Source organism: Hypanus sabinus, chromosome 15, assembly GCF_030144855.1.
Source record: "Hypanus sabinus isolate sHypSab1 chromosome 15, sHypSab1.hap1, whole genome shotgun sequence".
In the NCBI taxonomy this organism is placed as follows: Eukaryota; Metazoa; Chordata; class Chondrichthyes; order Myliobatiformes; family Dasyatidae; genus Hypanus; species Hypanus sabinus.
The window spans coordinates 66,130,364-66,202,452 of NC_082720.1; the positions used below are offsets into that span (position 1 = coordinate 66,130,364).

Genomic DNA, 72,089 nt, shown 5'->3' on the forward strand with positions numbered 1-72,089 from the left:
TGTTACAAATGGACAACCGTCAGTTCTGAGGGTGTGCCCTCTGTCCTGGACTCCCCCACTACAGGAAACATCCTCTCTAGATCCACTTTATTGCCTCCAAAGTAACCAATAAGTTTCAAGACTTTGGCCTCAATACTCTTTATCTCAGCTTCTTGATATTTATTATTTTTAAAAAATTTCTTGTTGTACTTGCACAGTTTGCTATCTTTTGCACATTTGTTGAGCACCCATGTTGGTGTGTTATTTCACAGATTCTGTTATGGTTGTTGCTCTATTATGGACTTATTGAGTAGACCCACAAGAAAATGTATCACAGGGTTGTATATCGTGACATATATGTACGTTGATAATAAATTTACTTTGAACTTTGAACCTTTTAACTGGTTCAACATTCAAAGTTTAATAGGTTGCAATCAGATCTTCTAAACTGCAGTGACTACAGAGCCAGAGCCTAAAAAACTTCTTACCTGATATTTCCTTTGATACGTTCAACACTGCCACCCTGATTCTGTACATTGTTCAATATCTATTGAAGATAAATTTTCTACAATAATGCTAATTGTACATTTAGATTGAGAAGTTATTATCTGACTTAAAAATATGTTTTCTCCACACACCTCCCCACCCCCCCCGCCCAACTCTTCTTGCAGGAAACAGAACTTCTATTTACTTTTTCCACAAGGAAGGAAACTTTGTACTGAAAGGGCCAGATAATCCTGGGAATAGTTCAATTGATTTGGAATGGAGTCCACACACAGGGCAACAAACCACAAAGCGATTGGCCACTTTTCACAGAGAAGATCAGTGGTGGGTCGTACAATGGAGTGATGAGTACAGTAAAACAAACATTTCCCGGAGGTTACATGCTGAGTGGGGTACTCATAATCTGAGAATCCAGAAACCCATCTTTGAAATTGCAGGACTGTTCATCTGGAATCAGACACAGTCTGATGGGAGCATCCTCAGACAGTGCGAAATATTTGGGGTCAAAGGTAAGTCCTTCAGAAAGGAAGAAATATTCCAAACACAACACTGACACTTTGTCGTGATCTTCTACTTCCAATACCCCAGAGCTCCCCCCACCTCCCCGCCCACAAAGTCACCTGAACCATTTGTTACTAAATAGTTTGAGCTCTTGAGGATGCAGCTTGAGAGTGGTGGCCACGTCTCTGGATGACACAATTGGAACCTCACTCCCTATAACACCCTGGTTCTCTCTGACAACTCTTCCATTGTATTCGACTCTCTCTGTAGCATCAGACTCCTCAGCCAGCTCGGATAACTTCACGCTCCTCAACACTGAACTGATCCCACAACCTATAGGTTCACTTTCAAGGACTCTACAACTCATGTTCTCAGTTTTACTTATTTATCTATCTGTCTATTTACATCTTATACTTGTAAAGTTTGTCTTCTTTTAAGCATTGGTTGTTGCCAATCTTTGTTTCTGTGTAGTTCTTTTCATTGAGTCTTCTGTATTTATTTTATCTACTGTGAAGGCCCACAAGAAAATGAATCCCCAGGTGGTAAATAGTGACATCTATGTACTTTGATATTGAATTTATCTTGAGTTCAGAGCTTTTAAACAGGTGAAGTCAGTATAAGTAACCATAGAATGATAACATTATTTCAGAAGATACAAAATTAAAATAATTTCTGAGAATGCAGGAGAATTTACAAGAATGTTCAAAGTTCAAAGTAAATTTATTATCAAAGTGCAAATATGTCACCATACACAACCCAGAGATACACTTTCTTCAGGCATATTCTATATATATATATACACACACACATACACACACACATACATACAACAAATCAGAAAGGTTCATTCCTTCTCAAATTGACCAGCAATCCAAGAGTCAAGGTCACATTGACTTGGGTTCTAAAAAGGAATATTTTTTTTTAATGTTGGACACTTCTGGTGATTATAGTAGGATGTCACAAAATAATGAAATGAGTATATTCAGAGGAATACTTTAAAAGATTTGACCTTCTCACAGAGATAATCCCATTAATATTTAATGAAAATTCATCTCATTCATTTCCCATCAAATAAATAAATTACTATTTTGTTGTTAAATTTTGATTTTCTCCTTCAAAATGCTGTATACCTCACAATCTACCAGATGCTTTTGTGAACGGTATTAAATGAGGCTAACAACTCAAACGAAATTAGATTATGGTAACCAATGAACATAAGGCAATGCAAATGATCAACACTACAGTTTTTGGAATGTCTTTTAATTTTAGCAAAAATATTTCAGGCAATCAGCATAGTGAAGAGCAAGCTATGTTTTGCACACAACTTATAACTTCAATGCATGACATTCAATTTAACAATTTAAATTTGGCCACCATCTCAAAGAACAATCTGCATGTGCATCTGTGTAATAAAACTTCCCATCCACTTTTACTGGAGTTCTGGCTCATGTGAAGCTGTAAGATCTTGACATAATATTTTGACTTTATATTATTGGTAATATAACTTTCAGTATTTAACTTAGACAAAGAATATTACTGAAATACTAAGTACACAGCATATTACTAATACATTAAAATATGGAAAAAAGTTCAAACAGCTAACCTTATTTTTCAATGAAGATTGGGAAACTACATTTGAGTGAGCTGGGTTGGCTTAACTGAGAGGTCAAGTACAAAGAATATCTATTCTCAAAATTCAAAGTAATTTTTTTTTATCAACTTACATGTATGTCACCATATATAACCAAAATTGAGTTTATAATGGAAGACTCAGACTCCAGGTGTGTCCATGTCTGCTGGTTCTTTTTAATCCGTTACAGCGTATGTAACAAATGTCACACAACAGAGTTAATCTTGCAAGACCCTTTGCTTTGGAAATAGAAAGCTTTGGTTTCAATTCCCCATTATGACCTTGAATGTGTAATTCAGACCAATGCTTCATGGAGGCCATAAAAGTTGAGACCAGTTTTGCTGGTAAATTGAAAACATTTTGAAGGACACAGGGAGCTGGCTTGGTGAAAATTCAAGTTCAAGATCAATTTTATTGGCATTCAACTATACACGTGTATACAGCAAAATGTAACAACATTCCCCTGGGACCATGGTGCATAACACCGTACATTTATCATAAACAGCATGAAAATTAATATTAATACAAGTAGATTAAGAGACAATAAGAAAAATCTTCCCTAAGCTATTAGCAACATAACTAATAAGCTATTTTATTTAAATTTCAAACCTTGGTAATGTTACTCACCTTAGACTTAATCCATTATCTTTGCTTTGTTAAGGCCTCTGTATTTAAAATCAAATTCTTAATTTCTATCTCATCTCTGCAGATACAGAGGAAGATATTCATTATGGGTCCATCTCCTTCTGGACGAATGCACCAGGTAGTAAAAAGACATAGTTTTCCAACTCTTCTTTAGGTTCTGATTTCTTTTAATTAGCTGAGTTTTATTAGCACTGGGTCTGAAACCCTGTTGACTTTGGAAAACATATAACAGCATCAGACAGTCCTGGGATAAAGTACTTCACTCTGTCCATTAATACACTGTGGGTCAGACAACTGAGCCTTGGGTGGTAGCACAGCCTTGCCTGAGTGGAGTCAACAAGCCTCCAGAGATCTGGGCCGACATTGCAACTCAGTAGTACATTATTGGTAGTGCTGTCTTTCTGGTCAGAGGTTAAACCTTGACACTTGTTGTGTAAGGGACAACAAGTCCCTAGCTAAGTTATGAAGTAATGAAAGGAATTTTAAGTCTAATGTCCAATAGCAATTAACATAATTAAGAAAAGGGCCTAAAAATTTGTTTCAGGAAAATCCATTTATACATGTTATGTGTTAAAGAGCACGTGTTAAAAAGCGTTCGGATGCTGTTCATAGACTTTAGTTCAGCATTCAACACAATCATCCCTCAGAAACTGATTGGAAAGCTGAGCCTATTGGGCCTGAACACTTCCCTCTGCAACTGGATCCTAGACTTCCTGACTGGGAGATCTCAGTCAGTCCGGATCGGAAGCAGCATCTCCAACACCATCACACTGAGCACGGGGGCTCCCCAGGGTTGTTTGCTCAGTCCACTGCTATTCAGTCTGCTGACCCATGACTGTGCTGCAACACACAGCTTGAACCATATCATCAAGTTCACCGATGATACGACCGTCGTGGGTCTCATCAGCAAGAACGATGAGTCAGCTACAGAGACTAACGGACTGGTGCAGAGCCAACAACCTGTCTCTTAATGTGAACAAAACAAAAAAGTTGGTTGTTGACATCAGGAGGGCACGGAGCGACCACTCCCCGCTGAACATCGATGGCTCCTCAATAGAGATCGTAAACAGCACCAAATTTCTTGGTGTTTACCTGGCGGAGAATCTCACCTGGTCCCTCAACACCAGCTCCATAGCAAAGAAAGCCCAGCAGCGTCTCTACTTTTTGCGAAGGCTGAGGAAAGTCCATCTCCCACCCCTCATCCTCATCACATTCTACAGGGGTTGTATTGAGAGCGTCCTGAGCAACTGCATCACTGCCTGGTTTGGAAATTGTACCATCTCGGATCACAAGACCCTGCAGCAGATAGTGAGATCAGCTGAGAAGATCATCGGGGTCTCTCTTCCTGCCATCACGGACATTTACACTACACGCTGCATCCGCAAAGGAAACATCATTATGAAGGGCCCCATGCACCCCGCGTACAATCTCTTCTCCCTCCTGCCGTCTGGTAAGAGGCTCCGAAGCATTCAGGCTCTTACGACCAGACTATATAACAGTTTCTTCCCCCAAGCTATCAGACTCCTCAATACCCGAAGCCTGGACTGACACCTTGCCCTATGGTCCTGTTTATTATTTATTGTAATGCCTGCACTGTTTTGGTGCACTTTAGGTAGTCCAGTGTGGGTCTGTTGTCTAGTATAGCTTTCTCTGTGTTTTTTTTTTACGTAGTTCAGTCTAATTTTTGTACTGTGTCATGTGAGCCATGGTCCTGAAAAACATTGTCTCATTTTTACTATGCACTGTACCAGCAGTTATGGTCGAAATGACAATAAAACTTGACTTGACTGGACTTGACTTGACATAGTGAGTATTTGTTCTCATGTTTTTTCAGTACTTATATTCTTGCCAGAACAGTTTTTGTCATAAATCACACTAACACCATTTTCTTTTCCCTGAGAAAATTTATACATGTAATATTAATATCAAAATATTTATTTTCTGGCTTCCTACCCTTTCCTTTCCAGTCCTGATGAAGAGCCTCATCCCAAAATGTTGGCTCTTTATTCCACTCCATTAATTTTGCTTGATCTTTTGAGTTCCTCCATCATTTTGTGTGTGTTAATTAAAATATGTATATTGTTTACATATCAGATAATTTGGATCAAAAGCCATAATCATTTACAGTCTGTGTTATTAAGACACATTTCAACGAGGAGAGCCATCATCTTGAAACCAGTGGAATCTGACTAACCTAAGCTGTCCCAAGATTCTATTTTATGTGTATAAAAACATTTTCAGTTTCTTTTTTTTTTCTGTACATTTTTCATCCCAAGAACTTGCTGTACACATTTTAGGCTTCTGTGAACCATTCTTAGCTCAAGAGGCAAACTGCCCACTCCATACTCTGGAGCTTTTCCCTCGGGAGGTCCGTGCACCATTAAATTAATTTCCTCATATCCTCCCTCCTACACAACCCTCCCCACCCCAAGATCAGTGATCTCCCGGCAAATGTTTTTTTTGCATCTTTCTGAACCCCCCCCCCCCCCACCCCACTTGTTTTGCTCCATCTCCACAGGTCAGCAGATAGGTAACATTGCACGTGTTCCTGATTATGACAGTATGCTCATGTGAGAGTGGTACTTCTTTTCAAAATATACTTTATTCAACATATTGTAAAAGCAAAGGTCAATCATTTTCTTAAAGCAAGGATGTCCTGATTTCACAGTTTATGTGATGACATATAATCTGATGTTACAGCATTGAATCAAGTTGGATATAGACCAATTTTTGGACTAGAGTACACGATCATTCTCATATAACTTTGTGGAAGCTTGCTTTGCCAACTAGATTACTGGGCTTCTTTCATTGCAAAAAATTATCACAATCCAGAAGCACTTAATCACTGTGGAGGATATTCTGAGATTCTAAAAGCCTCTGCCTTAACTCACATTAGTTAGTTATTCAAGAACTTCAAATAAAAAATTACGTCATGAGCAAAAAGAAAGCATTCTGCCTCTGTATCCAGATACGTGCAATTTACAGAGCAACCCAAGATTACTGTTGTACTTTGAAGGAAAATTCTTAAGTTCATGGAAAATCCAGATGTCTAGGTTAGCAAATATGCAATTGGAGACCTTTATTTTCTTAACTGGATCTGAGAACGCAGGCACTGAATAACGAATAAAGATCAGATGTTTGAGCCACATTTTGCAAAATGAAATGCTTAGCAACTTCATTTAGACCGTGAAAGAGATTTATACTTTTTACTTTGTTCATTTCATTTTTCCACCAACCTCAGAATATCCACATGAGATTCCCAATTTAAAAAAACTTGAGAAAATATCATGAACAATGTCTGACCAAAACTGTATAGTGTTAAAAGCGAATAGTAGAAAAACGCTGCAATGCAGCAAGCAGAAAATGCAGTGACTACGGTCCCCCTTTGAGAATCACAGAGATGTCGCACAGGGAAATAGGACACTGGTGAGAACTCCAAGGAGGTAGCAGTTCAGTTTATGATCTGCACTGCAAAATACAGTGGATTCTGGTTAATTGGGATGCGTCAGGACCAGTACATTTTGGCCCGATAATTGGCTGCCCCTATTAACTGAAGTTTCATGGAGATAATTTAAAAGGTATCAAAAAAGACAAAGTTTAATTTAACTGAGTATCAACTTATGTATTTAAATCTAGGGTTCCCAGCCTGGGGCCCACAGACCCCTTGCTTAATGTTAGGGGTCCATGGCACAAAAATGAAATATGGATAAAATAAGCACACTATCAGTACTCTGGTGGCTGTCCATCATATCCACTGATGTCAGGAAATCTGTACAGGAGAGTTTTTAAAGTTAAAAAGCTGTTGCACAGGGGAAGTTCCACTCTCTTAACTGCAGAGGTCTAGATCCAGAAAGACGAGTAGTTGTCACAAGGGTCTTCCCTGTATACAGTGGAGAACTATGATTTCATCTGTGCCTTGTCATGCCCTTTGCTCTCCAAGATGTGTTGCAGAACCACCTTCCTGGCCATTGAATCTCACTGTAGATCTCGTCTATCCAGTCTATCAGAGCTAACTTTGCATGCTAGGACAAGCTTGTCCCTATCTCACTGGCATTTGAGACCCACTGGCTACTCTCACCTGGTTTACCCTGCCATTCAAAGCAGTATGTCAAGGTGTGGTCACCATCACATACAAACAGCTACTTGGAGGCACAGGTGAGAGCTGAATGTCTGGTGGGGACTAACAGCAACATTCAATCGTTTTTGTAGTTTCTGACTTGTTAAAGTAGTGGAACTGTTCCATTTTCACTCCCGGCCATTCCAAGCCTGAATGCATGAAACTACAGTGAGCAAAACAGTTCTGAATTGTCTTACTGCTTATTTCTCACCAACGATCAGTGACACAAAACAGTGCTTTTTAAACACAAACACACATAACTGATGCTTTTCAAAAACTGTTGCTCCTAGCATGCTGTAGTGTCTAACAACCACATAATATGCACACGACTGACACTAGTTTGAAAATGTTTGGCAACAGTCTTCTGCACAAATTAAGCAGCATATTGCCCCCAAATAAATGAAGAGAATCCCTGCTATTTTCTTGATTTATTTTTGTTCTTTAAGATTTGTCCAAAATAAGCAGCTGCCCTGATTAACCATTGGCCCAATTAAACAGGACCCACTGTATTCAGTTTCACTGTTTTCTGTGACTCTGGTGTGTTCAGGATATTTGTACCTTATTTTGTTAATTCTGCTATCAGAATATATGGCAGTGTAAATTTTTAATTGTGATTCTTTTTATTCATCACAGGACACAGACAAAGTCTACAATCTGCTAACCAACCTTCAAAAACTGTAAGTACATCGGGTCTTGTTGGAGACTTCCCATATCTGTCAATATTTATAAAGGTGTTTACTGATGTGCAGGGATACAACAACAAATAATTTCCAATTCATTTTTATTTTTTGATTTTTTGATTTGTCAGAACCTGGTCTCTTCAAAGGAAGATCATTCATCTGTCATCTATGCGCAGATAGCACAAACAAATATTTGAATAATCTCCCAAAAAAAAGATGGAGTTTGATGCAGGGAATGAAGCAATTTTGTGAACTGTTCTTTGAGTACTTGCTATGAATTAACATAATCAATTATCAGGCTTTTTAATTACCAATGTAACTTTTGAATAATGGGTTGGAAGTCGAATCTCTTAATATTGTTTTATTATTTCCTCTTCATTTCTGCAGATGCTATGTAAAATGGAAGTAGATATGTATATTGTGCAAACAAAATTGACCATTTTAGGTAACTTTGCTAAAGAATTCAACTAGCATTTGAGAATTGCAATATGTATCAATAGTTGAATAAAGTACAGAATTCAACTTAAACCAGGGAGCTTCCTTTTATGCATCTTGCATAGATAATTGGAAATACCTTAAGTTGTTGAAAAAGTAAAAAAAAATCACCATATAATCTACATAATATTTAAAGATATGTCTTTAGGAATCAAACTGCTGACCGTGTTTGATATTGATGTCCTCTGAAAACCCTTGCACATAAGATCATGAAGCACCATGCAAATTCTTCTTGCTATACTATGTTCAAACAATAAGATTTCATCATAAGACCTTAAGACAGTGGAGCAGATGGTCATTTGGTCCATAATGACTTCTCTGCTGTTTAATCATAGTTAATTTATTATCCCCCTCAACCCCATTCACCTGCCTTTTCCCTGTAACCTTTGACACACTTACTAATCAAGAACCTATCAACCTTTGCTTTAAGTAGCCTCTTCTTCAGATCTATCTTTAGAATTTGCTCAACTGGTGAGTTTCCAGTGTTTCCTTCTAATCTAACAAGAGAAAACAGCATACGATTGAAGAATGATTCATCCTTCATTATTATACCAATTCCAAAAATTTCTTGTGAAAATTGGATAAAAAAGGATGGAGAAATCATAATCCCATTATTCTAATACAGCTACCTTTTACTCTGCAGGCCTTAACAAATTTACAGGGTCCAGTTTAGCCAATTGTTTAAAATGATCCTGACTTCAAGTATATTGAAGCTAGTTGGTGTCACTGCAAGAGTTAAATTTTAAATGACTACTTTCTTATTTCTTATATAAACTAGTACCAGAATAACTATCCAAACTATATTAAGTACAGAAATGGGACAGGCCATTTTAACTGGTCTATTTAGCCAGGACTCTCTTATTTTCTTAAAGTACTGTTTGTTACTCCTCCTAAGCATTCATTATGTATAAGAATCAGTGGGCAAGCATACATTATTTTCAGGTACTAAACCTAATAGCCAAGTATATTTTATTGCAGGATGGGGCATAAATTGCTGATTTTAGTTGATATTCAGATCTAAAGATTCAAAAAATAAGACTAAGAAATCAAATTTTATACTTAATAAATCAAGTATCAGAAATTTTCATGAAATTCAGCTTTTCCTTTTAATGCAGAATAATAATTCGGGGTTGCTCTGTGAATTGCAAATGTCTATAACTTGCACAAATGGCTACAGTCTGCTTTCTTTTTGCTAATGACAGCAATTTTTTTTAAGTTCTTGAATGACTTTCTGTAAGATGCAGCAACTGGTTTACCCTCAGTTGCCATTTTATTTCGTACCTCTTGTACCCGGTAAGGTGGCCACTGTGTGTATCCTTGTGGTCTTCTGCCATGGTAGCCCATCAGCTTTAAGGTTTGATGTGCTGTGCCAATTCAGAGATATAGATCTGCACACCACTTTGTAACATGTGGTTACTTGACTCACTGTTGCCTCTCTGTCAGGCTGAAACGTTCTGGCCATTCTCCTCTGACCTCTCTTATTAACAAGGCATTTTTGCCCATAGAGCTGTTGCTCACTGGATGTTTATTGTTCTTCACACCATTCTCTGCAAACTCTAGAGACTGCTGTGCATGAAAATCCCAGGAGATCAACTCAAACCACCCCGTCTGGTACCAACAATCATTCCACGATCAAAGTCACTTAGGTCACATTTCTCCTCATTCTGATGTTGGTCTGAACAACATCTGAACCTCTTGAGCATTTTTAATGCATTAAGTTGGTATCACATGACTGGCCAGTAAGATAATTGCATTAACAAACTGTCGTACTTAATGGTGTGGCTGCTGAGTATATAGAAGTCATTATCAGTGCGTAGTTGAGGGATTCAGTGCACCGATGATGGCTTTTTGATCGGAGCTGAAATGTCTGCAAACATTTTGCCAAGCTCGGCGATCAACCAAACTTCCAGACAACCCAACCTACCAATATTCTGCAATATTTCAAACTGAGTGCATACCTTTGATTCAACATGTTGAGAATGTGTATTAGTGAATGAATTAGAAGCCAAATAAGTAGCAAGGGAACAAGGTTAAAGAAAAACAGTGATCATGATTTCAACAATGTGATTGATATGGTGGGGAAGAAATGGAAATTTGAGGTTTGAGTTGCAGTAGATATATTTTCCTATAAATAGGTTATTTTCCTAGAAATGCTGGCAAGAAAAGGAATCTCAGGGCAGTAGTCTCACATACATACTTTGAGAATAGGTTTACTTTGAATTTGAATAATTGTGGCAAGGGACATACACAATTGCTCTCAGAAAGTGCTAATACTTGATGGGCTGAATGGCCTCCTTCACTGTTGAGAGGGAGATAAGAAGATTCATCTTCTTATGGAGTATAAGAAATGGCAGACAATGCTTAAGAAAGAAATCAGGAGGGCTAAAAGAAGGCATGTAGTTGCCTTAGCTGACAAGGTGAATGAGAATCCTAAGAGATTCTACAGATATGTGAAGAGCAAAAGGATTGCAAGGGACAAAGTTGGTCCACTGTCAGATCGGAATGGTGATCTATGCCTGGAGCCAGAAGAGATTTGAGGAGATTTTAAATAGTATTTTTGCAACTGTATTTACTCAAAAGACAGACACAGCATCTACAGATGTGAGGCAAAGCAGCAGTGAGGTCATGGACCCTACGCAGATTGCAGGGAAGGAGGTGTTTACTGTCTTGAGGAAAATTAGGGTGGATAAATCCCCAGAGCCTGACAAGGATTTCCCTTGGACCCTGTGGGAGGCGAGAGCAGGGACCTAAATCATCATTAGCAACAGGTGAGGTACTGGAGAATAGGCAGATAGCTAATGTTGTTCCACTGTGTATGAAAGGCAGTAAGCATAAACCAGGAAATTTTAGACTGGTGAGCCTGACGTCAGTAGTATGAAAGTTATTGGATGGTATTCTAAGGGACTAGATAGATGAGTATTTGGATAGACATGGCCTAGTTAGGGATAGTCAGCATGGCTTCATGCATGATAGGCTGTTGATCAGCAATGTTATAGAGTTTTATTATGGAAGTTAACAGGAGAGTTGATGAAGGCAAGGTAGTGGATTTTGTCCATATTAACTTTATTAAGGCATTTGATAAGCTCCAGCATGTAAGGTTGGTGAAGAAGGTTCAGTTGCTTGACATTTAGGATGGTGTAGTAAACTGGATCTGGCATTGGCTTTGTGGGAGAAGCCAGAGAGTGATAGTAGATGGCTGCCTCTCTAACTGGAGGCCTGTGAATATTGAAGTGCCACAGGGATTGGTGCTGGGTCTGTTGTTTGTCAAAAATGATTTGAATAATATGGTTAACTGGATCAGTAAATTTGAAGATGACACCATGATTCGGGTTGCAGTGGACAGCAAGGAAGACTGGCAGAGCTTACAGCAGGATCTGGACAGCTGGTAAGAAAGGGCTGAAAATAGCAGATAAAATTTAATGTAGACAGTTGTGGGGTGTTGCACTTCGGTGGGACCATAGGAAGGCAGGGTCGTAAAGAAAGCTTTTGACTCTTTGACATTCATAAATAAAATTATTGAGTACAGGAGATAGGATAATATATTGAAGTTGCATAAGATGTTGGCGAGGCCTAATTTGGAGTAATGTGTGCAATTCTGTTTCCCTACCTACAGAAAAGATGTAAACAATGTTGAAGAGTACAGAAAAAAGTTACAAGGATGATTCTGGGACTGGATGACAGGTTATAAGGAAAAAATCAACAGGTTATGACTTTATTCCTTGGAAAGTAGGAGAATGAGTGGAGATTTGATAGAGCATACAAAATTTTGAGAGCTATATATAAGGTAAGTGCAAACAGGCTTTTTCCACAGAGGTTTGGTGGGACGACTAGAAGTCATGGGCTAAAAGATGAAATGTGAAAATTTTAAGGAGAACATGAGGGAAAACTTCTGAGTGTGATGAGAGTGTGGAACAAGCTGCCAGCACAATTGGTGCATTCAAGCTTGATAGCAATATTTAAAAGTAGTTTGGATAGTTACATGGATGGTAGAAGTATGGAAGGCTATGGCCCAGATGCAGATATATGGGAGTAGGCAGTTTAATTGTTCAGCAGAAACTGTATGGGCTGAAGGGCCTGTATTCTGTTCTGTACTTGTCTATGACTCTTACTACAGCAGTAAAAATGGAGGAAGAATGCAGCTAGTCATCTTGCATTCCATGCCTCTGCACCCTGACCTGTCATGGACTGAGTCTTGTCTACTAGTGCATTAGTGTCCTCACCTTAAACAAAGCCAAGCACAGGCTCCTCCAATAAGGGAATCCACCCTAAAATCACAGAGTATGTGTATCCATAATTGGCTTTTACAGCCACTTTATGATCCTTCAATAGACAACCTCTTTTCTGTTGGGAGAACACCATACTCAGCTTGAGTGAATGCACACTACTACTCTCTGCCTCATGGAGTTATTGCAGAGAAGGGTGAAGTAATGGTCATATCTGGGACTAATGTAATGTCATATTAATGATCACGATACTAAGAAGAGCAAGTGAAGGTAACATTCAAATTGGGCCATTTATTTGAATAGATATACAGGTTTGAATGACAGAACAGACCTCCTCAGTTCTTATATTCCTTTGCCATTCATGATCTAGATGATATTTGCCACAACACTTTGATCCTTATTACCTGGAGAACACATCTTGATTTGGGAGTTATGTTTCCTTGATTGGCTTAGATATTCCATTACTTTCTGATATGTAACACAAACTGAATTGATCGCAACAGGATTATGTAATAATTCATTCTATAGCAAAAAATGTCCTTGTTTCTTCCAACTATATTTTTCCTCAGATTATTCAAACCATAATGCAATATTTTTCCAAAGATGTGGTCTAGCTTGCTGTGTCTGTCCCACGTTTTTTGCTTTTATTTCACATTTTCATCATCTGCAGGTTTTGCTTCTCCAAACTCAGATGTTCTTTTGAGTTATGGTGCCAAAGATTGCAGATGACCCATCTCCATCTGAACATGTTGACTCTGAGCAAGTATGAAGATGAAGTGTTAGATTTTACAGTGATCTCCATTTTCATACCATATAAAGCTAGTCAGGATGTTTAGCCAAGTTTATAAGTCAATAATTTTTACTTACTGTGTCTGCAGAATGCAGTTTGGATTGCTCATTGAGGATAAGATCTTTGAGGATATTGAATACTGGAGTTAATACATTTGAATAAAAAGGGATTATATTTTTCTTATACAATATAACTTGTAAATTACCTGATCTCTTTTGAAATCTGATAACAGCATAATGAATTTCATTTTGGTATGGTTCTGAGTCTGAGGTTTTCTGATAATCTTCAGGTTGCCTTTGATTTTCATTGACTGTGAAGAGGAATAGAAACATAGAATCATAGAGCACTATAGAAACAACACCTTGATCCATTTAGACAGTGCCAAACTATTATTTTGCCTAGTCCCATTGACCTGCACATGGACCAAAGTCCTCTATATCTTCTGAGGTTAGAGATGAAATCAGATTCACATCAGCTATATAACCATATAACCATATAACAATCACAGCACGGAAACAGGCCAGCTTGGCCCTCCTAGTCCATGCCGAACCCTTAATCTCACCTAGTCCCACCTACCCGAACTCAGCCCATAACCCTCCACTCCTTTCCTGTCCATATACCTATCCAATTTTACCTTAAATGACACAACTGAACTGGCCTCTACTACTTCTACAGGAAGCTCATTCCACACAGCTATCACTCTTTGAGTAAAGAAATACCCCCTCGTGTTTCCCTTAAACTTCTGCCCCCTAACTCTCAAATCATGTCCTCTAGTTTGAATCTCCCCTACTCTCAATGGAAACAGCCTGTTCACGTCAACTCTATCTATCCCTCTCAAAATTTTAAATACCTCGATCAAATCCCCCCTCAACCTTCTACGCTCCAATGAATAGAGACCTAACTTGTTCAACCTTTCTCTGTAATTTAATTGCTGAAACCCAGGTAACATCCTAGTAAATCGTCTCTGCACTCTCTCTAATTTATTGATATCTTTCCTATAATTCGGTGACCAGAACTGCACACAATATTCCAAATTTGGCCTTACCAATGCCTTGTACAACTTTAGCATTACATCCCAACTTCTGTACTCAATGCTTTGATTTATAAAGGCCAGCATTCCAAAAGCCCTCTTCACCACCCTATCTACATGAGATTCCACTTTCAGTGAACTATGCACAGTTATTCCTAGATCTCTCTGTTCCTCTGCATTCCTCAATGCCCTACCATTTACACTGTATGTTCTATTTGGATTATTGCTGCCAAAATGTAGAACCTCACACTTCTCAGCATTAAACTCCATCTGCCAACGTTCAGCCCATTCTTCTAACCGGCATAAATCTCCCTGCAAGCTTTGAAAATCCACCTCATTATCCACAACACCTCCTACCTTAGTATCATCGGCATACTTACTAATCCAATTTACCACCCCATCATCCAGATCATTTATGTATATTACAAACAACATCGGGCCCAAAACAGATCCCTGAGGCACCCCGCTAGTCACCGGCCTCCATCCCGATAAACAATTATCCACCACTACTCTCTGGCATCTCCCATCTAGCCACTGTTGAATCCATTTTATTACTCCAGCATTAATACCTAACAACTGAACCTTCTTAACTAACCTTCCATGTGGAACTTTGTCAAAGGCTTTGCTGAAGTCCATATAGACTACATCCACTGCCTTACCCTCATCAACATTCCTCGTAACTTCTTCAAAAAATTCAATAAGCTTTGTCAAACATGACCTTCCACGCACAAATCCATGCTGGCTGCTTCTAATCAGATCCCGTCTATCCAGATAATTATAAATACTATCTCTAAGAATACATTCCATTAATTTACCCACCACTGATGTCAAACTGGCAGGTCTATAATTGCTAGGCTTCCTTCTAGAACCCTTTTTAAACAATGGAACCACATGAGCAATACGCCAATCCTCCGGCACAATCCCCGTTTCAAATGACATATTAAAGATCTCATTCAGACCTCCTGCTATTTCTACACAAACTTCCCTCAAGGTCCTGGGGAATATCCTGTCAGGACCCGGAGATTTATCCACTTTTAAATTTCTTAAAAGCGCCAGTACCTCTACCTCTTTAATTGTCATAGGATCCATAACTTCCTTACTTGTTTCCCACACCTTAGACAATTCAATATCCTTCTCCTTAGTGAATGCCGAAGAGAAGAAATCATTCAAAATCTCTCCCATCTCCTTCAGTTCCACACATAGCTGACCACTCTGATTCTCTAAGGGGCCAATTTTATCCCTCACTATCCTCTTGCTTTTAATATAACTGTAGAAACCTTTCGGATTTACTTTCACCTTATTTGCCAAACCAACCTCGTATCTTCTTTTAGCTTTTCTAATCTCTTTCTTAAGATTCCTTTTACATTCTTTATATTCCTCGAGCAATTCCTTTACTCCATGCTGCCTATATCTATTGTAGACATCCCTCTTTTTCTGAACCAAATTTCTAATATCCCTTGAAAACCATGGTGCTCTCAAACCTTTAAACTTTCCTTTCACCCTAACAGGAACATAAAGATTCTGTACCCTCATAATTTCACCCTTAAATGACCTCCATTTCTCTATTACATCCTTTTTTTATTACATCCATCTATGGCAAGATTTGCAACCTAACATCATGAATGGCTGTGCTGCTGCACCTCCAGTTGAGCTCAATGCCTTTAATGCACTCTTTGAAATGGAGAATTAAACCAGATCTATGTGAAACCCTGCTGCATCTGCTGACACTGGAATCTCTGGCTCAGAGGGTGATGCCAGAATATCTTTCAAGAGGATGAAGGCCTATAGCACTGACAGTATACCTAATAGGGCTCTGAAAACCTGTGATAACCAACTGGCAGAAGTGTTCAAGGACTTCTTCTTCAATCTCTCACTGCTGCGTTTGGAGTTTCCCACCTGCTTTAAACTGGTGACAAACATACCAGTGCCCAACAAGAGCAGGATGAGCTGCTATAATGCCTATCATCCAGTGGTACTCACATCTACTACAGTCAAGTGTTTCGTGAAGTTGGTCATGACTAGATTAAATTTCTGCCTCAGCACATACCTGGACCTGCTGCAATCTGCCTGCAGTAGATGCAATCTCACTGGCTCTGCACTTGCCCTTGAAGCACCTGGACATTAGTAATATTTACCTCTCACTGCATTTGGATCCTTGACTTCCTCACCAGGAGATCACAGTCTGTGTGGATCAGAAATAATATCTTCTCCCCGCTGATAATCAACATCAGCACTCTTCAAGGATGTGTGCTTAGCCTAATGCTCTACTCTCTCTACACCCATGATTGTGTGGATGGGCACAGCCCAAACACCATCTATTAATTTGCTGATGCCACAAATATTGTTGGCAGAATTTCAGATGGTGACGAGGAAGCATAGAGGAGCAAGTTAGATCAGCTGGTTGAGTGGTGTTGCAGCAACAACATTGCATTCAGCAAAAGAAAGACCAAATAACTGATTGTGGACTTCAGGAAAGGTAAGGTGAAGGAACACACACCAGTCCTCACCGAGGGATCAGAAGTTGAAAGGGTGAGCAGTTTCAAATTCCTGTATAGCAAAATCTCTGAGGATCTATCCTGGACCCAACATAATGATGCAACTACAAAGAAGGTAAGACAGTGCTATATTTCATTTTGAGTTTGAGGAGAATTTTGTATGTCACCAAAGACACTTGCACATTTCTACAAATGCACCATGGAGAGCATTCTAACTGGTTGCATCACTGTCTGGTATGGGGTCCACTGCACAAGGTCAGAAACAAGGTGGAGAAAATTGTAAACTCAGTCAGTTTTATCACGGGCACTAGCCTCCTTAGCATCTGGGACACCTTCAAAATGTGATGCCTCAAAAAGGCAGCATCCATCAATAAGGACCTCCATCACCCAGGACATGTCCTCTTCTCATTGTTACCATCAAGAAGAAGGTACAAGTGCCTGAAGATACACACTCAATATTCAGGACCAGCTTTATCTCCTCTGGCATCAGACTTCTGAATGGACTTTGAACCCATGAACACTTTCTCAGTATTTTTACCCTCTCTTTTTGCACTTCTTTTTAAATTTATTTTTTATATATTTTTATTGTAATTTCTAATATTCATTACTATGTATTGCAAAGTACTGTTGCTGCAATGCAACAAATTTCATGACATATGTACTATACATATGTTGGTGATATTAAACCTGATTCAGACACCCATCCATGTACTTATCCAAATTTCTTTTCAATGTTGAAATCAAACCTGCATCCCCCACTTCAGCCAGCAGCTTGTTCCACACTTCCAATATCCTCTGAGTGAAGACATTCCCCCTCATACTCCCTTTAAATATTTCAGCTTTCACCATTAACCTATGATCTCTAGCTCTAATCTCACTCAACCTACCTTCAAGAAAAACCTGCTTGCATTTACCTTATTTATACCCCTCATAGTTTTGTATACCTCTGGTGACAGTGACATCGGGCAACGGTGGGAAATATTGTCACATGGTGCGAGCTGAATCATCTGCAGCTTAATGTGAAAAAAGACTAAGGAGCTGTTGGTGGGCCTGAGGCACCGGTGACCCCTGTTTCCATCCAAGAGGTCAATGTGGTTATGGTGGAGGATTAGAAATACCTGGGGATACAAATGGACAATAAACTGGACTGCTCAAAGAACATTGAGGCTGTCTACAAGAAGGGTCAGAGCCGTCTCTATTTCCTGAGGAGACTGAGGTCCTTTAACATCTGCCGGACGATGCTGAGGATGGCCTAAGAGGCTGTGGTGGCCAGTGCTATCCGGTTTGCTGTTGTGTGCTGGGGCAGCAGGCTGAGGGTAGCAGACACCAACAGAATCAACAAACTCATTCATAAGGCCAGTGAAGTTGTGGGGGTGGAACTGGACTCTCTGACGGTGGTGTCTGACAAGAGGATGCTGTCCAAATTGCATGCCTTCTAGGACAATGACTCCCATCCACTCCATAATGTACTGGTTAGGCACAGGAGTACATTCAGCCAGAGACTCATTCCACCAAAATGAAACACTAGGCATTATAGGAAGTCGTTCCTACCCGTGGCCATCAAACTTCACAACTCCACTCTCGGAGTGTTAGACACCCTGAGCCAATAGGCTGGTCCTGGACTTATTTCCACTTGGCATGATTAACTTATTAATTAATTATTTATGGTTTTTATATTGCTATATTTCTTTACTATTCTTGGTTGGTGCGGCTGTTACAAACCCAATTTCCCTCGGGATCAATAAAGTATGTCTGTCTGTAAATCTCCCCTCATTTTCCTTTGCTCTAGTGAATAAAATCCTAGCCTGTTCAATCCTTCCCTGTAACACTGTTCCTCGACTCCCAGAAATATCCTTGTAAATTTTCTCTGAACTCTTATTGATATCTTTTTTATAGATTTTTCTTTCATCAGCTATTGCACATCATGAGTGTTAAGAACCTTCTGTGTTTCCCCTTTGACAAATTTATCTCACCTACACACAGAAGCAATGGATGAGTGGGGAGTTTAGCCAAGAGTGTGCAGTAGCTTCAGCAGATGAGCAAGAAAACTGGATGAATTGATAAGCACAGGTGCACTCCTGGTAAATAACAGTTACTTAAAAGTGTAATCTGCAGAGCAAACAAACTAAAATACAGCAGACGCTGGAAATGTGAATATTACTGAAAATTCTCAAATTTCTAATCAGACGGGTAATAATTGTTAGCACCACCTTTCGGATCAATCCCTCTTATTAGAAATGCTGGTGCAGGTTAAACTGGGACTGCAGTGTTTTGTTTGATCTGTTGTGATAGATGAGAGGAAGAAGCAACACACACAAAATGCTAGAGGAACTCAGCAGATCAGGCAACATCTATGGAACAGAATAAACACTTTATGTCTCAGGCCGAGATCCTTCTTCAGGAACGGAAGGGGGGAAGATGCCAGAATAAAAATTTGGGAGGCGGAGGAGGGTATCTAGTAGGTGATGGGTGAAGCCAGGTGGGTGGGAAAGGTAAAGAGCTGGAAGAAATCTGATAGGAGAGAGGAATGGACTGTAGGAGAAAGAGAAGGAGGAGGGACCCATGGGGAAGCAATAGGCAGGTGAGAAGAATTAAGGGGCCAGAGTGAGGAACTGAAGAAAGGGGGGAAGGGAAAAACCTTTTTTTACAGGCAGGAGAAATTGATATTCATGCCATCAGGTTGGAGGCTACCCACACAGATTGTAAGGTTTTTCTCCTCCACCCTGAGGGTGGCCTCATCTTGGCATAAGAAGAGGCAAAATATTAGAATGGAAATGGGAATCAGAATTGAAATATTTGGCCAGCAGGAAGTTCTACTGTTGGTGGATGGAGTAGAGGTTCTTGATGAAGTGGTCCCCAAGCTTATAACCAGTCTCACCAGTGTAGAGGAGGCCCCATCAGGAGCACTGTGCACAGGAGTCAACCCCAGCAGATTTGCAGGTGAAATGTTGTCTCACCTGGAAAGACTGTTAATCTGAGAGGAGGTGAATGGGCAGGTGTAGAACTTTGGGCACTTGCAGGAATAAGTGCTGAGAAGGAGATTAATGGGAATGAATGTACAGTGAGCGTACAGGGAATGTCCAAGGAGGAGCAATCCATAAAGAAAAAGGAATGGTGGCGGCGGAGGTAAAGATACGTCTGGTCATAGGAGATGTCCCTTTGGAGATGTCAGAAAGCAAAGGAAGAGACATTGCATAGATTGAGTCTGGAGGTTACAAAAGAGTGAACACATATTTGACAGCGACTAGTTTGGAAAATCAATACAGACAGGCAATTTTACAAGGGTAGAAATAAAGTATGTAAGCAAGGAGTGGTTGTTCAGCTTTGGAGGCAATGCATACCAATAAATGATTTATCCACTTTCCCTGGGAAAATAAGAGGCTTGTTATCTCCATTGTGAGAGATCGCAGAAGTTCTCAGCTATAGGGGGATTTGGGTGCAGAACTGTAAAAGCCAATATTCAGGTATTTCATGTAATTACATAAGCTAAAAGATTATTATTTATTGTGAGAGCAATTGTATACCAATGTAGAGAGGCTGTGCTTCAGTTATACAGGCTATCAGTTAGACAGCATCTGGAGTACCGTGAACAGTACTTGTCTCTATAAACTCAAGAGATTCTACAGATGCTAAAAATCTGGAGCAACACACAAAAAATACTGGAGGAAGTCAGCTGGTCAGGCAACCTCTGTGGAGAGAAATAAAGAGCTGACGTTGTGAGCTGAGACCCTTCAACAGATCTCAAAAACTATAAACAAGAGAAAATCTGCAGATGCCGAAGGTCTAAAGCAGCTCTCACAAAGTGCTGGAGGAACTCAGCAGGCCAGGCAGCATCTATGGAAAAGAGTAAACAGCTGACATGTTGGGCCGCGACCCTTCATCCGGACTGGAAAGAAGGAGTAAGAGGGTAGGGTGAGGAGAGGAAAGAAGAGAAAGGTGGGAGAGGGGGAGGGGTGAAGTAGAGCTGGGAAGTTGAGTGGTGGAAGAGATCAAGGATTGGAGAAGGGGGAATTGGATAGCAGAGAATAGAAGATCATGAATGAAGGGTCATGGCCCAAAACTTCAACTGTTTACTCTTTTCCACGGATGCTGCCTGGTCTGCTGAGTTCCTCCAACATTTTGTGTGTGTTGCCTCAATACCTACAAAAGGACTTTACAAACAGAGTAGCAATTCAGTGAAGTGCACCAGAATAATAGCTGGAATGGGCAAGCAGCTGAATGAATGAAAAATAGATAAGCTGCGTTTATATCTGCAGGGAGGTAAAAGATTGAAAGGGGGCAAAATTAAAACATGCAATATCCAGTGAGTTCTTGACTGACTGACTGATTACCCCACCTAGTGGGGTAATCTACAACTAGGAATTTTAAAATAAGCTGTTACCCATTTAAGACAGAGATAAAGTGAATTTCTGTTTCAGAAGTTCCTAAGTCTTTTACTGTATCTTTCCTGAAAGGTTAGAGGAAGCGGACCCTGAGATGACTTCCAAGGCTGATGTGGATAGGTAAATGATAAGTGGATGTATAATGTTACTTTGTGTAGTCAGGGATGTGGGATTGCAAATATATTCAGAACAGACACAATTTTATTAAACTACAGCGTAGGCTTAAAACTTGAGTGACCAATTCTTGCACCTTATTCTTATGTTTCTAGATGCACAGAAGTCTGCATATTCATACAAATAAGGCTTTACTTAATGTGTAAATGTACATAGCAATGATAGTAGAGATAGGATGCCATGGCAGTGTACACTTTACAATTTCAGCTGTAAGATCACGGTTCAATTCTAGCCGCTGTCTGTAAGAAGTTTGTTCATTCTCCACGTGACCACATGAGCTTTCTCCGGCTACTCCAGATTCCAAAGTTGTACGGTTAGTGTTAGTAAGTTGTGGGCATGCTACGTTTACACCGGAAAAGTGACAGCACTGGAGGACTGCTCGGCACATTCATTGCTAATTTGATTTAACACAATCACATTTCACTGCATGCTTTGATCAACATGTGACAAATAATGCTAAACCTTGTATTTAATGTTAAATGCATTATTAAATAAAATGACTAATGGTGCATATACAAAAACTTTACCTGCATCTTGGAAGACATGTGAGGGCAGACAGGGGTGATAAATCTGATTGCATTCTTTGAGAAAGTGATGAGTGCAATACATCTGTATTGGCCTTTCAAAACATTCCTAATAAAGTGCAATATAACAACCCACAAGACAAAAGAGGGTAGTGATACCGGACATGTGAAATTAAAATATTCATAGCACCAAAACTGCCTCTTGCATCATTTCCTGAGCTGAACAATAATTACAGTGATTATTCTCTTTCTCCACTCACAAAATGGTGGGATTGGAGAAAAATCACAGCATTAAATAAAGTAGTTCTGCAAATTCCAGCTGCTCTAGTGATAATAAACTTGATTCTAATTTTGATTATTTTCTTAAATGTAACCCAAAATGAAGCTTGGGAATGTGTATCTGGTTCTACAATAGTGCATTCTCTATCCAAAGATTTCTTTGCTTTTTTCTGCCTTCTTTACACTAGATCAGGAGTGTTAGTTTTTAGTCTGATTTCCATTTCTGTAAACGGGTGATGGACAGGAGAGTATTCACTGAGTTCTTCAATTTTTCAGATTCCTTTATTTATTGTAACATATGATGAAATATGCTATTTGCATAAACAACCAACACAACCTAGGGATGTGCTGAGACAGTCTGTATGTGCTGCCGCACATTCTGACATCAACATGAAGTTAGCTATTTAAAGTCTGTCCCGAGGCTCATCATAGGCTCATCAGGCCGGTGCTTATGCTGGTTTCCGTGGCGTGAAGTGACTGAGAGTACAAGACTTCCCCCCCCCCCCACCCAAGATAGGACACTGAAGTTAACCCCCAGCATTTTGCCGGTACCCATTTTCAGCTGGATGGACTGGAGCAATGTGTGGTTAAGTGCTTTGCTCAAGAGCACAACATGCTGCCTCAGTTTTTGCTCGAATTCACGACCTTCAGATTGCTAGTCCAACATCTTAACCACTTGGCCATGCACCACACAACATCAACATAGCCTGCCCAAAGTGTTCAGATGAGAAAACACAAGCAACAGTAGAAAAACACCTAAACAAGTTTCTTTCCTTCCTCCTACCCACCCACTCACTCAGAGACAGAGACAGTCCTCCAATCCCAGGATAGGGCAGCTCCAGGCTTCCAGCTTCCAGTGAACTTGTTGATTTACATTATTTTATACATATTTTGCTACTCATTGAGTATGAAGGCTGCTGGTTAAATATCTCATCAAGGACAATTTTTTGCAATTTAAACCTATCGAGACCAATCCTTCACTGTAGGGGTCATGCATCTGATTTCAATCAGCATTGCGTTCTGTGTTGTGTGTTCATTATGTGTATTATGGTAACTGATCCCATCAGTGGGCTAGTGTGGTAAAAGTGAAGGGAATAAGTAATGTATTTGTGCTTTGTTCTGGGTATTTTGGGGCTGGGGAAAGATGGATGTCATAGCTTTTCTTGATCACTTTGTTACAGCTTAATTTATGCCTAGTACAGTTAATTGCATCACTTCAAGATTGTATGTTTTGCTATCTGCTAATAAAAGATCCGATACAATTCTTTGACTTTTAGAACATCAATATTGGAGTGACTTGACGGCACTACATGCAAATATAGCAATCTGTGGGGCCGCCAGCAGCGGCACTGGGTTGTTAGACTAGCCGCTACATGTCTAGTCCCACCTTCTCCCTTGTCCCCTTTAACTTTGAGCAAATTGATGTAATTAAATGTTGGGGTTACTGAGGGAAACTGATCAAAACACTATTCAATATAAGTAGCAAATTACCTGGTCGGTTTTGAAAACTGACAGCAGCATATTCAATTTCTGCAGTGCATGGTTTCCTTTGAACTGGTTCCCTTTGAACGTTCTCAACTGTGAAGGTGAGTTAAAGCAGTTTAGTACTTGAATAACTATTGAAGAAACCTATCATGCTTTTTCCTCAGCTGCAATTTCACATTAAGAGCATTAGGAAGCATGAATTTCTGCCACATTATTTTGCTAAAGTATTTATCCTGTGAGTGATTTATCTCATGTAGAAATGGATGAGCAGGGAGTTTAGATAAGTGTCTGAAGTAGCTTCAGCAGAAGAGTCAGAAATTGAGGCGAGAAGCACAACCACATTTTTGACAGTAGTGAGACTGTGATAGAGGTAGTGGCAAGCTATCTTACAGAGGTGGAATATGCAAGCAAGAAGCAGCTGTTCAGCCTTGGAGGTTACATATACCAATAAAGGTGAAGCTGTCAACACATTTTGGCAGAAAAGAAATAATAAAAAGGAGTATGTTATCCCCATGGTGAGAGATTGCAGAGGTTTTCAGCTACAGGTGGATCTGAGTGTTATTGTGCATAATTTGTAAATGCTAATATGCAGATAGAGTCTTAGAGTCATCCAGCATTGAACAGACCTTTTGGCTCAACTTGTCCATGTTGACCAAATTGCCTACCTGAGCTAGTCCCATTGGCCCTTATCCCCCCAAATCTTTTATGTATCTACCTAAGTGTCTTTTGAACATTGTATCTACTGCTACCACCTCCTCTGGCGGCTCATTCGATTATATCCACCGTTTTGTGTGCAAAACTTCTCCCTCAGATCATCTTTGAATTTCTCCCATCTCCCCTTGAGTTTATGCCCTCTAGTTTAAAACTCTCCTACACTAGGACCATATCTATGTCCCTACTGATTTTATATTTCTCTATAAGGTCAGATATAGCATTAATTAGGAAAACTAAAACTTGTTATTAATTATTTTGAAGGGAATCGATATAAACAAAGGAACACTGTGATTAAGTACAGTGCATTGATTATACCCCATTTTTAGTATTATGTAAAATATTGCCCCATTATTTATCAAAAGATATAGTATTACTATGTGGAAAGCAATTCCAACTGACTGGAATATCTTACACATAAAGATCAGAAAGGTGAGGCTTATATCTGCAAGGGAGTGAAAAAATAAAAGGGGCATCATTAAAACATACAACACCCAGTCAGGTCTCAATATCTTACGATAGTGGTTCACCTAGTGGGGTAACCAAGAAATACGGGTCACTGGTAAAACATGTTGTAAGGTCAGTCATTTAAGATGAGATAAGAAGAAATTCATTTGACTCACATTGTCTTGAGTGTTTGGTTGCAGGTTTGAAGTTGCAATCAGAGCTCACACAATTTTATTAAACAGCAGAGCAGGCTTCAGGGGCTGAATTGTCAACTCTTGCTCCTAGTTATGTTTCCAAATTGATAACTCAATAAACGTGTATTGATGTAGACATAGAAATGTGGAAGTGGTGATTTCAGGTTTAATTCCAATGTTTTGGAGAAATTTGGGTAAGTACATGGATGGGACAGATATAGCGTATTTAGCCCATTTAGACTGTTCAGCGCAGACAAAATAAGGCAAAAGGCTTCTTTCTGTGCAGTAGTGCTCGTCAACTCTATGTGGCTTTGTAAGGTTCAACTTAAAGAGCTGGATGCTGTAACTATGCTTAGTGATAGTTAATGATTGATAGATAATAAGTACACAAAATGACTAATGGAAACTCCACAAATATTTCTTTCTCATATGATAGCAGGCGCAAATACATACAGCTGATAAATGTATGAAGAAAGAGATCAACATACAGTTTGAGTACCCCTTCTCTGAAATGCTTGGTGCTGTAAGTATATCGGATTTTAGATTTTTCATATTTTGGAATATATAATAAAATAGCTTGGGATTGCCATTATTTCTGACTGAGTTTATGTGCTGGCAGTATGCAGTTTTTTGTCTTATGTACTGATGAAGCAGATCAGCAGTTTAGATCTTAGCAAACTCATCAATGAATTCCTCTACTGCTTTCTGAACAGCAGATGCTTTTCATCACAGACCTTTAAAAATTTAATCCCGTGCCTTGTCTTAAATTCTGCAACCATCCTGCTGAATATTCACAATTACTTTTAATTTTCAGAAGGTTGTCATAGTTTGTTTCATGATCAGCATACTGCTAAGCAGTATATAATATGTTCATTCCAACACTGGTGAATCCACGCTTTCAACACATAATTGAGATAATCATTTTTCAATTTATGTGGAGTTTTTCTGTTTTTTGTAACTTCTGTTATTACACAAGTGAAGTCACTTCTCAGTTGTTTGTGGTGTGCAGAGACCTGCGCGACACCAGGGAACCTTCCCAGCATTTTGTGGAATTTTCCATTTGTGACACTTTGTTAGTGCACTAAAACATTTCAGGTTTAGGATATTTTCAGAATTTGAAATTTTAAATAATGGGTCCTCGATCTGTATTTCTTCTACAATAGAACTTGCAAATTGCCTGGTTGCTTTTGAAACCTGATAGCAGTATAATGAATTTTTTCAGAGAACTATACAGGCAAGTTGATAATGATAAAGTGTTTGAGATATTCATAAAGTTTTTTTCTCTCAGCAACTGGTTGTCATTGTCAGCATTAGTATCCTTCATTGATATTAAAAAAAAGAGATAAGAAACTAATTTAAACAACAACACACACAAAATGCTGGTGGAACACAGCAAGCCAGGCAACATCTATAGGGAGAAGCACTGTTGACGTTTCGGGCTTTCGGTTAGTCCTGACGAAGGGTCTCGGCCCGAAATGTCAACAGCACTTCTCGCTATAGATGCTGCCTGGTCTGCTGTGTTCCACCAGCATTTTGTGTGTGTTGTTGTTTGAATTTCCAGCATCTGCAGATTTCCTCGAGTTTGCTGCCCTCTCCAGCACGAGGAACTGGAAGAAAACCAGAGATAACCACCCTGGAAGTCCTGCTTTTCAGCCTTCTTCCGAGTTCTCTGAAGTCCCGCTGCAGAATGTCCTTCCTCTTCTTCCCGATGTCATTTGTGCCAACTGTTCATCTTCACCCTTGAGGATTCCCTGCAATCGGTCCGTGATGTCCTGGTTCCTAGCACCATCCTTAAATCTTGCCTGTTGCCGCAGAAACCCCTTTCTGTACCTCTTACTATGGAGTCCCCTACTACCACGGCTCTTCACGGCCCCTACCCCTCAGCTCTGCTTCTGCACCAATTTTCAGCTCACAGCCCTGTCCACCTCTCAGACTGGTAGTATCTTCTGTCCTGACAGCTTCCAAGAAGGTGAACCTGTTTATGAGAGGTACATCCCCTGGGGTCTCGTGTACTTCAAGCATCCTTTCCTTCCTCATCATCGCCCCCTTTCTCTCTTCTGGTATCCTCGGTATAACGACCTCACTGTAGGTCCTGTCCAGAAAACCCTCGTTTTCACGGATAAACGAGGTCATCCAGTTCTTTCTTCAGTGCTGCAACATGCTCCTTCAGAAGCTGAATCTGGTCACACTTTCCACAGCTGTAGCAGCCGGGGGCACCATCAGTGTCCCTGACCTCCCACATCATGCACGTAGCACACTGAGTCAGCTTAGCGGTCATGTCTTCACCCGCTGCAATTGTGCCTGGCGTAGTCTCCTCACCGAAGACTCTTGAGCCAAAGACTAGCACTTTTTACACCAGGCTCTTCCCTCGACCGGGCCCCTTCCCGACAGGCCAATCCAAACTTTTCTTAAGTGTTACAATTCAACTCGTGTCGACCATTCTGCTGGCTACTTGTACCACACTCACAGCATCCCCTCAGTGAAGTAATTCCCCCTGACATTCCCCTTAAATATTTTGTCTTTCATCCTAAACATATGTCCTTTAGTTCTCATCTTACCTAACTTCAGCGGGGAAAAAACCTGCATCTATTCACCCCATCCATACCCCTTAACTTGGTGTACCTCTTTAAGATCCCCCAGCTCATTCTACTGCACTCCAGGGAATAAAGTCCTAACCTATTCAACCTATCCCTGTAAGTCAGAGCCTCAAGAAATAGCAACATCCTTGTGAATTTTCTCTTCACTCTTTCAATCTTATTGATGTTTTTTCCTGTAGGTATGCATTTTTTATTTATGTATTATTTTCAGGATCTGGTTATTGATAGCATGGCTTGCATTTATTGCCTCTCCCAAGTTGCCTGGAGAAGACTGTTGTGAGCTCTACACCTTTTTCCTCTTCAAACTGGCCTTTGGCTCGACATTCCCTGTGCAACATTTGTACTTCAATTTTTACTCCTGCATATTGTGTTTCCCAGCATAAAACTCTCCAGTGAGCACTGAGATTTATGCTTAAGGGGGCAATAAACATTGTCTTATCCTCAGTTTTGTCTGGCACTTAATTGCAGACAGTGTTTTCTCTTACCTGGTTTATGCACCCTCCTGTGGTAGGTTATCATTACTGCAATGAGGCACAGTAGCACCAGGACCACAGGTATAACAATCAACTTCAAATAAGCAGCTTCACTTTTCTCTAGAGGAAAAAGAAAATGATGAAAATATGAGTTGAATAAAAAAGGGATAGACTTAGGAATAGTATCAATAGGTGGTTGATGAACTTGGTAGTTAAACTGTCTGTGTTGTATGTCTTTTTGGCATCATTGAATATTTGAGTGACAAGGTGGACATAGGTCTCTACCAAAGGAGGTGTAAGGTGCTCCTTTCCTCTGCTAGACTGCAGGTAGCACTTAGCACTTGCTTAACTGCCCCCCATGCCGTGGAAGCAGATGGTGGATGGTCACTGTGCAGCTCATCCATATCACAAGTCCTGGTTATGCAACCACTGACACCAGAAGGTTAATCTCTGAAGAGTTTTTGATAATGGCTAGAGTCACCTATCACGTAAAGACATTGCCCAGTAGAAGGCTATTGCAAACCAATTTTGCAGAAAAAACTGCCAAGAACTATCATGGTCATGGAAAGGTCATGATTATTCATGTCATAGACATGACACATAAAAGACAAATAAATATTTAGACTGGAAATATTAATAACTTGGCAAGAATAAGTGTTATGATTAACAATCTATGTGGTTAACAATCCATGTAGCAGTCTCTTTACACTCTATCCAGAATTTCTTAGAGGATAAGGCCCAAGACTTGCTCCATAGCATTGATACATCTGATGTCAGAACACTTTGGCCATCCTAACCCTGCCAATTTAGCCTTCAAACAACAATTTTCAATCATCAGCATCACTGCCTTTAGCTGTCAGATATTAATAAAAGATACTGCACTGACACTCACAGTTTCACCCATAGTCACAGACACAAAATGCTGGTGAAACTCAGCAGGTCAGGCAGCATTAACGGAGGGGAATAAACAGTCAGAATTGTGGGCCAAGACCTTTCACCGGAACTATATTCCTTTCCATAGATGTTTACAGACTTGCTGAGGTCCTCTAGCATTTTCAAAAGATCAAAAGGTTCAAAGGTTAATTTATTATCAAAGTATGTATGCAGTAGACAACTCTGAGATTATTCATCTCCAGAAACAAAGATCTGGAGATGTATCAATTTGTCAATTATACAGTAAACATTTAGCTTACATGAAATGTGCATTTCTGAGAATGATTACAATTGTTCAGGTTCAATAAAGGACCATAGTTCCCAACACAACTCAGTAACCAGATGCATGCATCTAAGCTTCAAGAAAGGCATATCTGGACTCAGCTTTAATGTCTGGTGTTAGTTTCTGCATATGAGCAGAGGCCACATGACCTGACATTAGAAGCTCTCAACAAGCAGCCAACCTTATTCAAAAGAAAATCAATCAAGAGAAAACTTCTGTTACAACACTGACATAGAATCATAGAAAAGTACAACACAGAAAAGGGCCATTTGACCCACAGTCCATGCCAACCCATTTAAACTATCTAGCCCCATCCATATCCATACTATCCGGGTACCTATTCAAACTTCTCTTAAACGTTGAAATCAAGCTTGCATGCACCACTTGCACTGGCAGCTCATCCACACTCTACCACCCTTAACCCAAGACCCCAAGTTCTAGTCTCACTCAACCTCAGAGGAAAAAACCTGCTTGCATTTACCCTATCTACACCCATCATAGTTTTGTATTCCTCTATCAAATCTCCCCTCAATCTTCTAAATTTGAAGTAATGACAGTTAAGGGCAATTGGCTAAGTACATGGATAGAAGGGGTTTCGTGGAAATAGACCAAGTGGGATTTGTTTGGTGGGCATAATTGTTACCATGGAGAAATTGGGCGTGTTTCCTTGGTGCAGTACTCCCTGACTCAACAGCAGGTTCCCCTTTATCCATTCTCATAATAGAGTGTTGATATAAAAGTAAATGATTTACACTGGGGGAATTATAACTTTAATGGCAGAAATGTGGAAGGTAACTTATGTTACAACCAGAATCCAGAGTACAAAGGCAAAGGGTCAGATTTGGACCATATTCGTCAAAGTTTAAGATGCTCTGTTGGGCTTTTCTCTCCAGATCAATCCTTGCTACATGTTCAACTTGAGCTGTTGCCAACATTCTAACCACATTGACAGTTGGCTGTGTTGCAGGAATAGAGCAAATGGTTTCTGAAACCTCTTTCTGTATAACAACAGCTGCAAAGTCGATGTCTTACTTATGTCACTAAACTTCTCCTTTCAACTCCTGATTTAATCATTGAAATTACTGAAGAAGGATGGTAAAGTAGCACAACAATATTACTGTGCTAACAGCCCAGGTTCGCAAGGTAGAATAGCAGTTCGCACAACACTATTACTGTGCTAGTGACCCAGGTTCAGTTCTGCCCCCATTTGTAAGGAGTTTCTACATTCTCTCTGTAACCATGTGTGTTTCCTCCGGGTACTCTGGGTTAGTAGGTTAATTGATCACTTGGCAAGCTTGGGTTAATTGGGCAATAAGACCCTGCTCTGTGTTGTTTCCCTAAAAACTAAAAATAATAAAACAAAAGAAAAGTATGCTTCAACATATTTAGTTTTAAGTAACAAAATGTTAATTGTCTGATATGTCTGGCTCTGCAGAGAGTGGTGCAGACAGTCCTGCATATCAGGACATTATTCCCACTTTTCAGGACATTCACAAAGACTTGTCCTGAAGGATCATTGGGGACCCGAGTCACTCCAACCACAAACGATCACAGCTGCTACCATCCCAGAAACGATACCACAGCATAAAAACCAGGACCAACAGGAACAAGGACAGTTTCTTCCACCTGGCCATCAGACTGCTTAATTCATGCTAACACAATTGTACTTCCATGTTATATTGACCATCCTGTTGGACATACTATTTATTATAAATTATTATAAATTGCACATTGCACATTTAGACAGAGATGGAAGGTAAAAATTTTTACTCCTCATGTATATGAAGGATGTAAGTAATAAAGTCAATTCAATTCAATGTGAAACAGAGCAGGTAAGGGTAACATTGTCTCCTTCAACAAGAGGGTGAGAGTAAATCACTGACACTACAGTTTCACTCTTGGCCTGAAACATTGACTATTTATTTCCCTCTTGCCTGACCCGCTGAGTTCCTCCAGCATTTTGTGTTTGTTGTTCTAGATTTCCAGTATTTGCCTTATCTCTTGTATTTACTTCTTGTATTAATTGAAGTGGATGGCATGTGTCATTAAAAAACTGCACAGATACATGATTATGATGATGCGGCCTGGAGGATGTCTATTGGAAAGCACATTAGAAGAGGTCTCTACTCATAGCTTCAGGGAACACTAGGATATTTTACATAAAACTGAGTCCCCCAGGACCTCTCATTCTCTGGCAGCTCATGGTATCTCAAAGCAGCAAAAAATTGAGGAAAATTTGCAACCAGTTCACCATTTACATTTATATTCAGCCTGTTAATTTATTATTCTATAGCTGAGTGCCAGCGATGATGAATTCAATGCTGGAAAAAATATTGACGGAAGTTCCAATAACTGATATGCGTGACTGTGCAGAAGTCTTAGGCTAATGTAAAAAAACAATCTGTAAAGAAAAGATGCTTTCAAAAATAATGAAATAAAAATTTCTAAATATCTAAAAGATTATTATAAAGAACAGCAAACAGTAAAAATATCAAATCAAAATTTACTGTGACCATCCTTTCATTCTTTGCCTTTAAAACTGCATCAAATCTCTTATGTACTTTGTCAGTGCAGTTTAATAAGAAAATTGAGATGTTTCAAACATCTCGGAGAACTTGCAGAATTCTTTTGCAGAAGTTTGTTGTCTCGCTTGTTTCTGTCTCTGTCCAGGTACTCTCAGGGAATCTCAATGATGTCGAAATCAGGGATCTGTGGAGGCCGTACAATCTGAAACTCATTAAAAACTCGAGAGTGTCTAAGGCTTTAACGCAGCCCTATGCAAAGCCTCTGCACAGAGGACAGGAGAACAATCAGCACCTAAGCATGGCGTGTGGTGCAAATAACTTGCATTTGCACAGAAACTGGCTACTTTCAACAGTCTCGAGAGTTTACAGAGAATAGTGTGAAAACAAATAAAAACATCTCATTTGTAGACGTTCTGTGTGCAGAAGGACATCTATGAACTCACAGCACATCAAACCTTGAAGTACAGTAGCAGATGGGCCACAGCAGCAGATAGCCACAAATATACATTCAGTTGTCACTTTATATGTACGGGAAGTAACTAATTAAATAGCCACTGAGTGGAAAATGCATAATTGTAAAGAATCATAAAGCTGGTTACATTAATATGAAACACTTCCATTACACATATTATTAAATTACTGTGACTCTTACCATTAATCTCTAGCTGGATTGTGATAAAAATTCTTGGCACTTCTCGACTAAACACAAGACAGGTCCATTTTCTGTTATGTTGTCCAACCTTCTGAATGAACACTGACAGGCTGATGTTACCTTTTTCTGGGGGGTTAAATGTCTTTTCTTTAACAAAACTCTTCCTGCCAGTTTCCATCCAAATGAGCCGTGTTGCTTCTCTGATGTGTGAAATGGAGCAGGTAAGGGTAACATCGTCTCCTTCAACCACAGGGTGCGATGGAATCACTGTCACTACAATTAGAGAAAGTAATGTGTGACATGAGGGTATTTCATACCCAAGATGTGCCATACTTAGCTAATTCCCTTTAGGGTACTTGCTGTAAATAATATTGTAAGTGGAATTTATAATTTTTCCACCCTGGACACCTCAGTATTTTTGAAGTAGAATCAGAATCAGGTTTAATTCTCACTGACATATGTGGTGAAATTTGTTGTTTTGTGGCAGCAGAATAGAGTAAGACATAAAAATATAAGTTCCAGCAAAAACTGTAATAGTGCCAAAGAGGAAAAGACAGGTAATGTTAATAGGACATGCCAAAATCTAATGGCAATTACTGCACATGCAATTATTTCAAACCCAATAATATACAATGGACTGCCCCCACTGGGCATCTTTGGTCATCAACAAGACTTCTCAATGCAGAACTTCAACCCATAGTCATTTGACTTCTCAGCACAGCTCAGCCCTAAGGGATTGTCTATTTTCCAGTCCAAATGGATCACAAAGATTTTTAGGGAAGGGAAAGAAAATATGTTCATCTTAGATCATGTAACTGAAAAGCTCATCAACCTAAAAGAGCAAGTTGGTTCCTCTACGACAGTCACAGCCAGACTGCTGACTAGTTCTCTTCCTTTTTCTTACTTACAGCATTTGCAGATATTTGGTTTTAAAGACTTGAAGTTTTCTTATTCTGTAGTCAAATATACTTTTAAACTATTCTAACACCTTCATTACGGATATCTGGGTGTACACACACAAACGCAAGAGATTCTTCAGATCAAACACGAGGGAATCTGCAGATGCTGGAAATTCAAGCAACAAACACAAAATTCTGGTGGAACTCAGCAGGTCAGGCAGCATCTCTGGAGAGGAATTAGCACTGATGTTTTCAGCTCAGACCCTTCCTTATGACTGGAATGGAAGGGGCAAGAAACCAGACTAGGAGGGTGGGAGAGGGAATGAGTACAAGCTGGTAGGATTACAGGTAAAGCCAGATGAAGGGGAATGCAAGTGGGTGGAGTAGAAGGGATGAAGTGAGAAGCTGGGAGTTGATGTGGAAACAAGAAGAGGGCTAAAAAAGAAGGAATCTGATAGAAGAAGAGCATGGGAGAAAGGGGCACCAGAGCAAGATGATAGGTAGCTAAGGAGAGAAGAAGGGGAGCCATAATGGGGAATGTAAAAAAAGAGGAGGAAAAGGGAGAAATTACTGGAAGTTAGAGAAATCAATGTTTATGCCACCAAGTTGGATGCTACCCACACAGTATATGAGGTGTTATTCTTCCAAACTGAGAGTGGCCTCATCATGAGACCATCTGTTTTACTCTAACAGTACATTTATCTGTAGTCTTCCTAGCATCTTCTGTTAGCATACACTATGTGTTTAACACATAGTTTAACACACACACAAAACTGAATCTAAATTAATTAGTTTGAAGTGCTGCCTTATGCACCTGTTTATCCCCATTACAACTAGATGTTGAATTTGTAACCCTTCATATTTTCACCAGTAAAGGGATCTAGTGAAAGGAATAGGGGAGATGCGAAACCAGAAGGGAATATGGAAGCATGTTTGTCCAAATGAATGAGTAGACATTTCATGCATTCTTGAACTCAGCAAGTTTACAGACAGTCTGTGGCTGAAATTGCCAGAATCCCATTAAGTTCATACCATAGCTCCACCAGGAATCTTGGAAAACGACAGAAAATGCTATTTGTTGCCCGTTGTTTTACCAATGTCTCCTGAAGCCCACAATAAATTGGAACTCATAGTGAATTTCAGTGCCACTGTCTATATGTTCTAAGCCTTACTTTTTGTGGTTATCAGTTCCACTGTTAAAAATTCCAGCGTTTCCACAGTACATGTGTAATTGCCTGCATCTTCAAATTCTGCAGGGCAGATCTGCAAAGGAAAGCTCATCCCATCAAACTCTTGCAGCCTGATTCGATTCCAAAATTCTGGGGTAAGTGTGGAGTCCCTTTGTCCTTTGTCATCAGAAGACATCACCCTAGTTCTCTTTTCATGATTGTATTTCTTCCAGTACCATGTTGATTGATTACGGTTCTCAGTTTTACAGTTCAGGTAGAGCGAATTGTTACCAAAAATTGGCCAGAAATGTGTGTACTCTTTCCCATAGTTTGCTGAAATAGAAAAACAGCTAATGATTTAAAAACAACAAACACAAGGAAATCTGCAGATGCTGGAATTTCAAACAACACACACAAAATGCTGTGAAACACAGCAGGTCAGGCAGCATCTATAAGGAGAAGCACCATCGAAGGGTCAGGGCGAAGGGTCTCGGCCCAAAACATTGACAGTGCTTCTCTTTATAGATGCTGCCTGACCTGCTGTGATTCACCAACATTTTGTGAATGAATTAATAAAGATGGAGGGACAGGGACAGAAAGAGAATGTGGAGAGAGAGAAGGAGAGAAAGAAATAAAAATAGAAGGAGTGAGAAAGAAGTGTGATGTTCAATCACATTTGTGGTTCTGGCAAGTGAAATAGGAAAGACACTGACCTTGAATAGGTATGTTAATAACTTATTTACAAACAGTAGAAATTCAACCCAACATTTATGTTCCCTAAGTTACGGACAATACAAAGCTGAATATTCAACAAATATACTTAGTTAAAATTTCACATAGAGTATACCTTCTGAATCGTCTTGTGTATCTTTGCCTTAAACAAATGAAGAAGGGAGCAAATCCCTTCCATGAACTATTTTATATACCCAGGATTTTTGAATCTGGATATCAGGCACCAATCCAGTGGGAAAAAAGCTGCAGTTTCTAAACCAGCCAATCGCAACAGAAGTGGCTTTCAACAATTGGAATAAGTCATGCCCCGACAGGACAAGGAGAATGAGAGGAAGAGAGGAAGAGGAGAGAGAGAGGAAGGAGAGGGGGAGAAAAGAAAGAGAGGAAGAAGAGGAAAGATAGAGAGATGCAGCAGAAGGAGCACTCCCCCATCAGTTGTTATTCTCAACTGATCAGTTATTCATGAACCAGTATTAACAGCAACTGAAGCACCCAAGTCAAATTTTGAGTATTGGTGTCATGAGAGGAGAGGAACCATCAGAAACACAAGGAAGGAAATGTACACATGCTTCAATCAGTTTGCGACTGGTTTAACCTGGATATCACAATTTGGGCACAAGTCGACGAAGGTTTCTTTTAGAAGCTTTAGTTACAGTCAATTTGTTTTTCAATAACTCATATTTACTCCAAGGGAGAATTTGCACTTACATAAGCTGATGTACAATTCGATATCGACTGTGAGAACTGTTCTTCCATGTTCTTGTATTTCACAAGCATATTGTTTCTCATCCTGTTTCTTGACATTGCGGACCATTAGGTAGATTGTGTTATTCAACTGGATCTGGCCCATATTGTTTATTCTGTTGTGGGATGAATTTTTCTCAGTCCACTGAAGACTGACAGTGTCAGGGAGCCTGGATATGATACAGCTGAGGGTGACGTCACTGCCCAGCCATTGATAGCGAGGATCTTGCTTCACTATATGTTAAAAGGAGTGGAATAAAGAAATGAGAGAATCTGAAATGATTTGGAATTGTTACCCTGGAAAATCTCTATTTACTCATTCATAATTTAATGCCACCAGTCTTTGGCAAATGATGGATACTGTACAGTGACACATGAATAAAAGACAAGGAATGAAAATTGCATTTCATTTGATCTGACTGGTTGAGAAGGGATGTAGCTTACTGAGATTATAGGAGGGACTCAGGAAGGTGAACAGGAGTAATTGTCAAAATGTACACTGGCAATGTCAGATTCCAAGCACAAAGGAAAGAGAGACTCCAATGAAGAAACAACAACCAGAGTGTAGTTACAAGAAGTCCAACAAGAGCATTGGTGGCTCAGCTGAGCTGCACTGCAAGACGAAACATTCTCAAAACTACAACCCCATTATGAGCGCTAATCAGGTGTCCTCTTTAAATAATACAAGCAACACATAATCACCGAGCCTATCTAAATAAGTCTGAGGAGAGAGCAATCAACAAGAGGCACTGCATAAAAAAGAGCTTCCTTTTAATCAGGTCCATGTACCAGATACACCAAGGTTCAGCTTCTGAGAGAATATATTAAGGAAATGGAATTTCAGCTCGATGACCCAGATGGTGTGTTACCTTCCTAGTGCCAGTATCAGGGATGTCTCAAATTGGGTCTAAGGAATTCCTAAGGTTGAAGGTCAGCAGCCAGAAGTCTTGGTGTACTTTGGCGTCAATGACATAGGGAGACAAGACAAGGAGGTCCTGAGGAGAGATTTTAGGGAGCTGGATAGAAAGCTGAAAACCAGGACCTCCAGGGTAGTAATCTCTGGAGGTCTGCCTATACAGCAGGCTTGTGAGATTAAGCAACACACACAAAATGCTGGAGGAACTCAGCAGGCTTGACCGCATCTGGGAAAAGAGTACAGTCGACCCTTTGGCGGCTTTCAGCCGGAAACATAGACTGTATTCTTTTCCTAGATGCTGTCTGGCCTGCAGAATTCCTCCAGCATTTTGTGTGTGTTGTTTACACTTAGTGGCACATGGCACAGGCAGACATCCAGAGATTACTACCCTGGAGGTCCTGCTTTTCAGCTTTGTGTGCTGCTTGGACTTCCAGCATCTGCAAACTTTCTTCTTGCTAGTGAGTGTAAGAATAGGATGGTTTGGCAGGTGAAAGTGTGGCTGAGAAATTGGTGCAGTGGGCAGAGACTCAGATTTATAGATCATTGGGATCTCTTCTGGGGAAGGTACGATCTGCACAAAATGGATGGGCTACACCAGAAACCGATGGCGTCCATTATCCTTGCAGGCAGGTTGGTTAAAGTTGTTCGGGAGGGTTAAATCTTATTTTGCAGGGGCATTTGAATTGGAGTGCTGAAGGTGAGGTAGCCAGTTTACAAACAGAGGCAAGATGTAGTGAGACTCCTAGCAAGGAGAGGCTGATGACAGGGCAAAATTACTGTCAACAGAATGAGTTGCAATATAAAAGGCAGACAAAGTCAAAAAGGGTGAATACTGGACTGAAGGTGTTACATTTGAATGCACACAATATATGACAGAGTTACAGATTGATATGTATGATATTGTAGGCATCACTGAATTATGTCTGAAGGAAGATTAAGGCACAGGTTACATCCCAAAGAGGAAGGAGCATTCAAAGGCAAGATGGCAACCATGACTAACAAGACAAGTCAAAGCCAACATAAAAGCCAAAGAGCAGGCATGTAATAAAGCAAAATATACTGGTAAGTTAGAGGATTGGAAAGCTTTGAAAAACCAACAGAAGGCAACTAAAGAGTCATTAACAAGGAAGGGATGAGATGCAAAAGTTAGCTAGCCAATAATATTAAAGAGGATACCAGAAGATTCTTCAGATAAATAAAGTTTAAGAGAGAGCGGAGAGTGGATGCTGGACCACTGTAAAACAATGCTGGAGTGGTAGTATTGGGGGAAATGTAACTGGTAGATGAACTGATTAAGTACTGTGCACTAGTCTTCACAGTGGTTGGTGTTGGCAGTATAGTGGAAGTTTCAGGTCTCGGGTTATGAAGTGTATGAAATTACCATTATTGGGGAGAATATTCTTGTGAAATTGAAAGGTCTGAAGGTTGATAAGTGACCTGGATCAGATGGTGCACGCCTCAGGTTTCTGAAAGGGGTGGCTGAAGAGATGGTAGAGGGACTGGTAGCTTTAAGAAAGTAGAGACACTATGGAAGAACTTAAGCAGATTAGAAGAATGGGCAAGGAAGTGGCAGATGAATACAGTGTCAAAAAGTGTATGGCTCTGCACTTTGGTTGAAGAAAAAGAAGTGTGGACTATGTTAAATGGAGAGAAAATTCAAAGATCTGATGGGCAAAGGAACTTGGGAGTCCATGTGCAGGATGTAGTAATGTAGTATTTATTTCAAGGGGACTAGAATATGTATTGTTCAGGCTTTATAAAGCACTGCTGAGGACTCACTTAGAGTACTGTGAGCAGTTTTAGGTACCTCCACTTAGACTGGATGTGCAGACATTGGAGCGGGTTCAAAGGATTTTCATGAGAATGATTCCAGCATTGAATGGCTTGTCACATGAAGAGTGTTCGATGGCTCTGAGCCTGTATTCATTAGAATTCAGAAGAATGAGGTTACCTAATTGAAACCTATCAAATGGCAGAAGGGCTTGATAGAGTGGATATGGAGAGGATATATCCTTTGGTGGGAGAGCCTAGGACCAAAGGACATAGTCTCAGAATACAGAGTCGTCCTTTTAGAATGGAAATGGAGAAGAATTTATTTTGTCAGCGAGTGGTAAATCTGTGGAATTCATTGCCACAGGCAACTCTGAAGGCCAAGTACATGTATATATAAGGCAGAGGTTGATATATTCTTGATTGGTCAGTGCATTAAGGAATGTGGGGAGAAAGCAGGAGATTGGGGCTGAGAGGAAAATTGGATCAGCCATGCTGAAATGGTGGAACAGACTTGATGGGCAAAATAGCCAAATTTTGCTCCTATATCTTATGGGCTTATGGTCTAAACTTAACAAGTTAAAACAGAAAGCATCAGGAGACCACATTACAAAGAGCAAGTCACTCAAAAGGCAGAAGGAACTATAGACAATTAAGAAATTTTATTAAACAACAATTAGCCAATTCAGGGGCTCAAAAATCCTCAGAGCCCCATGCTCTCCAGCTGCTCACAGAAGGCTAAAGAGCCTATCAAACAGATTTTCATATTATAAAAAAAGAAAAAAAAATCTGCAGATGCTGGAAATCCAATTAACACATACAAAATACTGGAGGAACTCAACAGGCCAGGTGGAATCTGTGGTAAAGAATAAACAAGTTGATGTCCAATACCCAGACTACTCCTGATTAAAGGTCTCAGCCTGAAACTTTGACTGAGTACACTTGGGCTTTAAGGTTATTTCGGAAGTCAGGTGGAGAGGGAATGAACCTGGGGCTGATGGTGGAGAATAGGACGTGATTGTGAAGAAGCAGTCAGTGTGTGTAGAATATTAGTTGAGGCACCATCAAGAAGGAGGTACACTAGCATGAGACTCATGTCAATATTCCAGGAACACCTTCCTCCACACCTTCATCAGATTTCTGAATGGACAATGAACCCAAGTAAACTAGCTGACTATTTAGTTATTTACTTTCGTTCTCTTTTTTTGCACGACTTATTTAATTTAATGATATACATATATATTTCTTATTGCAATCTATAGTTTGTATTATTATGTATTGCAATGTACTTCTGCCACTAAACAACAAAAAGCCACGACATTTGCCAGAGATATTAAATCTGATTCTGACTCTGAGCCCTAAGACAGAGCAAGGTGAGGTGACGAAAGGAGATCAAAATGGCGAGACCGATTATTTTCCGACACGGATATGGAGCAGGCCAAAGAGTGACAGAAGCAATGGCAGAAAAGTACGCTGGTTAAAGTTGTGAGTAAATTTGTCAAACGTTCCAGAGTCACAGATAGCAGATCTGGCCACATTCATGAAAGAGGAACAGGAATCTGCTACGTTTGGACCGAGTGAGGAGAGGAACAAAACCAAGACGGCAGAATGAAGAAGTGGCTGGAATGCAGAATTCTCGACGTTCACATTATTAAGCTCACGACAGTCTGGTCCACAGTCAACGGACAAATGTAAGGAAAATGCAAGACAAAAACAATTGTACTCTCATTATCATTATACTTTGAATGAATATTTGCAATCTTTGTAGGACTCCTCTAAACAAATTGTGGATTAATTATTATTAATTCACAATCTCTCGTCGAATTCACTAGTCTTAGCTTAACTACCTTCGGTGATAAATATTTCATACTGTTTCAGTATTTTCCCCTCGGGTGCCGTCTGTCTGAAGGTGAACAGGCCGGCAGCTTCAAAAGCAGCTTTTTTAATGGTTAGATGACGGGAGTCGTTGATCCGATGAAACCAGAATGCATAGTCTTCACTGAGCCACTCTGCTGTCCAGCCGTCCACGTTAGCCTTCACTTTGACCAGTGTTTTCGAGCTGAGATTGTCCCGGTGTGGGCTCCATTCCCAGACACCAACGCCATCAAAGGGAATATCCGATCCATTCAGCACAATGTGTTTTTCTTGCGTCCCGATATAAATAGGAATGGTCTCATCTACGAGAAAGTTGAAGATATTAGCACCTTTAGAATGCATTACAACTCGGTCAGGAAATTTAAATTTCACTTACAAGTAACATGCCGGAAAAGTCTCGATTCACTAGAGTGGAAAGTCTATCCATCCGAACTTAACACATCGGCTTCATTAGACTGGTTATGTCTATCTTATCCCCTTATTTCAGTTTTAATTGAGTAGCAGTCATTCCTAGTGTGAATAATTTTAGACACTGGCTCGCAGCCAAGTGTCTAAAAGATGTTCCTCTGCCCGAGAAAGAGCGCGAGTACTTGTTGTCACATTCGCTAAGTGGTTTGTTCGAAAACCATTGGTCACTTACCCTGTGTGAAAACGGAGCCGGTCAGCAGGAAGAAGATAGGCATCATCATCCATCTTGTCATTGTGCCCCAACAGCCCCGTCTCTTAGTATGTCGCTGCCTTTCTGCGCAGCAGCTGGGTTTCAGCCGCTGAAAAGTTCTGTAACAGCCTGTTCAGCACAAGTCTCTTTTCTTGGTCTCTTGCTGACCTCAACGGTCAATGGCTTCCTGTTGAGCATTGAAGAGAGGCTGGGGCTGTTCTTTCTTTCCCCCTGAAATATAAGAAGACAACAAAAGAGGCGCAGTATATAAAATCATTAGGTTTAGAAAGGGTGAATTGTCACAGTCTTTTTCTCAGGGCAATGACATCTAAAAATAAAAGTCTCCAGTGTAAGATGAGCAATGTAAAGACAGAGCTCGGTATAAGGAAGGACCCATCAGGAAAAGTGATGGAGCTTTGTTTAACTGCAATGTTTAAAATACATTTTGACAAGTATTTGAACTGAAATAGTTTAGAAAAATATACATTAAATAAAGACAAATGGGGCCAGCTCAAGGAGGCAGTTTTGTTAGCATGGATTAGATGGACTGAAGGGCCTATTTCCACATAATGCCTCTCTGTTTGTGCTATTGTTTTCTTACAACTGACGACATGATAGACTCTTCAAAAATGAGTTTAACCGGAGTCCTTTATTGTATGAACATGCTAATTACAGCTTTGAAGAATCAGATCAATAGTCAGCATGGAAGGCTGGGTTTCCATAGTAGATACAATAAATGGCTTGAAATATTCTTATTTACAGCATAAGTAGAAATAGGGACAGCAGTGAGCAATCCAATGTATCTGTTCCAGCATTCATAACAACATAAGAAATACAGTGAGAGCAGGATGGCTGATCTGACTGTGGACTACCAGATTTTTCCCCATAATGCTTCATTCCTCTGTAATGCAAACATTTTATCTGTCTAATTTTATATGTTCTTTAAGTTCCTTCCCCCCCCCCCATTCATCTGAATCCCATCAAGTACATAGACCCAGTCGACTTAATTTCTCCTCATATGCTATCACCCTCAGCTCCAGATTCAACCAGGTGAACCTCCTCTACTCTGCCTCCAAAGCCACTATATCCCTTTCTTTAAGTAAGGAGACTGAACTACACAATTCATTTAGATCATGTCTGATCGTCTAACTCATCCCCATTTTCCATTATGATTAGTATCTCTGGATTCCTTTGAAGACCAGAATTTACCTATTTCTGTTTTGAACAAAGGATGAAGAATTCCAAGGGCTGAGAAATCCTGAAACAGGGGGCTTAGGTTTAAGGTGAGAGGAAAGATTTAATAGGAACTTGAGAAGTAATTTTCTTACTCAAAAGGTTATATGTATGTGGAAGGAACTGCCAGAGGAAATAGCAGGTACCATATAACTTTTTAAAGACCTTTGGGCTGTTAAGACAGGTTGAGAAGAATATGGATCCAGCGTATTCTCCTAAACTTAGAAAGGGTTCCTGAGCAGGTAAGGATTGCAGGGATATGGATCCAGGCAGTTATATGGGATTAAATTAATGACACCTTGGTTGGCACAAACATTGCTGATCCTAGAGGCTGCTCTTGTGTTATATTCTTAAAATAAAGGCCTGTTACAATTTGTAGAGATACTCTAGAAAGAGGGAAAATAATAAACCAGCCATAAATTGTGAGCAATTATATTATCCCAGATACTCTCAGCCAGTTCAATCATAAGACCATAAATCATGGGTTCATAATTAGCTCAGCGAGCCCATTGAGTCTGCTCTGCCATTCGATCATGGCTTTTTTCCTTCTTGTCATATGCTTTACAGCTCTGAGAAAACTGCATTACCAGCAGATTAAATTCAGAAAATACACACTTGTAAATCAAAACTTACACGTGGTATAGGGAATTGTTTATTAATACAATGATTATGCTTCTTTCATAACTTTATTAATTAAAACTATAGCATACGATAGTCTCTTTTAAGAGACTTTTAGATAGGTACACAGAGCTTAGAAAAATAGAGGGCTAGGCGTAAGCCTAGTAATTTCTAAGGTAGGAACATGCTCTGCACAACTTAGTGGCATGAAGAGCCTGTGTTGTGCTGTAGGTTCTCTATGTTTCTATAGTAAAAAAATCTGCAAGTTGGCTGGTAGTCAGTTGTAATGAAAAAACATGTCTGCAAATCCTATTTCAAGCTTCTCCAAATTTATCACTGCCATGTTGTCTCAACACTCCTCTATAACACTGAACACAATCCTGAATTTGAGCAGCAGATTTGTGAATCTGTATGAAAATTTGCACATTTACAATTCTGCTCCATTAATACCTTTTGCATTTCTAAAATTTCTGATTGATTTTTTTCTTTTTAATAGTACTTGAGAAGTTATTCAGCGAACTACATAATGACTTGGATAATGTTTTCAAGTTCCAAACCCAATGATGTTACTGATGATAAGAATTCACATATACTTTTTTAGCTTTGAGCCATTGCAGTGACGGATAATAGCAAAATCAGTGAAATAAATTTTGTATGCGAACAATGACAGTAGGCCTTCTTCACTTGTTAGCCCACAGGATCCTTCATAGAAATGGTATCTGTAAAAAATATCACTTAACTGAAGAAAAAAACAGGATGTTTCACAATTACTGTTGGTCATATGGCTCATGTTACCTTAAACAGACATTCAATGGAAAAAATAGCAATTATTCTTCCTACGTAATACATGCATTAGGACGGAATTGAGATGGAGGTGAACTATATTGCCCCTCCATGAGGTGCTCTTATGTCCCAGATCCAATGAAGAAGGCAAAACCAGTAACAAAGGTTCAAAGTTTGTAAACCTTGGACAAGTCTAGAAGAAGCTACCAGTGAATAACATAACCAAAGGTGACATCCTTCAGAAAATTCAGAGAATTATTTCTTTTACTTCCTTTGCTTTTTCTTCTTCTTTCAAATATGATCCAGCCACCACTGGAGCCAGTGATTTACAGTTTGATTCTGTGTTTTCAGGCTGATTGAGTCACTTGGTGCATTGTTGTCTCCAAGGGAGATCGGTGAGCTTCCAAGCAAAGTGTGTGGTCTGGAGGGCAAGATGCTTGGAGACAGGACATGAGCTCATGATCAACCCAATTTCTCACCTATCTTGCAAATTAAAGAGTCTAAGAAGATTGAAATCATCGAGGATGAGAGTTGATAGCTAGAAGATGTTCAGTACCATCAGCCTGCGACTGACAGGTCTCTCTCTCCCTCTTAGTCAATGTTGCCAAAGCTTTGGGTCTTGGGAAACGTCTTAATCAACATGGTTTGTAGATTGAACTCTCTGTAGTTCATGTTATGATGTCATTCTGGATCAGGTTGCTCCTTATTTTGTGTGATTTTGATCAGCTCGGACTGTCACTGTGGCCTGAAGTCAATGAATAACACTTTACTATATTGATCTGAACTGAGCTGAAACTGGATTCCCCTGGACTGTTTCGTTGACTTTGGGATTTAAGTTACATATTCACTCTTTTATTCTCATTTTCTTTTACTGTTCGCATGATTTTCTTTTTGCACCTTTGTTCAATGTTTTTCTTTGAATGGGTTCCGTGGTTTTCTTTGCTTCATGGCTGTCTGCAGGAAGACGAATCTCAGGGTTGTACACCATATATATACTTTGATAATAAATGTACTTTGAATCTTGATTAAAAGTGTGATAGTGCAATATTAAGAGAGTGAGTTAAATAATGATGGCTATTAGAATGCAATTCAATGGTGAGATATTTGTTGATTACTGCACTTCTGAGATTTTTATTTCAGTGTCAGCAAAATTGAACAAGACACCAATTTGCTTTTGATGATAAGCTTTTTTTTAATGCATATTGCAGCAGTAGAAAATCTGTAGGAGATTTTGAAGCAATGTTATGCAGACCGATGTTTGTTTCCATTGCAAATTGTCATTTATGATTGATGTCCACATTTGCAATGACTGTATTATATGAGAGATACTGTAGATAGATACAGGATTAAAATATACATTACTGGAATTCTCATCAGATTAGGCTGTATCTGTGAAGGTGAATAAATCATCAATGCATCAGGTCATGCATGGTCTCAGCCTGAAATATCAATGAGTCTAGATGCTGAGTTCCCACAGAAATCTGTTTTAGCTGAAGATTGTAGCATCTACAGAATCTTGTTCCTCCAAAGAAACTGAGATAAAGATATCAGTTCTTAAATGTGTAATGTTCCATGCATCCAGTTCCAAACTCAATCTCTCATTTTCCATAGTTTATTTTTCTTTCACTTTGCTACCTGTATGTAGAGAGCAGATGAGTCATCTCCCTTTGAAACAGACAGGATCTGCAAAGAAAAATTACCCATAGTGAGAAGTTATTTTCATTCTGCATTAGATGTCAAGTGTGCAAATTTAATGTTCACAAAGAAGGACAGGTACTTTCAATGATAAGAATCAATTTACTGACAGTATTTCCTGTGATAATTCTAAACAACACAATTAAATGATAACATTTATAAAAATAAACTTATTAGTGGAATATACATATGCTTCAACTTATTGCATTTAATCCATCCAGGGAATTAATCAGTAAGATGCTGTTATTATCAAGAGCTGACGGTTATCTGTGTGAATCCAAACCAGACAATGACGCAAATTTACATTATGAACCACATCATCAGTCATGCATAGTACCTCAGCTCAGATTCTAGCAAGCAAAGCCTAATTCAAGGACTTCTTCCCAACTCCTCTCAAAGAGTGCTATCATTCATAGGTATTATCAAATGAGTCAAGGTGGCACTCAGTTGTTTTTTGAAGATATGTACAATATCTGAGATTATATCATTCAAGAATTGTCAGATAATTTCTTATTACTGTCTTCAATTAGCTGATAGCTTTCATCCTTATTTCAAACATAACTACTCATAGGTCCTTGTCCCTCATACTTAATTTTTGTAAAGTTAGACTCTATAAGATTCTATAAATGAAAGGTGCTAATAGTGAACCATTGCTTGCATTGAAAATTATGCTTCAAAATATTTAGTTTTAAGTAACCAAAAGTTATTTATCTGATATGTCTGGCTCTGCAGAGAGTGGTGCGGACAGCCCAGGGTATCAGGACAAAGACAGGTCTATAAAAAGGGCCTGAAGGATCACTGGGCCAAGTCACACCTACCACAAACTGTTCCAGTGGCTATCATCCCAGAAATGATACCACAGCATAAAAGCCAGCACCAGCAGGCCCCAGGACAGCTTCTTCCACCAGGCCATCAGACTGCTTAATTCATGATAACCAATAGTATTTCTATGTTGCATTGACTATCCTGTTGTGCATACTATTTATTATATATTACAATAGGTTGCACATTGCACATTTAGACAGAGATGTAATGTAAAGATTTTTACTTCTCTTGTATATGAAGGATGTAAGTAGTAAAGTCAATTCAATTCAATATGAAACAGAGCAGGTAAGGGTAACATTGTCTCCTTCAGCAAATGGGTGAAAGCAAATCACTGTCACTACAGTTAGAGACACTGTTTCACTCTTAGCTCGAAACATTATTTATTTCCCTCTTGCCTGTCCTGCTGAGTTCCTTCAGCATTTTGTGTTTCTTGTTTTAGATTTCCAGTATTTGACTTATCTATTGTATTTAGTACTTATATTAATTGAAGTGGACAGTATATGTTGTTCAAAAACTGCACTGATACATGATTATGATGATGCAGCCTGGAGGATGTCTATTGGAAAGCACATTAGGAGAGTTCTCTACTCGAACACTGGGATATTGTACATAAAACTGAGTCCCCCAGGACCTCTCATTCTCTGGCAGCTCATGGTATCTCAAAGCAACAAGAAATTGAGGAAAAATTGCAACCAGTTCACCAATTACATTTATATTCAGCTAGCTAAGTTATTATTCTATAGCTGAGCTGCAGCAATGATGAATTCAATGCTGGAAAAAATATTGACAGAAGTTCCAATAACTGATATACACAACTGTGCAAAATTCTTAGGCTAATCTAAAAAATATGTAAAGCGAAGATGCTTTCAAAAATAATGAAATAAAAATTTCTAAATATGAAAAATTACTATAAAGAGCAGTAAACAGTAAAAATATCAAATAAAAATTTACTGTGACCATCCCTTCATCCTTTGCCTTTAAAACTGCATCAATTCTCTTATGTACATTGTCAGTATAGTTTTATAAGAAAATTGGCTGTTAGGTTGTTTCAAACATCTTGTAGAACTTTCCACAGTTCTTTTGTAGAAGTTTGTTGTCTCGCTTGCTTCTGTCTCTGTCCAGGTACTCTCAGGGAATCTCAATGATGTCAAAATCAGGGATCTGTGGAGGTTGTACCATCTGAAACCCATTAAAAACCAGAGAGTGTCTAAGGCTTTTACACAGCCCTATGCAAAGCCTCTGCACAGAGGACAGGAGAACAATCAGCACCTAAGGATGGTGTGTGGTGCAAATAACCTGCATTTGCACAGGAACTGGCTACTTTCAATAGTCTCGAGAGTTTACAGAGAATGGTGTGAAAACAAAAAAAAACATCTCATTAGTAGACGTTCTGTGGGCAAAAAATAGTTTGCAATTGAGAGAGGTGAGAAGAGACTGGCCACATTAGTTTAAGCTGACAGGAAATTAAATGTGTTACAGTAGTGGTGTGCAGAAGGACATCTCGGAACTCACAGCACATCAAACCTTGAAGCACAGTAGCAGATGGGCCACAGCAGCAGATAGCCACAAACATACACTCAGTGGTCACTTTATATGTACAGGAAGTAACTAATTAAATAACTACTGAGTAGAAAATGCATAATTGTAAAGAATCATAAAGCTGGTTACATTAATATGAAACACATCCATTACACATATTATTAAATAACTGTGACTCTTACCATTAATTTCAAGCTGGATTGTGATAAAAATTCTTGGCACTTCTCGACTAAACATAAGACAGGTCCATTTTCTGTTATGTTGTCCAACCTTCTGAATGAACACTGACAGGCTGATGTTACCTTTTCTGGGGGGGTTAAATGTCTTTTTTTTAACAAAACTCTTCCTGCCAGTTTCCATCCAAATGAGCCGTGTTGCTTCTCTGATGTGTGAAATGGAGCAGGTAAGGGTAACATCGTCTCCTTCAACCACAGGGTGCAACAGAATCACTGACACTACAATTAGAGAAAGTAATGTGTGACATGAGGGTATTTTATACCCAAGATGTGCCATACTTAGCTAATTCCCTTTAGGGTACTTGCTGTAAATAATATTGTAAGTGGAATTTATAATTTTCCACCCTGGACACCTCAGTATTTTTGAAGTAGAATCAGAATCAGGTTTAATTCTCACTGACATATGTGGTGAAATTTGTTGTTTTGTGGCAGCAGAATAGAGTAAGACATAAAAATATAAGTTCCAACAAAAACTGTAATAGCGCCAAAGAGGAAAAGACAGTTAATGTTAATGGGACATTCCGAAATCTAATGGCAGCTACTGCACATGCAATTATTTCAAACCCAATAATATACGGATGGACTGCCCCATTGGGCATCTTCGGGCATCTACAACCCTTCTCAATGCAGAACCAACCCATAGTCATTTGACTTCTCAGCATAGCTCAGCCCTAAGGGATTGTTCTATTTCCCAGTCCAAAGACCTTTAGGGAAGGAAAAGAAAATATGTTCATCTTAGATCATGTAACTGAAAAGCTCATCAACCTAAAAGAGCAAGTTGCTTCCTCTACGACAGTCACAGCCAGACTGCTGACTAGTACCAGGATTTTCTCTTCCTTTTTCTTACTTACAACATTTGCAGATATTTGGTTTTAAAGACTTGAAGTTTTCTTATTCTGTAGTCAAATATACGTTTAAACTATTCTAACACCTTCATTATGGATATCTAGGTGTACACACACAAACGCAAGGGATTCTTCTGATGCTGGGAATCCAGAGCAACACACACAAAATACTGGTGAAACTCAGCAGGCCAGGCAGCATCTCTGGAGAGGAATTAGCACTGATGTTTTCAGCTCAGACCCTTCCTTATGACTGGATAGGAAGGTGGGAGAGGAGAAGGAGTATAAGCTGGTAGGATGACAGGTAAAGCCAGATGAAGGGGAATGCAAGTGGGTGGAGTAGGAGGGATAAAGTGAGAAGCTGGGAGGTGATAAGTGGAAACAAGAAGAGGGCTAAAAAAGGAATCTGATAGGAGAGGAGAAGAGCATGGGATAAAGGAGCACCAGGGCGAGATGTCAGGTAGTTAAGGAGAAAAGAAGGGGAGCCATAATGGAGAATGAAAAAAAAAGAGGAGGGAAGGGGAGAAATTACTGTAAGGTAGAGAAATCAATTGTCATTCTGTCACGTAGAATGCTACCCACACAAAATATAAGGTGTTATCCTTCCAACCTGAGAGTGGCCTCATCATAAAACCATGCGTGTTACCCTAAGTGTACATTTATCTGTGGTCTTCCTAGCATCTTCTGGTAGCATACACTATGTGCTGGGTGCAAGTTGAAGGAGAAGGAGAGAGAGGGAGTAAGAGGAGAGGGAGAGGAAGGAGAAGGAGAGAAAAGAAAGAGAGGAAGAAGAGGAAAGAGAGGAAAGATATAGAGATGCATCGGAGGGAGCACTCCCCCATTTGTTGCCATTCTCAGCTGATCAGTTATTCATGAACCAGTATCAACACCAACTGAAGCACCCAATTCAAAATTTGAGTATTGGTGTCATGAAAGGAGAGGAACCAGCTTCCATTGGGTTTAGGTCCTGGTCTTCCTCCATTGCAAATATTCCTAATTTCTAAGTTAGAGGACTATTTAGAAGAATGAGAGGAAATCTCATTGAAACCTATAGAATATTGAAAGCCCTAGGAAAAGTGGACGCAGAGAAGTTGTTACCCAGTGAGTTTAGGACTAAAGGATGCAACCTTAGAATAGAAGGATGTCCCTTTAAAACAGAGATAAGGATGAATATCTTTAGCTGGGTGGGGTTAACCTGTGAAATTCATTGCCACAGGTTATTATAGAAGGCAAGTTATTGGGGACATTTAAAGTGGAGGTTGACAGGTTCTTGATTCGTAGTGCAAAGGTTACGAAGAGAAGGCAGGAGAATAAGTTTGAGAGGGGAAATAAATCTGTCATGATGAATGATAGAGGAGACACATATGGTCAGGTGACTGAGCTTTGTTGCTCTGTCTTATGGTCTTCTGGTTTAATTGCCATGCTATCAGAAGAACAAAAACAAGACAAGTATCGCATTTGGAATTTTATGATGCTTCAGTTGGCTGAGTATCAGAGCAAACTGGTAAGTACAAGTTAGTAGTTTGTGAAGATTAAGACCACTGAGAATGTTCTGACTAGCTGCATCAATGTCAGTTATGGGAACTGCAAGGCATCTGACCATAAGAGTTTACAAATGACTGAGAGAATCATTGAGTTCTCCTTTCCACTCATCTGTGACATTTATCAGGACACCTGCATATACAGGGCCCCTAGAATTGTCATTGATCCTTCCCATTAGTCCAACAGTCTTTTTAATGCTCTACCATTAGCAGGTGGTACTGTAGCATTAGGATAAGGACTGAAAGGATGGAAAACAGCTTCTTCTTTCAGGCTGTGAGTCTACTGAACTATCTGCCACCACTCAAGTTTCATCATGTATATATAGCTATTGCATTATACTGTTTACTTTTTAACTAATATTATAAGTGCACCTTATTATTAATAAGCAGAAATATTGCTTTATTTGTTGTGCTTAAGTTATATGTATGTTCTTGTACAGCTTGGTTGTGAGGAAATGTTTCTTCCTTTGCTGCTATAAATGTGTATGGTTGAATGACAACGAACGTGACTTGAACTTGAGCACATTGGAACAAACAAGAAGCAGTTTTTCTCATCTTGAAAGAGAGGGGGTTGAAGCTACTCAGGGAAATTTTCACATGACAGAAACACAAAGAACGAAATGTACACATGCTTCAATCAGTTTGGGACTGGTTTAACCTAGAGATCACAATTTGGGCACAGGTCAACAAAAGTTTAGTTTAGAAGCTTTACTTACAGTCCTTTTGTTTTTCAATATCTGATATTTACTCCAAGTGAGATTTTGCACTTACATAAGCTGATGTACAATTCAATATCGACTGTGCGAACTGTTCTTCCATGTTCTTGTATTTCACAAGCATATTGCTTTTCGTTCTGTTTCTTGACATTGCGGACCATTAGGTAGACTGTGTTATTCAACTGGCTCTGGTCCATATTGTTTATTCGGTTGAAACAGCAACCCGACTGTAGTTACAAGAAGTCTAACAAGAGCATTGGTGGCTCAGCCAAGTTACACCACAAGACATAACATTCTCAAAACTAGGACCCCACTATTAGTGTAAATCAGGTGTCCTCTTTAATAATACGAGTAACACAGAATCACTGAGCCTATCTAAATAAGTCTGAGGGGAGACCAATCAACAAGAGGCAGTGCATAACAAAAAAACTACCTTTTAATCAGGTCCATGATGAAGATTTGAAATGGAGAGCTGTGCCGCAGTTTCTCAGAGTTGTGGAGCAACTAATCAATGAGGGGGATTCATTAGAAACAGCCAATAAAAATAACACAAGTGCAAGTGGAGCAACCATTCTTTTGAGTGAGGCCAGAGAGTATTTGACTTATCAGGCTTAGAAGAGATCAGGCTCAGGCAAGGCAAACTATCTGATACGTTGCTCTCTTTCTGTTCTTACTTTTTCATTTGTCTGATAGGGGAGAGAAGTATAGTGAGAATGGCTCCAGTGGCAGTGCTTTGTACTGTGTGTGGGAAGTAGTAAGTCTAGAAGATCTCCAGTCTCCAAGATAAACACATCTGCACCAGATACACAAAGGTTCAGCTTTTGAGAGAACTTATTAAGGAAATGAAGTTGCAGCTCGATGACCTTCTACTCAGACAGAAGAATGAGGAGCTGATAGATAGGAGCCACAGGGAGTCAGTCACCTCAGGACTGCAGGAGACAGGTAAGTAGGTGACTGTCAAGAGGATGAGGGGAAGTGCACAGCCAATGCAGAGTACATCTATGGCCATTCCCCTCAATAATAAGTATATAACTTTATATACTGTTGAGAGAGATGACCTACCAGGGTTGGGAAGGGTGGGGGCACACAGTGACCACGTCCAAGTAGTGAGTATGGTGCTGTAGCTCCGAAATAGACTACAGTGCTAATAGGAGATTCCATAGTCAGAAGAGTGGAGACGAGATTCTATGGGAACACTAGAGACCTAGATGGTATGTTGCCTCCCTGGTGCCAGTATCAGGGATGTGTCAGATTGGGTCCAAGGAACTTCTAAGTTTGAAAGTCAACAGCCAGAAGTCTTGGTGTACTTTGGCATCAATGACATAGGTAGACAAGACAAGGAGGACCTGAGGAGAGGATTTAGGGAGCTGGATAGAAAGCTGAAAACCAGGACCTCCAGGGTAGTAATCTCTGGATGTCTGCCTGTGCCATGGGCTGGTGAGAGTAAGCAACATACACAAAATGCTGGAGGAATTCAGCAGGCTTGGCAGCATCTGGGAATAGAGTACAGTCGACCCTTTGGCAGCTTTCGGCCTGAAATGTCAACTGTTTTCATTTCCTAGATGCTGTTTGACCCACAGAGTTCCTCCAGCATTTTGTGTGTTTTGCTTACTTTTACTGGCACACGGCACAGGCAGACATCCAGAGATTACTACCCTGGAGCTCCTGTTTTTCAGCTTTCTGTGTTGCTTGTATTTTAGCGTCTGCAGATTTTACTGTTGCTCGTGAGTGTAAGAATAGGATGATTCAGCAGGTCAGAGTGTGGCTGAGAAATTGGTGCAGTGGGCAGGGATTCCGATTTATGGATCATTGGGATCTCTTCTGGGGAAAGTACGATCTGCACCAAATGGATGGGTTACACCTGAAACCGATGGCATCCAACAACCTTGCAGGCAGGTAGCAAAAGTTGTTCAGGAGGGTTTAATCATTTTGCAGGGGGATTCGAATTGAAGTGCTGAAGGAGAGGTAGCCAGTTTACAAACAAAGGCAAGATGTAGTGAGACTCCTAGCAAGGAGAGGCTGATGACAGGGCAAAATTACTGTCAACAGAATGAGTTGAAATATAAAAGGCAGACAAAGTCAAAAAGGGTGAATACTGGACTGAAGGTGTTACATTTGAATGCACACAATATTTGAAGAATTATAGATTGACATGAATGATATTGTAGGCATCACTGAATTATGTCTGAAGGAAGATTAAGACACGGGATACATTCCAGAGAGGAAGCAGCATTCAAAGACAAGATGACACAACCATGACTAACAAGAAAAGTCAAAGCCAACATAAAAGCCAAAGAGCAGACATGTAATAAAGCAAAATATACTGGTAAGTTAGAGGATTTGGAAGCTTTTAAAAAACAACAGAAGGCAACTGAAGAGTCAATAAGAAGGAACGGATGAAATGCAAGTTAGCTAGCCAATAATATTAAAGAGGCTACCAGAAGTTTCTTCAGATAAATAAAGTTTAAGAGAGAGGCAAGAGTGGATACTGGACCACTGTAAAACAACACTGAAGTGGAAGTAATGGGAAACAAGGAACTGGCAGATGAATTGAATAAGTACTGTGCACTAGTCTTCACTGTGATAGACATTAGCAGTGTAGTGGAAGTTTCAGGTCTCGGGGTTATGAAGTGTGTGAAATTACCATTATTAGGGAGAATATTTTTGGGCAATTGAAAGTTCTGAAGGGAATAAGTGACCTGGACCAGATGGTGCACACCCTAGGTTTCTGAAAGGGATGGCTGAAGAGATTGTGGAAGGACTGGTGGCTTTAAGGAAGTAGAGGCACCATGAAAGAACTTAAGCAGATTAGAAGAACGGACAAAAAAATGGCATATGAATACAGTGGTAAAAAGTGTATGGCTGTGCACTTTGATTGAAGAAATAAAAGGGTGGACTATTTTCTAAATGGAGAGAAAATTCAAAAATCTGTTGGGCAAAGGGACTTGGGAGAGTATGTGCAGGGTTCCTTAAAGGTTAACTTGCAGGTAGAGTCTGCGGTGAGGAAGGTACAAAGTAAATTGAATGTAGTATTTGTTTCAAGGGGACTAGCATATGTAATGTTGAGGCTTTATAAAGTGCTGTTGAGGACTCACTTGGAGTACTGTGAGCAGTTTTAGGTACCTCCACTTAGAATGGATGTGCAGACATTGGAGCGGGTTCAAAGGATTTTCTTTTTTTGTAATTTATTTTTTAATTGAAGTTCATCATCAAACAAACATTTCCATAACATGTATTTCAGACTTTGTACATATATATCACAAATCTCCACCAAGTATTTATCTGAGTACTTATAGAAAAGAGTGGAATGAAAAAAAAAACAAGCAAAAGGAAAGAACTATGTACAAGTAGGGAGTGATCTGTTTTAGCTGAAGATTGTAGCATCTACAGAATCTTGTTCCTCCAAAGAAACTGAGATAAAGATATCAGTTCTTAAATGTGTAATGTTCCAAGCATCCAGTTCCAAACTCAATCTCTCATTTTCCATAGTTTATTTTTCTTTCACTTTGCTACTTGTATGTAGAGAGCAGATGAATCATCTCCCTTTGAAATAGACAGGATCTGCAAAGGAAAATTACCCATTGTGAGAAGTTATTTTCATTCTGCATTAGATGTCAAGTGTGCAAATTTAATGTTCACAAAGAAGGACAGGTACTTTCAATGATAAGAATCAATTTACTGACAGTATTTCCTGTGGTAATTCTAAACAACACAATTAAATGATAACATTTATAAAAATAAACTTATTAGTGGAATATACATATGCTTCAACATATTGCATTTAATCCATCCAGGGAATTAATCAGTAAAATGCTGTTATTATCAAGAGCTGACGGTTATATGTGTGAATCCAAACCAGACAATGACACAAATTTACATTATGAACCACATCATCAGGCATACATAGTACCTCAGCTCAGACTCTAGCAAGCAAAGCCTGATTCAAGGACTTCTCCCCAACTCCTCTCAAAGAGTGCTATCATTCATAGGTATTATCAAATGAGTCAAGATAGCACACAGTTGTTTTTGAAGATATTTCCAATATCTGAGTTGATATTATTCAAGAATCGTCAGATAATTTCTTAATACTGTCTTCATTTATCTGATAACTTCCTCCCTTTTTGCAAGCACAACTACTCATAGGTCCTTGTCCCTAATACTTAATATTTGTGTAGTCAGACAGAAACAAGATTCTATAAATAAAAAGCGCTAACATTGAATCATTGCTTGCATTGGTTATTCTGCTATTGCTGTTTGTCCTCAAGATGCAGATGATAATTGTCTGTACCATACAATATTACTTATTTTTAGTTGCCTCAGGAAGTAGTGTACACATCAGTGAGAGCAAGAGATAACCATATAAGATTATCAGTAAACCACATGGTCCACAGCTTCCTGGTGTTAGTGTATTGTTGCAAGATTAATCTCTCAATTATAATGATCTGGTAGACATAGAAACATAGAAAACCGACAGCACAATACAGGCCCTTCGGCCCACAATGTTGTGCCGAACATGTCCCTACCTTAGCAATTACTAGGGTTACTCATTGTCCTCTATTTTTCCAAGTTCCATGTACCTATCCAAAAGTCTCTTAAAAGACCCTATCATATCTGCCTGCCATTGCTGGCAGCCCATTCCACGCACTTACCACTCTGAGTAAAAAACTTACCCCTGATATCTCCTCTGTACCTACTCCCAAGCACCTTAAACCTATGCCTCCTTGTGGCAGCCAATTCAGCCCTGGAAAAAAGCCCTTGACTATCCACATGATCAATGCCTCTCATCATGTTATACACATCTATCCTGTCACCTCTCATCCTCTGTCACTCCAAGGAGAAAAGGCAGAGTTCACTTAACCTGTTTTCATAAGGCATGCTCTCCAATCCAGGCAACTTCCATGTAAATCTCTACACACTTTCTATGATTTCCACATCCTTCCTGTAATGAGGCAACCAGAACTGAGCACAATACTCCAAGTGGGGTCTGAACATGGTCCTACAAGCTACAACAATACCTCTCAGCTCTTAAATTCAATTCTATGATAGATGAAGGCCAGTACACCGTATGCCTTCTTAACCACAGAGTCAACCTGCGCAGATGTTTTGAGTGTCCTGTGGACATGGACCCTAAGATCCCTTTGATCCTCCACACTGCCAAGAGTCTTACCATTGATATTATATTCTGCCATCATGTTTGACCTACCAAAATGAACCATTTCACACTTATCTGGGTTGAACTCCATCTGTCACTTTTCAGCACAGTTTTGCATTCTATCAATGTCCCACTGTAGACTCCAACAGCCTTTCACACTATCCACAACACCTCCATCCTTTGTCTCATCAGCAAACTTACTAACCCATCCCTCCACTTCCTCATCCAGGTCATTTATGAAAATTACAAAAAGTAAGGGTCCCAGAACAGATCCCTGTGGCACTCCACTGGTCACCAGCCTCCATGTAGAATATGAGTCATCTATAACCTCTCTTTGCCTTCTGTGGGCAAGCCAGTTCTGGATCCACAAAGCAACGTCCTCTTGGATCCCATGCCTCCTTACTTTCTCATAAGCCTTGCATGGGGTACCTTATCAAATGCCTTGCTGAAATACATATACACTACATCTACTGCTCTTCCTTCATCAATGTGGTTAGTTGCGTCCTCAAAAAATTCAATCAGGCTCGTAAGACATGAGGTGCCCTTGAAAAAGCCATGCTGACTATTCCTAATGATATTATACATCTCTGAATGTTCATAAATCCTGCCTCTCAGGATCTTCTCCATCAACTGTTTCCAGTGAAATCATCAGACAAAGTCAGTATGGATTTGTGAAAGGGAAATCATGTCTGACGAATCTTATAGAAATCTTTGAGGATGTAACTTGTTGAGTGGGTAGGGGAGAATAAGTGGATGTGGTATATTTGGATTTTCAAAAGGCTTTTGACAAGGTCCTACACAGGAGATCAGTGTGAAACTTAAAGCACATGATATTGTGTGTATGGTTTTGATATGGATAGAGAATTGGTTGGCAGACAGGAAGAAAAGAGTGGGAATAAACGGGACCTTTTCAGAATGGCAGGCAGTGACTAATAGGGTACTGCAAGGCTCGGTGCTGGGACCCCAGTTGTTTACAATATATATTAATGATTTAGACGAGGGAATTAAATGCAACATCTCCAAGTTTGTGGATGACACGAAGCTGGGCGGTGGTGTTAGCTGTGAGGAGGATGCTAAGAGGATGCAGCGTGACTTGGATAGGTTAGGTGAGTGGGCAAATTCATGGCAGATGCAATTTAATGTGGATAAATGTGAGGTTATCCATTTTGGTGGCAAGAACAGGAAAACAGATTATTATTTGAATGGTGGCTGATTAGGAAAAGGGGAGGTGCAACGAGACCTGGGTGTCATAGTACACCAGTCATTGAAAGTGGGCATTCAGGTACAGCAGGCGGTGAAAAAGGCAAATGGTATGTTGGCATTCATAGCAAGGGGATTCCAGTACAGGAGCAGGGAGGTTCTACTGCAGTTGTACAAGGCCTTGGTGAGACCACACCTGGAGTAATGTGTGCAGTTTTGGTCCCCTAATCTGAGGAAAGACATTCTTGCCATAGAGGGAGTACAAAGAAGGTTCACCAGATTGATTCCTGGGATGGCAGGACTGTCATATGAAGAAAGACTGGTTCGACTAGGCTTATACTCGCTGGAATTTAGAAGATTGGGGGGGGGGATCTTATTGAAATGTATAAAATTCTAAAGAGATTGGACAGGCTAGATGCAGGAAGATTGTTCCCGATGTTGGGGAAGTCCAGAATGAGGGGGTCACAGCTTAATGATAAAGGAGAAGCCTTTTAGGACCAAGATGAGGAAAAAATTCTTCACAAAGAGAGTGATGAATCTGTGGAATTCTTTGCCACAGGAAACAGTTGAGGGCAGTTCATTGGCCATATTTAAGAGGGAGTTAGATATGCCCCTTGTGGTTAAAGGGATCAGTGGGTATGGAGAGAAAGCAGGTACAGGGTTCTGAGTTGGATGATCAGCCATGATCATACTGAATGGTGGTGCAGGCTTGAAGGGCCAAATGGCCTACTCCTGCACCTATTTTCTATGTTTATAGACCACTGAAGTAAGACTCACTGGTCTATAATTTCCTTGGCTATCTCAGCTCCCTTTCCTGAATAAGGGAGCAACATCCACAATCCCCCCAATGCTCCGGAACCTATCCTGTCCCCATTGATGATACAAAGATGATCACCAGAGGCTCAGAAATCTCCTCCCTCATCTCCCACCGTAGCCTGGGGAACATCTCATCTGGTCCCAGAGACTTATCCAACTTGATGCTTTCTAAAAGCTCCAGCACATCCTCTTTCTTAATATCTACATGTGCAAGCTTTTCAGTCTGCTGCAAGTCATCACTATAATCACTAAGATCTTGTTCTACACTGACTACTGAAGTGAAGTATTCATTAAGGACCTTTGCTATTTCCTCCGGTTCCATACATATTTTCCCACTGTCACACTTGTTAGGTCCTATTCTTTCATGTGTTATCCTCTTGCTCTTCACATACTTGTAGAATGCCTTGGGGTTTTCCTTAATTCTGCCCACCAAGGCCTTCTCATGGCCCCTTCTGGCTCTCCTGATTTCCTTCTTAAGGTGCTTCCTGTTAGCCTTATAATATTCTAGATCTCTAACATTACCTAGCTCTCTGAATCTTTTGTAAGCTTTTCTTTTCTTCTACACTAGATTTACTGCAGCCCTTGTACACCATTGTTCCTGTACCCTATGTTAACTTCCCTGTCTCATTGGAATGTACCTATGCAAAACTCCACACAAATATCCCTTGAACATTTGCCACACTTCTTCTGAACCTTTCCCTGAGTACATCTGTTCCTAATTTATGCATCCAAGTTCCTGTCTGATAGCTTCATAATTCCCCTTACTCCAATTAAATACTTTTCTAATTTCTCTATAAACTTATAACTTCTCTATAAACAGATAATCCCCTGCAAAAGGAGTCTATACTGGCTACGTGTTCCTCAGGGTTTCAATGTAACCTCCATGTGTCCGATTTATGGTCGTCCACATTTGCAGAGTTGTCTCCACCTGTGCTCCCAAAATCTTTCATAATCAGAACAACCTATGGTGTTGCAAATTTGTTGTCTCAAGGTTAGCTGACTGACCTGGGTCAGCTGCTGATTGGAAATGGCCCAAGTCAACAATCAGTATTGTTTTATGGCTCTCCCTTCAGCCATTGATTTCTTTTTGCTGTGTCCAACTCAGCAAGGTTCAAACCCGTTCAACCAAGTCAGCCATATCCTGGGCCCAGACACACCATATAATAGGCAGTTCCTTCTGCAGTATTGCTTTTGAGATATTAAAGAGCTTCTTATCCAAAACTTGTCTCAGCAGAAAACTCATTTCCCATTTCCAGTTGGTCTGATTAAGATAAGCCTTATCAAGAATGAGTTCACCAATCAGATCCCCAAAATAGCAGGTGCAAGGGCCATAAAATCATGAGACATAGAAGTAGATTTAAGCCATTCAGTCTGTTATGTAGGATGACCAGCTCTGATGGGCAGAAGGGTGCAGAGTTGCCCATGTCCTGTACCCCCTTCCCCGGGAGAAACCGTTACTGTTGCTATGCTGCTAATGAGAGAGAGAGATGAAATGAAAACATGCTGGAACATCTGCTACAGATAAGAGAGATAAGGGATAGGAGAGAGACCTGTTGATTCACCGTATTATGACTTCTGAGAGGTTTATTCATCTTATACCATTCTGTTCATTAAAATTCCTCAGTGGACAGCCGGAGTGGGCTGGTTTGATGGACACAGCCATTCAAAATTGATTGACAACTGAGACCCCGTGAGTAGGGATTAAAGTGAGGTCTGGGGAGGCGCCCCTCAGACACACCAGGAGACACTAGTGAGCACTGATTGAGTGTTGGAACCCACAGGAAGGTGTGGGGCATCGGAGACCAAACAAAGAGATCGGTTAGTTGAACTCACAGTGTTATAGTAGGGCCGGTGGGGACTTGAGTGTGTGTCCACTCATGCCAGAGTGACAAGTCCACCACAGAAGAACGGTCTAGCAGAAGGACAGAGGGGTCATAACTGAATGACCACAACAAAATGATGGATCAAGAACGTAAAGGAAGGTTTGCCTGCCTGTGGCTGTTACTGCTCTCTCTCTCTCTCTCTCTCTTTCTCTCCAATGATTGCAACACAGCAACCAATATCTACCTCAGCACATATGAACTGAACTGAACTTTATACTTTTCTATGACAATTCATTATCCCCTAGACATTGATAGAGCTTGTTTATTATTGCTTATTATTATTCCCACACTTTTAGGTTTATTATTGCTAATGTTTATTATCTATATATTTGCTTATTTTACTAATAAACACATTTGAATATAGTACCACCAGATTCTTCTTTCTCTGCTGGTTAGACACCCAGTTACGGGGTACATAACAAATTGGGGCCTCGTCTTCCGGGATTTGATTACCAAATTGGGGGGCCAGTGAATTGGGCTAAAAATCCCTTATCTGATCTGGTTGTGTGGGTAACCAGACAGGAAACCAGCAGAGATGGAAATAGACAAGTTTATAGAAAACCCAACTTTGAAGGTGCTAGAGGATGCCACAAAGGCAGACTTGGTGAATGTTGCAAAATGATTAGATCTCCCAGAGGTGAAGTTGTCAATGAGTGGGAGATACAGAGGGCCATAGCCCAGCATTATGTATCTGAGGCTGTGTTCACATCTGAGGTATTGGACCTGTTCCCTGAGAGGAAACCAGTTGACAGGGCGGCTCAGTTGGAGATGGGAAAATTAAGGTTGAATGCGGAAAAGAAGAAAATGGAGTATGAGATCCAGCTAAAGGAGTTGGAGGTGAAGAGGGAACAGGGAAGAGCTGAGTTGGAGGCATGGAAGGAAAAGGAAAAAGCTGAAAGGGAGATGGAGGAAATGGAGAAAGAGAGGCAGCATGCACTTGAATTGAAAAGGTTAAAGCAGGGAAAAGACCGGGTGGCAGACTCAAGTGAAGGGTTCAGGATTGGTCGGGAGATCCAGTTGGTTCCTCCATTTGAGGAGACAGATGTCAATAAGTTCTGCCTCCATTTTGAGAACATGGCTGTGAACCAGAACTGGCCTAAGAAGAAATGGGCTGTTCTATTACAGAGCGTACTTAGGGGGAAGGCTCAGCAAGTGTATTCGGCATTGTCCATGGAGGAGTCTAGGAATTATGAGGAAGTAAAAAGGGCTGTATTGAGGAGTTACGAGTTGGTGCCAGAGACATACCGGCAGAAGTTCTGGAATCTGAGAAAGCCCTGGAACCACATGTATTTAGAGTTGGCCCGTGAGATGCAGATGTGTTATGAGCATTTGTGCGCCTCAAAAGGGGTTGTTGGAGATTATGATAAACTGGTGCAGTTAATGCTGATGGAGCAATTTAAAAGTTGTATCCCTGAAAATATGAAGACGTACTTGGATGAGAAGTAGACGGAGACTCTGTCTGCGACTGCCAAATTAGCAGACGAGTACGCCCTAACCCATAAGGCAAAGTTTTCCTCAAATAAGAGCTACCAGAAAGATTGTAGGGACAGTAGAGAAAGCTCGCCAGTGAAGGTAGAGAATAAGCCGGGAGCTAGTGGTAAAGGTAAGGAAGAGGAAAAGCAGGCTGGCAGGAAGGTTCCTAGCTTCACCTGTTATAATTGTGGAAAAGCCGGTCATATTGCATCTAAGTGCTTTGCTCCGAAGAAGGAACCAGGAAAAGGGAAAACAGCGATCCCTACAGGGTGCATTGAGTCGGTCAGTGGATCGATGAGGAAGGCAAGGGTAGACAGAGTACGAGAGGGGCGTGAGAAATTTATTTCAGAAGGGACTGTGTCTGTGAAAGAAGGAGAAACCCCAGTTCCAGTGAGATACTGGGGCTGACCAGTCATTGATCCTAAGAAAGGTGCTGGATTTTGGTCCTGAAACTGGAGAGGTTCTGTTAAGAGGCATAGGAAAGGGGACAGAAGCTATACCTTTGCACAGGATCATTTTAAAATGTGACCTGGTATCTGGACCAGTCGAAATAGGGTTGCAGTTGGAATTACCGAGAGACGGCGTGGACGTCCTTCTTGGTAATGATTTAGCAGGTGGTGATGTGTGTTCAGCAGTGAAATTAACCAGCAAGCCTGTGAGTGCTGAGGACCCGCCCATAGATTCTAAGATTTATCCTGCATGTGCAATCACTCGCAGCATGTCGAGAAAGGCGGCTGAGAAAGAAGACAGTTTAAATGAGTCCAGTGTTGATTTGGCTGAAATGTTTTTACCGACCCTGTCCCAAGAGGGGGGTTAGGAGATGGTAAAGCGGAGAATAGTGAGGGTAAAGAGAGTAAAGGATGGGAGGTGGACTTACCCTTATCCAAGAGGGAATTTATGGAGGCACAGAGTAAAAATGAGAAACAGATATGGCAGTTAGAAGGTCCAGGGTTGGACATGGATGATCTATCTGGCTTGACAGAGCAGTTTGCAGTTGAATAATTTAAATGTGTTCTTGATGATGTGAAGGCAGTCCTAGATGAAAAGGATGCCACTTCCTTAAAGGATTCTGCTGGGTTAGCAGATGAAGTTGTTTTAACCCGCAAGGTTGAGTTCACTCTGAATGGGAGTTGCCCAGAGAGTAACTGGGAGGATCAGGGGAACATAGAATTTGAAAAAGGGACGGGTATTGAAAGCCTGGAAGAGGTAGATGTCCCATTTGAGTGTGTTCAGGATGTGAAGGATGTGGATGAACAGAGTACTGAAGCTAGTATTGAAACTCTGGAGAAGTCTGAGGTATCTGATTTAGTTGAAAAGGAATGCAGTCCTTTTGGGTCAGATGGACTTGGTTCAGTGAAGAAAGGATTAACCTTGGTACCAGTGGAAAGTGAGAATTCTCAGTTGTTTGTGTTAAAAGGGGTGTTAAAAGTTAGTGAAGAGATGAAAATGGTAATGTGAATATTATTGAAGGAGAAGGGAAAGGTGTTGTTCTTAAATTGAATAAAGAAAATTTAAAGTCTGAATTGGTTTTAGAAGGATTGACAAAAGGAAAGGGACCGTTAACTGAACAATGGTTTGTTAACAAGGTGCCTGTGAATCAATTAGTTTGTTATGGAATTTAAACTCGCTGATGTTATTCAAGGAGGTGATTTGGAGAGACAGAACCAAAAGTGTTTTGACAAAAAGGGATCACTTTCAGATGTTAAACTGAAAACTAATAAAATGAAGGATCCTGAAGATAAAATTAATGACTTGCTTAAAAATAAAGAATTGTGTGGAAGTTCAGAAAATGGGCTATGTTTGGAAAACATTGGTGATAAGGTGACTCCTGTGAAAGGAGTATGTGAAAGCCTATTCCACACTGGTGAGCAAGCTAACCACATGAGAGTTAAGTGGAAAAGGGACAAAGGTTGACAAAATGCCAGTTTGAATAATAGGATCTGGTTTTGAGGGAATTTGACAAAGCATGTAAATAATAAAGACAACACCATGGAAGACTGACTGTTTGAATGTTAAGTTTAAAAGTAAAATAAAGATTAGTATTTGCACAAACTTTTGTAATGTACTATATTATAATCACACATGTATTGGTTCACATTTTGTAATATACACCTAAGTTAAACTGTTCACAACCCTTTGGTATTTTTGGCTAATATGAAAAATAAAAATAGGAGGTTACTAAGTTGGAGTCTGATGTTACAGGAATTTGATATTAAGATACAACGTATTAAAGGGAGTGACAATGTATTTGCTGTCTGTTTATCTAGATGCTAATTTGAATGTATATCTGTATTATTTTTGTAGTTAAGACCACTTCTGTATTTTATTAGATTCTGTAATTCTGTAAGACGCTGTATTAGTTAATTTTCACCTTGGTGAAAATTCTCAGAAGGATGGGGGTGTTATGTAGGATGACCAGCTCTGATGGGCAGAAGGGTGCAGAGTTGCCCATGTCCTGTCCCCCCCTTCCCCAGGAGAATCACAAACCGTTACTGTTGCTATGCTGCTAATGAGAGAGAGAGATGAAATGAAAACATGCTGAAACATCTGTTACAGATAAGAGAGATAATGGATGGGAGAGAGACCTGTTGATTCACCGTATTATGACTTCTGAGAGGGTTATTTATCGTATACCATTCTCTTCATTAAAATTCCTCAGTGGGCAGCCGGAGTGGGCTGGTTTAATGGACACAGCCATTCAAAATTGATTGACAACTGAGACCCCGTGAGTAGGGATTAAAGTGAGGTCTGGGGAGACGCCCCTCAGACACACCAGGAGACACTAGTGAGCACTGATTGAGTGTTGGAACCCACGGGAAGGTGTGGGGCATCGGAGACCGAACAAAGAATCGGTCAGTTTAACTCACAGTGTTATAGCAGGGCCGGTGGGGACTTGAGTGTGTGTCCACTCATGCCAGAGTGACGAGTCCACCACAGAAGAATGGTCTAGCTGAAGGACAGAGGGGTCATACCTGAATGGCCACAACAAAACGACGGATCATGAACGTAAAGGAAGGTTTGCCTGCCTGTGGCTGTTACTGCTCTCTCTCTCTCTCTCTCTCTCTCTCTCTCTCTCTCTCTCTCTCTCTCTCTCTCTCTCTCTCTCTCTCTCTCTCTCTCTCTCCCTCTCTCTCTCTCTCCAATGATTACAACACAACAACCAATATCTACCTCAGTACGTATGCACTGAACTGAACTTTATACTTTTCTATGACAATTCATTATCCCCTAGACATCGATAGAGCTTGTTTATTATTGCTTATTATTATTCCCACACTTTTAGGTTTATTATTGCTATCGTTTATTATCTATATATTTGCATTATTGATACTGATTTGCTTATTTTACTAATAAACACTTTTGAATATAGTACCACCAGACTCCAACGGATTCTTCTATCTTTGCTGGTTAGACACCCAGTTACAGGGTATGTAACAAGTCTACCAAGTCTACTCCTCTATTTCATTGTGGCTGATCCTGGATCCCACTCAACTCCATACACCTCTGTTCTTGCCATATCTTTTGATACCCTAACCAATCAGGAAACTATCAATTTTTGCTTTAAATATGCCCTCAATCTTGAACTCCATAGCTGTTTGTGACAGACCATTTCACAGATTCACCACTCTCTTTCTAAAAACATTCCTCCTTAATTCCATTTTAACGGGCCACCCCTCAATTTTGAAGCTGTGCCCACTAGTTCTGGATGCCCCCACCATAGGAAGTATGCTCTCCACGTGCACCTTATCTAGTCCTTTCAATATTAGTAGGTCTCAATGAGATACCCAATATTAGTAAACTTGATTAGTCAAAGGTTAAAGGGAGAAGGCAGGAGAATGAGTCTGAGAGGGTTAACTAATCAGCTATGATGGAGTGGCAGAGCAGGCTCAATGGGCTGAGAGGTCTAATTCTGCTCTTATGTCTTATGATCTTATGGTCTATCCTTGGTGGATTTTCAAGTTCATCCACCCTTCCTGACGTCAATGTTGCCTAAAAGGCTTCCCTGATAGTGAGCGAAGAAAGCAGAGAACACTGGGGCTCAATTGCTTTTCTCCCCCCGAAGATCATTTCTATACCAAATGTGAAATTAGCAATGTCAAAAGCAATTTAATAAACATAGCTCTATATTATGACTGAAGCCTTTTTGTGGATTAGAAAAAGAGATATATTTCATTAAATATTAATAAAGAGATGTGGCAGCTGGGAGAACTTTATATTCATGAGGCAAAGGACCAGTGCGCCACTTCCCAGGATGCAGGGTACAGGACAGATGGACTGCAGCTTCCATAGTTTGGATCAGTAACCTAATGGGAAAATTTGCTTGATGTGCAGGAAGCTTTATAGTAATATGGCAGAGGGTATTTCCATTATAAGTAGCATTAAATGAGAAAAAAGTACCTTCAATACCCACAGTAAGAAAATATGACACTGCTGGCCTGAAGGAGAAACAACGTCATCCCCTTCAACTAGTAGACAGCAGGAGTGTGTGGAATCATCAGATGAGCAAATCCAGTAGCCGAGGAGTTTGGAGCTGCATGGCCAAGAGTATTTGATACATCAAAGATGCTGCATTACCTTTGCTCATGTCTAAAGTGACTGAAACACTATGAAACATTTTTTTTTATTTTCTGAAGAGGATTTAGCTAATTTCCATTAAATGTAATCATTACTTTTTCCCTGGAAAATCTGAGTAGAGGAGGGGTTCTGCTTTAAGAATCAGATTTAATGTCACCAGACTATGTCATGAAACATGTTGTTTTGTGGCAGCAATATATTGCAATGCATAATAATTAAAACTGTGAATTACAATGAAAAGAATATATTAAAAATAAATTAAATAGGTAGTGCAAAAAGGGAGAGAAAAATACTGAGGTCATGTACATGGGCTCATTGTCCATTCTGAATTCTGATGGCAGAGAGGAAGAAGCTGTTTGTGAAACATTCTTGAGGCACAATTCAGGCTCCTGTACCTTCTCCTTGATGGGAGGAATGAGAAGAAGGTATGTCCTCGGTGATCAGATCCTTAAAGATAGATGCCACCTTTCTGAGGCCTCATCTTTTGCAGGTTTCCTGGAGGTTGGGAGAGCTTCGTAAGGGCAACAGTCATACCACTACCCGAGAAGAGCAGCGTGAGCTGCCTCAACGACTAGCGCCCACTGGCACTCTCATTTACTGTGATGAAGTGCTTTGAGAAATTAGTCATGGCTAAAATCAGCTCCTGCTCTACTTTCTCTACACCCACAACTGCGTGGCTAGGTACAGCTCAAATGGCACCTATAACTTTGCTGACAACACAGCTAGTATTGGCAGAATATCAGATGGTAACGAGGAGGTGTACAGGAGCGAGGTAGATCAGCTTGTTGTGTGGTGTTGTGATAAGAGCAAAGAATTGATTGTGGACTTCAGGAAGCACAAGTTGAAGGAACACACATCAGTCTTCATCGAGGGAACAGAAGTGGAAAGGTTGAGCAGTTTCAAGTTTCTGGTTGTCCATATCTCTGAGGATCTTTCCTGTGTGCAACATATTGATGCTATTACAAACAGGGCTTGACTGCAGCTATATTCCATTAAGAGTTTGAGGGGAATTGATATGTCACCAAGGGTACTTGCAAATTTCTATGGATGTGCAGTGGAGAACATTCTGAATGATTGCATCACCATCTAGAATGGAGGGACCACTGCAGAGGCTTGGAAAGAGCTGCAGAAATTGTCAATTGAGCTAACTCCATCATGAAAACACAAAATGCTGGCAGAACTCAGCAGGCCAGACAGCATCTATGGGAGGAGGTATTGACAACGTTTTGGGCCGAAACATCATCACTGCCTCCTCCCATAGATGCTGTCTGGCCTGCTGAGTTCTGCCAGCATTTTGTATTTTTATTTATTTCCAGCACCTGCAGATTCACTCATGTCAACTCCATGAGTACAGTTAGATGTGAGTATAAAAATCAAACCCAATATTCTGCCCAATACAGTTTGTCTTGCATGGATTACAAGACCAACTATTAAGGAAACTGTTTCTACCTTTATCTCAAATCTTGGTTTCTTGCCCAAGCATTTGATCAAACATTCCAAGTTATGTCTCACTCCTATGTGCCCTGGAACATTTTATGACTTAAAAGATTCAAGTACATTTGCTATTTTTAATCTATCACCACCTGAAGCCCAGTATAAAGCTCCAAACAGGTAGATTTTTTGGTAAGTGACATTTCTGTCAGCTGATAATATCAATTGCATGCGACTGAGTCTCAGAATTATACATATGGAGATGTTCTATCCAATCCCCTGTGCAATTCAAAGGCAAACCTTTCTGAAGCTTAAACATAGAAAGTACTTCCAGAAATGAAATATGTATCTGTATAATAAATATATAACATTTTAATATTCAATGTCAAACAAGTTATTTCTTCTCCCTATTATTTTAAATGTCATAATCACCCCTGATTTTGTGAATTAAATCATAGTCCTTTTCTATCCATCCAGCATATCATCCTTGAGCCAGTCAATCCCATCTATTATACATCAGCCAGTTACTTCCCATTCAAATATCCTCAGCCAACTATTTATGGATAATAATTACCTCATGATTATTAATTTGCCAATGATGCGCCTTACAATTATATGTAACCAGCTGTTCAGCCAGAAATGGTATTTATCAATGGCAAAACATATTCTTAAAAGTGATTAATGTTGACAGAACATAGAACAGTACATCACAGGAACATGTCCTTTGTCACACAATGTTGTGCTGAAACAGCTAAAAAGTAAATCAAAAACACACAAACACTAATCCCTGTTACCTACATAATGTCCATATCCCCCCATCTTCCTCACCTTCATGTGCCTATCTAAGTATATCTTAAAAGCCTAGAATGTATTTACCTCTACCACCATACCTGACAGCGAATTCCAGGCATCTGGGAAAACTTACTCCTCACATCCCCTTTGAACCTATCCCAGCTCTCCATGCTGTCTGGGATTACAGATTTCTACCCTAGGAAAAAGATACTCCCTTTCTACTCAATCTGCACCTCTCATAATCCTCTATCAGAAATCCCCTCAGCCTCTGTCACTCCGAAGAAAAGAACCCATGTTTGTGCCACTTCTCGTGATAGCACATGCCCTCTAAACCAGACAGCATCCTGGTAAACCTCTTCTGCACCTTCTCCAAAGCCTCAACATCCCTCATTTAGTGGGGCAACCAGAACTGTATGCAGTACTTCAGAAGTGGTTTAACCAGAGTTTTATAAAGTTGCAACATAATCACTTGACTTTTGAACTCTATGCCTCGACAAATAAAAACAAGCATTCCATAAGCCTTCTTAGCCACCCTGTTGATTAGTGCAGCCATTTTTATGGACTTATGAGGAACTCCAAGATCTCACTGCTTAGCCACACTGTTAACGACCTTGACACAACAGCACTTTCTAGTATTGTCTTTGGATAATAAATTGACATTTTAGGCTGAGTTTTGTGAGATAATAAGAGAAAACTGTCATTGTATGTTTCGATGTCTATATGATAACTAAATTGAATTTTGAATCATGGAAAACCTCTAAATAATGAAGAGTGCAATTAGACATGAAAAATAGGTGGCAGATGATAAAAGTTAGCAGGTTTCAAGGATGCTCTGTGGAAGTCATAAAGCACAAGAACTGAGTACACTTAATGTAAACTCTCTGAAACAGAATTAAATGTTTCGGAATGCTTTGAAGAAACAAACCACATTTACAGATTGCTCTATCTTGATTGGTTTCCGGAATAGTCAATTGTAAAAAATTCTCCTCTGGCTTGTCATCCTTAAAATTTTTCTCAACAGTTTTTCTTTTGCCATTGATCCAAATAAGTCTCCATGACTCAGTGACCTCAGACACGGAGTAGGGTGGAGTAACATTATCTCCTTTTGTCATTGCACCCGATGCTTCAGCCATGACTGAGAGAACAAAACACATCAGTTAGATTTTAAACAGTTTTCTCATCACTGAAAGATTTTGCATTCTATGTTCTTACCTTTAACAGTGATTCATTTGGCCACATGTTTATTTGTGGCCAAATAATATGAATATACCCTTGGACCTTCAAACAGTACAGGAACAATTCTCATACTGAAGTGCATCCCGTTGAAGATTGCTGCTGTAAATAACAGTCCTGTATACCTTCATCATCATTATCATTATGTGCTGTGTCGTATGACATAGGTGATCCTGGTCTCATGACCATGATTGTTCTTGGCAATTTTTTCTATAGAAGTGGTTTGTCATTGCACTCTTCTGGGCTGTGTCTTTGCAAGATGGGTGGCCCCAGCCAATTTCAGTACTCTGCATAGTGTCTGCATAGTGTCAGCGGTCACATAAGCAGGAATTGTGATATGTACCAGCTACCCATACGACCATCCACCACATACTCCCATGGCTTCACATGGCCCTGATATGTGTTCCTCCTAATCAGACACTGACTATCCAAATGCTGGTAGATCCTGTCCCTCAGAAGTTCTTCCAGTAACTCCCCACCACAGATGTCAACTATCCAGCTACAGTTCTCTGGCATGTCCTTGCTATCCTTTATAAACAATGGAACAATATTAGCCACCTTTGGTCTGACAAAAACTTCACCAGTGGCAAACGATGACGCAAATATCTCTGTAAGGGTCTCTGCAATTTCCTCTCTATCCTCACACAAAGTCTGAGGATGCACCTAGTCAGGTCCTGGGAATTTATCCACCTCAACATTTTGTAACAAGTGCATAACTTTCTCCCAGGTAACAAGAATTCTCTCCAGTTGTTTCCCTTATCTCTTGAACAAAGATGACTTTCTCTTTGATAAATACAGTGAATAAACATTAAAAGAAAATCCAACCCATTTCCAGCAATTTAAGACATAACCAGTCCTGATGATTACCAAGGTGACTAACTCCTCCCTAGCCACCCTTTTACTTTTAATATAGCAATAGAAACTCTTGAGATTTTCCTTAAACTTTCCCATCAGATCCATCTAATACCTGCTCTTTGCCATCTTGATTTCCTCTTCAGCATCAGAAGAATGGTGCTTTATTCCACTGGGCAAAAGAACCACAAACGCAAGCACCAACAATTCAAAGAAATAGATTTATAGATTGCTGTTTAAATTCAATGAAAAATAGACATCAGATTCAAGGTAGTGGTGGTAAGGTAGGGATGGAATTTACAAATTCAAAGTGTTGTTTGAAGACTATAGAATGTTTTAAAAATAAGTCAAAAACAGTATTGGATATTGGAACTATAACAGAAAATGTAGCAGATTATTAGCAGGACAGAGAAGATCATTGGTCTGTGGAGAGAGAGAAGGGGAGGGAATATCTGTGATAGGCTGGAAACTACATTCCAAGGTTTCTGTAATGTTTGAGAGAGCTTGCTGAGTACTTGCCTGTCACCACGTATTTTTCACTAGGCAAAGTATAAATAGAATATTCTCTGAAATGTGACAGGATCCTGAATTACCCCTATAAACTGTGCTTTTGAAAAGTGAGAGGGAGTTGTTGTTCAACACCAGACACCTTGTTATTAAGAGAGAGAGAGAGAGACAGAGAGGTGATGACTGCTCGGAGATGGTGTTATGGTTTCTCTGCAAGCATGTTTGCACTTTTTCAAGGGCACTGTCAGCTTCTGTATTCTTACAGAGAGAGAAGCAAGGCGCTGCTTGATGAACAGCTGGTGTTCAGCATGGTGAGATAAATTGAAGGTCAGCTGATAGACCTACAGACACATGATTTTGGACACTTAATGAGCTTTGCTGTGTCCAGAGAAAAGGTGGGTTTTGATCAGGCAGATTGATCAGTGGGTCTCGCAGTGTGAAATGGTGTGATTGGTGGGGAGTTATTCATCTGTCCAACCCTCGCCAGGGTTGATAATTCCACCACAGAGGATCAGTCCCTTTTGTTGCGGTCACAGTCAATGACTTCTGAAGAATTTCGGAGGACAACGGGAAGATCGACTGCATCGGCTCACCTGAAGAACTAAATATCTCTCTCTCTCCATCACTACTCAATTC

General features: G+C 40.0%; 1 protein-coding gene across 1 annotated transcript; it reads right to left on the reverse strand.

The window, feature by feature from the left end:
• Window positions 1-13,064: 13,064 nt before the first annotated feature.
• Window positions 13,065-41,624, reverse strand: LOC132405175 (uncharacterized). The gene is made up of 10 exons (XM_059989873.1): window positions 41,494-41,624; window positions 40,826-41,155; window positions 36,257-36,526; window positions 34,820-35,149; window positions 32,749-33,021; window positions 28,368-28,475; window positions 23,940-24,026; window positions 13,770-13,874; window positions 13,642-13,685; window positions 13,065-13,529 (listed from the first exon to the last, which is right to left on the reverse strand). The coding sequence occupies exons 1-10, from the start codon at window positions 41,552-41,554 to the stop codon at window positions 13,479-13,481; spliced, it is 1,659 nt and encodes a 552-aa protein (XP_059845856.1). The 5' UTR covers window positions 41,555-41,624; the 3' UTR covers window positions 13,065-13,478.
• Window positions 41,625-72,089: the final 30,465 nt, after the last annotated feature.

Excerpts from the sequence above, each read along its gene's own strand:
- LOC132405175 (XM_059989873.1), bottom strand. The coding sequence starts at position 41,554 with ATGACAAGATGGATGATGATGCCTATCTTCTTCCTGCTGACCGGCTCC. Across the intron at positions 28,476-32,748 it reads AATCCAGCTAGAGATTAATG|AGAAAAGTGAAGCTGCTTAT; the intron begins GTAAGAGTCACA and ends TTTTTCCTCTAG. Across the intron at positions 13,875-23,939 it reads CAGTTTTCAAAACCGACCAG|TCAATGAAAATCAAAGGCAA; the intron begins GTAATTTGCTAC and ends TCCTCTTCACAG.